Source organism: Peromyscus eremicus, chromosome 1, assembly GCF_949786415.1.
Source record: "Peromyscus eremicus chromosome 1, PerEre_H2_v1, whole genome shotgun sequence".
Lineage (NCBI taxonomy): Eukaryota > Metazoa > Chordata > Mammalia > Rodentia > Cricetidae > Peromyscus > Peromyscus eremicus.
In genome coordinates this window covers 189316572-189388660 of record NC_081416.1, presented here as the reverse complement: position 1 = coordinate 189388660, position 72089 = coordinate 189316572, and the positions used below count along the sequence as shown (strand labels likewise).

General features: G+C 37.2%; 1 protein-coding gene and 1 pseudogene across 1 annotated transcript; both read right to left on the bottom strand.

The window, feature by feature from the left end:
- Positions 1 to 33198: 33198 nt before the first annotated feature.
- LOC131903683 (vomeronasal type-2 receptor 116-like) lies at positions 33199 to 59895 on the bottom strand. The gene is made up of 7 exons (XM_059254406.1): positions 59822 to 59895; positions 49147 to 49314; positions 40684 to 40984; positions 39524 to 40330; positions 38527 to 38745; positions 36741 to 36864; positions 33199 to 34127 (listed from the first exon to the last, which is right to left on the bottom strand). The coding sequence occupies exons 1-7, from the start codon at positions 59893 to 59895 to the stop codon at positions 33199 to 33201; spliced, it is 2622 nt and encodes an 873-aa protein (XP_059110389.1).
- A 6883-nt stretch (positions 59896 to 66778) lies between these two features.
- Positions 66779 to 69713, bottom strand: LOC131903674 (eukaryotic translation initiation factor 2 subunit 3, X-linked-like; annotated as a pseudogene).
- Between the last annotated feature and the right edge of the window lie 2376 nt (positions 69714 to 72089).

Genomic DNA, 72089 nt, shown 5'->3' with positions numbered 1-72089 from the left:
CTCATGCTCTGATTATAGGTACAACAAGGACTTGAACCTGGCTGAATGGCAATAGAGAAAACATGGAAAGATACAGTGCAGTTCCCTGACTGCTGCTCAGGTGGCTTCTTCAAACACAGCAGTGCAGGGTTTCCTTTGTGCTTACACATAGCTGCTCACCCCACATTGCTGCTGCTTTGACCTCTTTTTTGCATCATGTGTTCACATGAATGTAAAGTTCTATTTTCATGTCAATATAAATTATGAGTGAATATTTCCAGACACTATAGTGTGAAAGTAACCTGCCCCATAGTGAATCTTGCCCAACTTTGAGTTAATGCCTCTATAATTGCATGATTTCATAGAGACTTTCCTGGATCCATGAGAGAAACATAACTGTAATATGTCACAGAACTGTTAAAAACCATGTTATTTATTTTGGACAATAAATCAAATACATTTAAATATTGTGTGTTATAGAAATAATCTATCATCAGTCTCAGATCACACACCTAATTCCTGATGAATACCAGCAGAATACAAAAATATTGGCTATTAATGTAAGAGTGGAGAAAATTTTAATATAAAAGATGTCATGCAACAATGTTGTGTGAAAAAAATGAAATATAGGTGTCTAAACTGGGAATAGTTCAAATGTGGATTTTATTAGACTATTGCTAAGGATCATTTCCAGTTTACAGATGAATTTCAGGATGACAAAAAAGTCTTCCACTACCCTTTTCTATATATCCAGACTCATCACTTTCAAATTTTTACAACACAATGCTTTAATTTCCATGTGATTTCAATATTTTTAAAACTGACTGAAGGACACACCTCTAACAGCTGACATCAGATAGACAGCTTTTCCTTAACTCTCCTTACATACATTTACAGAGAAAATGACCTAAGGGACCCTATACCAATCACACTAGTTGAAGAGATTCAAACGTGTCCATTTGTTTTGTTTTACTTAAACTGATGTAAAAAATCTTCCCATGAACACATGTACAGTCATATGTGAAATAATTCCATTAATATTAGAAATTAGTGCTGGTTCTTATTCCAAGTAGAAAGCCATCATGCACACTACCAATGCCAATAAGAATATATTTCATAATTCTTATAATGCTAGTTAAATAGAAGATTATTAACATAATATTGTGTGTCCATGTGTATTTGTTTTGTTACACTCTTCTTCTGTATAACTTAAAACATTTAATTAGCAAATACTGCATATAGCAAGGCTATAATGGGAAGGTTGGGATATGTGATACTTTTAATTCTAATCACTACATTCACATTCAGTCATACATCTATCACCATTCTGCAAATAAGGGTTAAGGACAACAAAACATATACTTTATCATTAAACAATATAGATTATGAACATATTCATCCTCCTTTGTTCTTCTCATTCATACTCTTCATAACTGAAAGATTAAATCCTTTAAGGAGATTGGGAGACCACCTTAAACCACTGTTTTCTTTACCCCATGAGTTTGTCACTACAGAATGTATTAAATATTTGCAGAATCAGGAGTGTAAAGTATTTAGAACCCCATGTCTTTATTCTGACTGACCCTATTCCTCAGGGATGTTTCTCCTTCCTTGATAATTTTGACATACATGCAGGTTCTCTTTCAACTCCACTTTTGAAAGAGTCAGTAACGCACACTCTTGACACAGAATTTCCCTTACAAACTCTACTCACACATTGCGGTATGAGGCACATACACTAGTTTTTTTGTTTTGTTTTGTTTTGTTTTGTTTTGTTTTTCTGAATTACTGATCTCACTTCCATAGTCTTTCTGCCCAGGACTTGTGCTATATGGAAGCAGCCAATGCCTGAGATATGGCTGTGTGATTCCATGTCCTCCCCCCACCTCAGTCCTGCAATTATCATCTCTCATGTGAGGACAGCAAGTGTGCATCTATGTGGAAAGAAGTGTCGGGACCAGCTGACCTGTCCAACAGTACCAGAATAGGAGAGTGAGGATTAAGAAAGAAAAAGACAAGAGACAGAAGATAGAATAAGAAGGGCTCTCAATGAACACTGCAGCAGCCCCTAATTTATTTCCCAAAGCTATTTTTTACCCAAAGTAATAGGGACAAATGAACTTTTTACAATGGTTCAAGGAACAAACCAGTGTAAACACCTCCTTAGTTCTCAAAACATCTACTAACCATGCCTTTGGTCCTCTTATTTGGACTTGAGGAGCAAGACATCTAGTAACCATGCCTTTGGCCAAGCATCCTGCTGTTCAGCCTTGAGGAGGAAAACCAAACTGGAACTCTCATGTCTTCAGACAAGGCAGAATCAATCCACAAGCTTGAGTCACTGTGGACTCCCACAATTCCCCCATTTTTTATTTTCTAGAGGTCCCCCAACTCCTCAGATGATTTGCCTGTCTTAGGTTGCCTTTTTCAACCAACCAGTCTTACCCATCCTTAGCACAATAATTCCACGATTCATGCCCTGTCTTGGGTTGAAAAGTGGTGAAAAGGACTTAACTCTTATTTGACTGCCAGCCTCTGCAAAATTTCAAGGGAGGGTGCATAGCTTAATTCCATGTAGTTCTGAACCAACTTTCCACTGAAAGTTCACAAGTAACTTCATAATAATAGGCAAACAAATAATTATGCCTAGCAATACATATGATCCTATGGCTGCAATACCTCCTAATAAGGGAACAAAGGATGACCAAGATGGAATAGCCATTTATATTGGTTCAGGAGGTCTTCAGCAGTTTTAGTTGCATCAAAATACAACTTTGCCATTATAACCTCATCAAACCTAAGAACACATTAGCACCATGACAAATTCCTCTCAGATGATCTTTAAACTTTTCCCATCCAGTAGCACTTTCATTGTCAACAGAGGAGGTTACAAACATTATCAATTTAGCATCATAATTCTTGTATGATCATTAACAATGAACATATTATTGATTGAATTACAATTCTTATAACTTACCTTAAAAAGAGAGTACATTAACACAAACTAACATTTACACATTCAAGAGATAAGAAAATGTTCTTGTGGTGGGTGTGGTAGGATTAACTCCATAATTATGAACCTACATTTTCCCCTCTCCTAAAATTCAATGCATTGCTGTCACCAATTTACAAAGATACCTTTGAACTGTGCTTGTCCCTAAGTACCAAATATCATCAGCAAAACCTTTATCCCACCCTTCCTCAGCAGTTTGGGGGCCCTCTTCAGTACCTCCAATTCAGTATCCTGACCAGTTAGCACATATCTCTGAATTCCAGTTACATTTTACTGAAGAGGGTCTTTAGCCATCTATTGCCTCTATAATAGTGAGCAATTGCTCTAACGAATCTCTTTCCCACAGAGGGGAAATCTCTGAGGCACCTGTTGTCCAGACCTTCTATTTCCTCTGGGCAACAGCAGGTGAACACTATACTGGGAAAAGTGTCCTCCGCTTTCAAAGATATAGTGTGGATAAATGGACAAATATCCCGTCACAGGCTCATTTTTGAAAATACAGATAGATGTTCTTCAGCCATACACAGAATAATTAAAATTCACAGAGGTCTGGGAAATCTATGCAGCAGGTTTGTCAAGAAGTAGCGGATCATAACCACCATCATTATCTGTGGTATTGTCTTGTGTCCCTCAATATAATGTGCCTCCCGTAAAATAAAATTTGCCTGGAGATTAGAGGAAAAAGGTAGCCACTATATAGAAGTCACACAATAGTAGCACACACCTTTAATCCCATCACTTGGGAAGCAGGGTTCTGTCTAGAACTATGTGAGCTCAAGGCCACACTGGGAAGAGAGCCAGGCATGGTGGCTCATGCCTTAAATTCAAACACTAGTTAACTGTGGAGTTTGAAAGTCTGTACATACAGACAGGAAGTGACAGAGCTGGTTAAGAACATGAAGTGATGTAGCTGGACAGAGAGCGCAAATCAGATGACATAACAGCAAGCATATAGGCATGGGTAGATAGGAAATCTCATATTTTGGAAGCTACAGAATTTTTGAGGTAAGTTTACCTGTGGCTTTCTCTATTTCCCTGATCTCTCAGGTTTTCACCCATATATTTGGCTCTGAGTTTTTTCTTTGATAAGACTTTGCAGAAATTCATCTACAGTAATCTGCTTTCTTTTTTCAGAATACAGGATGTAATACAGGTGGAACAAGAAGATAGGTTTAGTAAATCTCACTACAACTCCTTTGGGGGGGGGGACATTAGCAACCACAGTATCACCGGGTCTGGCATTCCTCTCTTCTGTATACCACACCAAGTGTTCATGCAGGCAACACGTTTCATTTTTCCTGTGAAAAAGAACAAACATGCTCTCAGATCCATATCAAAACAGGGGCAGGGCCCTTCCATAACCCAGTGCAAGGATCCTTCCATTTCACCTGAGCAAAAGTTGCTTGAGTGTCATCAGGCCAAAATGTATGCATGGCAGATTGCTCATGGTTATCCACATTGATAAAAGGTAAAGAGGGCATGATTCAGTGCATTATGTGGTGACTGAGGCTGTATCTCCCCATTTTTAAATATTTGAAGTTGTATCTTGAGCCTGTCATGGGCTTATTAAGCAATATATTGTTCTTGAGGATTACAAGGAATGCCTGTTTATGCTCAATTTTCCATTGGTAACAAAATTATTGAAATGTTTTACTAATATATCCCAAATCATTATCCATTTTTATAAGTTTAGGAATCTACATATATGCAAAATATTTTAAGCTATGAGTTATCACATGCTTGGTGGCTTCCCCAATTTGTCTGATGGCCATCAAAAGCCTTGAAAAGGTACTGATTGCCACATAGACATATTTTAATTCGACAAATTCTGTCGCATTAGTAACATCAATTTGCCATAAATGATTGGGAAGAAGGCCTTGAGGATTTATCCATATAGGATACAACTGTGGGCACATATCACATTACTTAACAATCTGAGAAGCAACTTCCCTGGTAGGGACAGAAGTTTTTATTAAACTTCTGCTATTCTGATGATGAAGGGTATGTGACTGTTGAGTCACTTCTACAAGAGACAAGGCAATCATCTGTGTTAATTTATCAGCTGATGCATTACCATCAGCTAGTGGATCAAGAATATTGGAATGAGCCCTAATATAACCCACAAAGTATGGCAAGTTTCTTTGACTAATAACATCTTGTATTTGCTGAAACAGCATACTAACCTGACCATTAGGACTTCGAAACCAGGGAACAGTCTCTGTAACTTGAAGGGCTCTAGAAATAATGACTATCAGTATATAAATTAAATGAGCTATTTACAAAAATGTGGAAAACCATAGCTACAGCTCACAATTCTAGTATCTGAGCTGAAACTGGAGCTGTTTGTAATACATAAACTTTGCCACTAAAAACATAAGCAGCTCTTTCATTGGAGTTATTTCTCTTCCAAAATATCACCTAGAATCTATCCAGCTTTTCTATACTAAACAAGCTACTGCTTCATAATAAGAGTACAACACTTGGGCTTGGGAAACAACTAGATTCGACCACAACAATGGCCTAATTTGCCATAACACAGATGTTGAAGTATATCGTGTAGGAAGCACACAGGTTTCCTATAGTTTCCCACAGTCAACATAGCATACTTGCTGGTGTTGAATGGCATGCTCCACCTGAGCCAGTACTTGTCTAGCAGCATCCATAAGATATCTAGGGGAATTAGGATTGCTTTCCCCTTAAGAATCTCATGGAGGGGGTCAAGATCTTTTATAGGCAACTTCAAATAGAGCTATAACATTTGAACATCCCATAATATTTTTTGAAAATCTTTCAAAGTTTGCAAGCTATCTTTCCTAATTTCCAATTTCTGAGGATTAATATCCTTAGGATACAATATATGTCCCGAATATTGAAAAGGCAGTTGTCTTTGCACTTTCTCTGGGACAATTAATAACCCTGCATGGACAAGGCCCCACTGAAGCTGTAGATATGTTACAAGCAAAACTCTTTATTTTTATGGGCAAGCAAAATACCATCTTTAGAACGCAGTGGATTCCCCTGGGCACCCTTCTTTGATTTACATTCATTAGCCCAATGTTTCCCTCTCTTGAATCCACAACAGGCAATGCCCTCCTGACAGGTAAGCATTGGTCATCTGTTTCCAACCCCTGGATGGCAAAGATTCTATCAGTCACTGGTAACATTTGCAATCCTGTAGTTGGAAGTTTTCGTGTGTCCCTCCTGTCCTACAGTCACTGGGACAAGTAAACACACAGAGACTTATATTAATTATAACTGTTTGGCTGTTTGCTCAGGCTTATTACTGACTAGCTCTTATACTTAAATTGACCCAAAATTCTTGGTTATGTTTAGCCAAGTGGCTTGGTACCTTTTCTCAGTTCTGCCTTGTCATCTTGCTTCCTCTGTGTCTGGCTGGTGACTCCTGACAGCCTTCCTCTTCCCAGAATTTTCCTCATCTGCTCACCCTGCCTATACTTCCTGCCTGGCTACTGGTCAATCAGCATTTTATTTATCAACAAGTCAGAGAAACACATATTCACAACATGCAGAATGATATCCCACAGTAAAATCCTTGCACATTTTCCCCTCTGCTAGCTGCTCATTTAACACTAGCTTGCAGGGGGGGGGGACGCATGACTAAGGGTGAGGGTTTGCCATGTTTCTGGAGGACTTTGCATCATAGCAGACACAGGCAACTCTTCTACTTTGATTGTTGGCCCCCCAGGCATATGTAATCCAGCCCTTGCCGTAGAAAGAGGAGTGCTCTTCTAAGCAGAGCAGACCTGCAGAGTTTCCATTTTTTTGTGAAAGGGAAACTGCTAATCTCTCAACCCCTTCAGCTCCACCTTAGTCTCATCATCAAATTTCCTCTTCTCAACATATGTAGTCAAAAGCAGAGGAGGTGAAAACTCATTATGCTGGTTAGTGCCCTCTTCCTCAAGCTCAGCTTCATCACCAGGATTGAACTGATCATCATCAAACAGTTTTGTAAAGGAGTCTGCGTCTAGTTTCTTCTCTGGTGTCATGGAGTGTTTTGTTTCACTTTTAACCTGAATTTCAGGGGGAAATACCTTCTGCTGTTCATGACACAATTTAAAAGTGTCCCTGATAAGTGCCCATAGAATAAGTGTATCCACTGTGACCTTTCCAGGCCCATGCTCATTATAATGCTGTTGGATTTTGACTCCCAACTATTCCCCATGTGTCTGTGTCTAAGGTCCCATGCTTGGGAACCCAAGGGCACACCTAATGTACAAACTTTAAAAATTTCTGTACTGGCTGCTGGCCTACTTTATCTCCTCTGACTTTTAAATTATATTTAAGCAAATGTATAAACAGCTGTCTAATATTACCCTGCCCCATATTTACAATTTCACTCCTAAGTTACTCACTGCACTTCCACTTTAATAATATCTGAGTGCTGCGTTCACCTGAGTGCCCTTCATGAAGCCCCCTGTTTTCAGATCCCCTGTTTGGGCACCACATGTCAGGACCAACTGACCTGTCCAACAGTACCTGAAAGGGGGAGTGTAGATTAAGAAAAAAAAAGATGAAAGACACAAGATAGAATTGGGAGGGCTCTCAATGAATACAGCAATAGCCCCAAATTTATTTTGCATAGCATTTTATATACACAAAGCAAGGGGGGAAAGACTTCCTTACTGTGATTCAAGAAACAAACAAGCATAAACTCCTCCTTAATTATCAAAATATCTAATGACCATAGCTTTGGCCAAACATCCTGTTATTTGGCCTTGAGGAGCAAAAATAAAAATAATAATAATTAAAAAAACTCTGTGACATTAAGATGGAATGAGTCCAAAAGCTGGAGTCAGGTTGGCTCCCATAAGTATGTCCTTATCATTCTCTCATTTTCCTCAGGATCTATTGTAAAGTCATCCTTTTCATATCTAGCTTCATTAATTTAGATATTCTCTCTCATTTTGTTGACTGATTTGTCTAAGGCCTTGTCATCTTCTTGATTTCTCTGAGGAAACAACTTTTCATTTCTTTTAATTCTTCATTTGGTTTATGTTTTTGCTGTTTGTTTCTATATCATTGATTTCATCCTTGATTTTCACTACCTGATTTTTCAGTCCTCTTATTTTTTTTTTTTTTTGTTTTTGTTTTTCGAGACAGGGTTTCTCTGTGTAGCTTTGCGCCTTTCCTGGAACTCGCTTTTGAGACCAGGCTGGCCTCGAACTCACAGAGATCCGCCTGGCTCTCATTTCTTTTTATCTACTATTTTCAAGTATTGTTTTTCTAGAGATTTCAAGTGCTATAAGTATTATAATTATTAATGAGAAATCACTACAGTAGTTTTATGTAGGCATTCAGTGCTTTGAACTTGCCTCTGAGAACTGCTTTCATTGTGTCCCATTGTTTAGATACGCTGTGTTTTCATTTCCATTCTTGGGTGCTGTCTTGATCCACTGTTCCTTCATCAGTGAGTTGTTCACCTTCCATGAGTTTGTATATTTCCTGTTGGTATTGCTTTAATTCATGATGATGGGATAGAGTCTAGGGTATTTTTTTCAATTTTCTTATAACTATGGAGAATTGTTTATTTTTTTTCATTTTTCTTTATTAAGAGATTTCTACTCACTTCACATACAACTCACAGATGCACCCTATGCCCTCCTCCCAAAACCAGTTCTATCTCCCAAGCCACACCACACCCACACATCTCTAAAATCAAGGTCTCCCATGGGGAGTCAACAGAGCCTAGCACACTGAGCCTAGCCATGTCCAAACCCCTTCCCACTGCATCAAAGCTGTGCAAGGCATCACACCCCAGGCACAGGATTCACAGAAGCCTGCTCATGCACCAGGGATAGATCCCAATTCCCCTGCCTGGGTGCCCCCCAAACAGTTCAAGCCAAACAACCATCTTCCGTATCCTGAGGGCCTAATCCAATCCCATGGTGGCTCCACAGCCACCAGTCCACATTTCGTGGTTGTCATATCTGCACATCCACCCATCATGATCTTGACATCCCTCGCCTGCAGAATCCCTCCTCTCTCTCATCAATTGGATTCTCAGAGCTCAGCCTGGTGCCTGGCCGTGGATCTCTACATCTGCCTCCATCAGTCACTGGACAAAGGCTCTATGATGACAGGTAGGTTACTCACTAGACCAGTCACCAGAGTAGACCAGTCCAGCCACCCCCTAGGCCACTGCCAGCAGACCAAGATGGGGTAATCCTGGTGGATTCCCGAGAGCCTCCCCAGCACCATGCCTCTTCCTATTCCCATGATGACGTCATTTATCATGGTATCTTCCTCCCTGCCCTCCCACTCTGTTAATGTTCCAACTTGACCCTCCAATTTCCCAATATTTTCATCCCCTGTCCTTGCCCTCTTCCACCCCCCACATCCAGTCAGCTCTTGTGGATCTCCTCCACTTCTCCTTCTGAGGGTCATCCATGTGTCCCGACTAGATTCTTTCCCCGTTAGCTAGCCTCTCTGGAGTGGTGGATTGCAGTCTGGCCATCCATTCCCTCACATTTAGTATCCACTATAAGTTTGTTTTTTTGTTCTTCTGCATCTGGGTTACCTCACTCAGAATGATATTTTCTAGTTCCATCCATTTGCCTGCAATTTTCATGATATCATTGTTTTTTACTGCTGAGAAGTATATATGTGCCACATTTTCTTTATCCATTCTTCAGTTGAGGGGCATCTAGGTTGTTTCCAGGTTCTTGCTATTACAAATAATGTTGATATGAAAATAGTTGAGCATGTATCCTTGTGGTATGATTGAGCATTCCTTGGGTATATGCCCAAGAGTGGTATAGCTGGGTCTTTAAGAAGACTTATTCCCAGTTTTCTGAGAAACCACCATACTGATTTCCAGGGTGGTTGTACAAGTTTGCATTCCCACCAACAGTGGAGGAGTGTTGCCCTTGCTCCACATCCTCTCCAACATAAGCTGTCTTCAGTGTTTTTGATCATAGCCATTCTAACAGGTGTAAGATGGTATCTCAGAGTTGTTTTGATTTGCATTTCCCTGATGACTAAGGATGTTGAGCAATTCCTTAATTGAATTTCAGCCATTTGAGTTTCTTCTGTTGAGAATTCTCTGTTAAACTATGTAGCCCATTTTTTAATTGGATTGTTCAATATTTTGAAGTCTAGCTTTTTGAGTTCTTTATACATTTTGGAGATCAGCCCTCTGTCAGATGTGGGTTTGGTGAAGATCTTTTTCAATTCTGTAGGCTGTCGATTTGTCTTAATGAATGTGTCCTTTGCTCTACAAAAACATCTCAGTTTCAGGTGGTCCCTTTTATTTTTAAATTTACTTTTTTTTTTTGTTTTCAAAATGTGCACTAGCTTTTATTAAGTATGGGCATTAGTATACCCGTTATCATAAAAAGTCACTGTATGTAGATATTTTACATTGATCTCACAGCAGTAATATTTTTTAATTTAATTTTATTTTATTTTACAATACAATTCAGTTCTACATATCAGCCACGGATTCCTTTGTTCTCCCCCCTTCAGCCACCCTCCCCTTCCCCCCCCCAGCCTATCTCTTATTCCCACCTCTTCCAGGGCAAAGCCTCCCCTGAGGACTGAGATCAACCTGGTAGACTCAATCCAGGCAGGTCCAATCCCCTCCTCCCAGGCCGAGCCAAGTGACCCTGTATAAGCCCCAGGTTTCAAACAGCCAAATCATGCAATGAGCACAGGACCCGGTCCCACTGCCTGGATGTCTCCCAAACAGATCAAGCCAATCAACCGTCCCACCCATTCAGAGGGCCTGATCCTGAAGGGGGCCCTTCAGCCGTTGGTTCATAGTTCATGTGTTTTCATTTGTTTGGCTATTTGTCCCTGTGCTTTATCCAACCTTGATCTCAACAATTCTTGCTCATATAAACCCTCCTCTTTCTCACTAATTGGACTCCTGGAGATCCACCCGGGGCCTAGCCATGGATCTCTGCATCCAGTTCCCTCAGTCGTTGGATGGGGTTTCTAGCAAGACATTTAGGATGTTTGGCCTCCCCTCACCAGAGTATGTCAGTTCAGGCTGTCTCTCGACCATTGCCAGCAGTCTATTGTGGGGGTATGTTGGTGGATTTCTGTGGCCCTCTTTAGCACTTTGCTTCTTCCCATTCTCATGTGGTCTTCATTTATCATGGTCTCCTATTCCTTGTTCTCCCTCTCTGTTCTTGATCTAGCTGGGATCTTGGTATCTATCCTTGATGTAAAGGCATGTGTCCCTAATGTAACAGAGGAATGGATTCTATTTTCACATCCATTCTATCAATGTGGGTATTTTTTATTGTGGAATTGAAATCATTGAGATTGAGAAATAGTAATGACGAATGATTGTGGATTTCTATTATGTTGTTGTTGTTATTGGGGTGTTTGTGTTAGTAGTGTTGGTTTTGTGTGTGTGTGTGTGTGTGTGTGTGTGTGTGTGTGTGTGTATGTGCATTTTTATTCTTTTAATTTGCTTCTCTGGAATTATTTATTTCCTGTGTTCCCTAGGGTGTGATTAACCTCTTTGGGTTATATTATTTCTCTAGTGACTTTTGTAGGACAATATTTACAGACAGCTATTTCTAAAACTTAGTTTTATCATTGAGTATCTTGTTTCGTCCATCTATGGTGACTGAAAATTTTACTGGGTATAGTAGTCTGGGTTGGCATCAAAGGTCTCTTAGAGACTCTATGATATTTGCCCATGACTTTTTGACTTTTAAAGACTTCCCAGGGAAGTCAGGTGTTAGGCTCTGCCTTTGTGTGTTAATTGTTTAGTTGATTCTTTTCCATTTCAGCTTTTAATATACTTCTTTGTTTTATATATTCAGTATTTTGATTATTATGTAGCAAGTGAAATTTTCTTTTTGGTCCAGTCTATTTGGTGTTCTGCTTGCTTCTTATATTTTATTCATTTGTTTGTTTTTCATGACATTGCTAATCAGTGTTGTTTTGGTGCCTGTCCTGGATCTTGCTCTGTAGACCAGGCTGTCCTTGAATGGCAATATTCCACACTAAATTTTATTGTGTCCTCTGTTTAATCACACTCAGACTCTTGTACATGCTCATGTTTCATTGCCAAACTGTAGTTATATTTTGTAGTAAAGTGTGGTCTATTTGGACTGTTATTGGTTACAGGAAAGAAACCAAAAGTGTAAGTATAGAAGAAACACTGGAGGTTCTCACAGCTCCTGACAAATGACAGCCTCAGTAGCAGGTGCTGTGACAGGCCAACTCTACCATGTCTGTAGCTGTCAGATACACCACTGTTGCCCAAATCTCTTCAAAACTACAGATGATGACCACATCAGAGTTCTCTCTATTTCTTCTACCTTTCCCAAATCCACAAAAGCATAAAATGAGAAAGAACATAAAGACACTGAGATACTTGTCTTCCTGATGACAACCATATGACCGGGGGATGGGGAATAGCACATATTTTTTAACTTGCCTTCAATTGATGCAGATGGTTATAAACACTGTTTCTTTCTTCTTTTGGTAATTTATATTTCTTCAACCAAGATCTCTCTGTGATATTTGTTAATGTATTTAGCAGTTCCATAATTCCTGGGACTAAACATTCTTCTATCAAGGCACTATGTACCCTCCAGTTCTGCATACTGAATTATCTGAGATACCCAGCCAACCTCTGAGTCCACCACCACTTTCACCTAGCTTAAGAAGAATGGTATCTTCTGTCTCAAGTGAGAAGCCAAAGGGACACTGGAACTAACCTGGAAAGGGCCCTACAAGGTGATTCTCTCCACTCCTCTCATGTTGAGAGTAGGTGCTAACACCATAGAGACACCACACCCAGATAAAGAAATGGGAAGCCACAGAAGCTGCTCTCAAATCGACTGTGTCTGGAATATGGCCTCATTAATCATAAGGTTTCCTAGGTCCTCAGGCTCCTTCATTTCCTGCCCTTATACCTCTTCCTGAATCTTGTGTTTTCACTGTGGGTATGAACACAGGATCATGGTCCAAACCGCACTCCTCCAAGGCTGGACTTGAAATTGAGGAAGATAGTAACATGGAAGGTATTAGCTAGTGTTGCTACAGACCAGCAGACTTTATCCTATCTTAACCATTACTTGCTGATAACTACTTTAAGTGTTTGGTTGTATTGGAGAAATGAAGGTTGTTGGAGTTTATTTTTCAGATAGGAATACAGAGTTTACAGTTCCATGCATGCCTTGTGTCTTTGTACCCTGGTTGCCAGAAATAAGTGACAATGGAAGAAAGAGCTCAGAATCATGATGGAGTTAGGAGTAGAGCCACTTTCACTGCTAATACACATGAGGAAAACATGCAAAGTGACTTTCTCTGTGTGAGTTATGCTTCAGAAAATTGATAGTTATATCTCTTTATTGCTTTTTTTCAACTCTGGAAAAAATGTACATATTTTACATGTATTTGTAGTGTTTTCCAAAACTATATCCTCTAAAAGATAATAAAACTATGTATTCCTATTATTAAAAAGCAATGTTGATAAATATTTGTCAGTCCAAGTTAGGGAATATGTTTAAAAATATTGACATTTTATAATTAATGTCCTCTCCTGAAAGTTTCATGAACACAACTGCTTAAATATGATATGAATGAGGAAAAAATAATAGACACCAAAGGGGCTGGGAGAAACATCAGAAGGTCCTAATCCTAAACAAAGAGCTAGAGACAACGAAGGAGTGCCAAGAGCCAGAGAAATAATCTTCTACAAAGAAGAGCAAACCAATCAAACATCAAATATCAAATGGTCACCCTCAAAAATATACAGTGCAGTAGCTTTATATATTCTGATCTGTCTGTATTTAGAAATATATATATATATATATATATATATATATATACATACAGATATAGATGCATGTAACAGTTATTTTTTTTACTTTTTTGATTAATCTTGAAATTTATATTTTTTATTTTCTTTTTTCTATATAATTTAATATATAATTTTTTATTAATTTTTTTTCCTTTAACATACCAACCTGTTTCTCCTCCATCTTCTTCTCCCACTCCCCTAACCTACCCCCATTCCACCCCATCCCCTCTTCATAGAGAATAAGGCCTCCATTGGGTAGTCAACAACTGTTGCTGTTAACAACAATATTTTAAACATCTCATGAATATGAAAGGGAGGAAGCAGAGTTATGTGAGAAGGTCTGGAGGTAATGAAAGAAAAGAGAAATTCTCCTGAGGCATGAGTGTGCATATTATATTTTCAAAAATAGATGAAGTAATAAAAAATTAAAACAAGCATCCCAATAAAGATATTTTAGAATAAACTACAAGAAAATACTTTTGAATAAGATGTGTGAAACTTCACACAAAAGGGTATATATTTATAGTAGAAGAGAAAATCTCTTAACATCCAAATTGTGAAACATAATACTCATATGATACATAAATTTATATCAAATTATTAATGTAGGAAATGTTTGTATTTTGGGGAAAATCTACTTTGACATATCAAGTCAAACACATTTTTAAGTAAATGGGAGGGATTTGCTCTTCATCACATATATACCTAGAGATAATGCCAATTTTAATTTGGAAGGATAACATCCACTATATATAACAGGATTTGACATATGGAAGAAAATATGGCTCACCCAGGGCAAAAACCTAGCACTGAGTATGGGAGGAGTTTGATCCAAACACAAACATGGTGGGAGGTTAAGTTGTCCTTCCACAGATGATCTCTCACCTGCATGTAAGACCTGAGGCATGAGTGTGCATGGACACACAAAAAAAAATGTAGTAAAAAATGCTTTAAAATTCTGTATCATGTGCATTCCAATAGACGAAGTCATGTTGCCTAGAAAAGATAACTTATATTAATCTGAAAGTCGGTATAAAATTTTAATGTTCATATATCATATTATCTGAACAGTTATCATAGTCTTAAAGTGAAATCCATTTAGTAATTTTAAACACACAGAAACCAATGTAGTGGAGTGAAGTTCTTGCCCACAGCTTATTTGTTTTTTAGTCTTGGTAAGTAAGATGAGTATTTCTAGGCATGTAAAAATTCAGAAACAATTGAAAAGAGACAAAGAAACAGAGGCTCAAAGACAGATGAAACCTTCCCTTTTGAACATACATATGCACTCTCAAACTGTAATAAAGGATGCAATCAGAAGCCCTACGAAATGATGTTAGTTTTCAGATATGTACACTTTTTTTTAAGAAATCATTTATTTTTCTTTCGCTTGTTTCTGACTTAGAACTCCTTGTCTTATTTTTTAAATAAAGATTTATTTATTTATTACGTATACAGCATGTATGACTGTAGGTCAGAAGAGGGCACCAGATCTCATTACAGATCGTTGTGAGCCACCATGTGGTTGCTGGGAATTGAACTCAGGACCTCTGGAAGAGCAGTCAGTGCTCTTAACCTCTGAGCCATTTCTCCATCCCCCCAGATATGTACACTTCTTGTACCCCAACTTGTATGAAAAAAATTAGGCAAGTTTGTCCAATGGTAGATTTTGAGAGAGAAAAGGAAAAAAGGAAAAACAAACATATTGATCTTTTATAGTAACAAAAATATTTCCCTACCACAGACTTAGTTTGATTTTATTTCTGACTTAATACAAAACAGCGCTACATGGCCACAGTCATGTCAATGTGTCTTACAAACAAACCCATCAAAATGAGATTTAAAAAAATTATTAAAAATGCATGGAACAAACATGTAAAATGGTAAACAAGTCTGAGAGTAAAAGATTAACAAATAAATAATTTAATTAAAAAAGAGCCTTGCAGACAGGCAGAGATGTTTACACAAAGAAGTATTCCAACCTTCTAAGTCTGACACTCTTACTGCTAAATCAGTGGCATCTAACACATGCAAATTTGTGACCCTACCATCACATCCTTCCATAGGAACAGCTTTTGGTGGCATCACCTCTTGTCATAAGAGTACATCTAGAATTCTGAACTGCCCTGAAGAGGCAGGTCAAACTGTGATAAAACCATCTTCCCTCTGAAGATGTAACATGAAAAACATGTGGCTGTATAGGCATGGCCAAGTAAGATCACAAGATTACAACTATCATATTTGGAAACTATAATTACTAAACAAGTAACCTTATTGTATCATCTTTGAGAAAAGAAAATAAAAGAAGACTAACAAACAATTAAATAAGGACTTTTGGATTGGAGAAGGGTTTTTCCTCATAAAAACAGGAATTTTAGAGGTTTGAATACATATATCACCTGGGTCACTTGTAACATGAAATCTGAAACAGCATAAATGAACAACAGCACTTACTGTATGTGAAGGTTGGTGAAATAGCACAGCAGATTAGGATGTGGAACTTTGTTACCTATGTAGATAGTATGAACAGGGAAAAATACACCAATGGTTACATCTCCTTCATGGTGAAAGTCTTCTTTGATTCTGAAATAACACTCAGAGGAGCTATAGGTATATGCATGACTGTGATTAAACAAGATCCTGAAAATAATAACCAAAAGAAAACATCCCACCAACACACATGTCTGCTCAGACATAAGTCTGATTGATCCAGATCTCACAGTGTCCTGCAGATTTATACTTAGCTCAAGTGTTTGTGACCCTATGTGCTTCTAACTTTGTTGATGGATGAGGCTGTCACAATAATCCAGAGAGCTGTCATACTGTGAGCACTTTCTTATAGCTCCTCCACTGCCACTGCGAATTCTGAAACTCTTTCTACCCTTGGGCTCTGCATCTAAGGCCCTATATTCATGTGAAAAACAAGCTGGAAAGTATGTTTATAGATTTTCTTCTGCACCTGTAGGCAACGTGATTTCATCTAAAACAACAGACAGTAAGAGCTCAGGGATGAACTCCTCTTTGGATAATTTGGTCACAAGAATGAAGCAAGAAACTATCATATGAAAACAACTGAGCTTGTTGTAAACAGGCTACATTAGATGATGACGTTCCAAGTGTAGTGGGAAAGAGAGGATCAAAATCCCATGATGGATGAAACCCACCAGAATGATTGAGACATCGTGATTTACAAAACCAAAGGAAACAGGTGGATTCTCCCTTGTTTAGAGTCTGTGTATCAGAGTTCCTTTCCTTCTATAATACATCCAAACATGAAGATCAATGTAATGTCCACACCTGATACAATCCATTTACTTCTCGTTTTGAGAGAATTAATGGTCCTACTAAATTATTCCATTCGAAATGAGCTAATTAATTCAGAAGTGAAATTTCTTGTTCAGGTTCTGGACTTTGAGCTACTGCTCAACGGCTGTCCTAGTTAATCCTTAGTAAACCATTGAGTAGATAATTTGTTCTAATTCATACCTTGGGGTTTACCAGCTACTTACCCTATTGTGAAAATATGAGGGTGATGGGAAATCCTTCTCTTTTCTGTATAAAGCATAATAATTTAAAAGCCTCTAAATGAATCCTTCATCTAATAAACCAAATGAAGCTGTGATGAGGAGGGCTCTATTTCCTAGTTCACAGCATAAGGTAACTCAGTGAAAGTACTTTGTATTATGTTGTATTAATGAATGGATGCTGCAACCCATATATAAGCTTCCTGAAGAATGGATGAAAGAGTGGGTGAATAAAAGCCCACAGACACTAATCTGAAGATTGATAACCGTTACTATTTCTTTCGGAGTCATGTGCAGTAGAAGGCAGACTGAAACATCTGAAATCATCCAGTTGGTAGTGAAAGTAGGAAATCCTTCCATCACCTATACACAGAAAAATATCACTTGTGCATCATGAATATAGAAAGAAAAATGAGCTGAGATAACTAAACAGGGTATGTGGATGCTATGTATTGTCCTGTAAGGGATGTGCTACTTAGGCACAACACTCTTTGGACTTATCACTTAGATCCCATGATGTGCTGGCTTTTGGTTTAGCACATAGTATTTTACTTTATGTTTTGTTGTTACATTTTAGAAGCTCATTCTTTTCTAATGAGAGAAAAAAATCAAGTGGCTCTTAATATGAGGGAACACTGGGTGGAACTGGAATGAGTGGAGGAAAGGAAAGCTATGATTAGGATATATTGTATGAGAAAAGAATGTGTTTTTAATAAAAGTTGGAAAATTAAAAAGATGAAAGCAAAATACTTTCATCTTAATGGACTAGATACTTATTCTTTTTATGGATTTGCCTATCTGGACATAATGCACATGTCAAAACTAACATCTAGTACCTTAATGAACACCTTATACACCATCATGGTATTCCACACAACATTACTTGTGTGTGTGTGTGTGTGTGTGTGTGTGTGTGTGTGTGTGTGTGTGCGTGTGTGTGTGTGTGTGTGTGTGTGTGTATTTTTTGTTTTTAAATCCCAATCAATTTTCCCTCCCTCCCCTCTTCCCAGACCCTCTGATCTTCCCACTCCCCTAACACACCCTTCCAGTACTCCTCCCCTGTTTCTCTTCAGATACATGTGGACCTCCCATAGATATCATCCAGCCATGGTATATAAAGTTGCAGTAAGACTGGGCATTTCCTCTTCTATTAAGGATAGAAGAGGCAAACCAGTAGGAGTAATGTGTCTCAAAATCAGGCAATGGAATCAGAGACAGACCCTCAACCCACTGTTAGTACTCCCACAAGAAGACTAAGCTACACAACTGTAACATGTATGCAGATGGATTAGATCAGTCCCCTGCAGGACAGTACTGGAAGAGACAACTGGAGTCTGGGGCATCCCTGTGATGATCTAGAAACCTAGAGCAATGGAAACTCTCAGGAATCAACGACAGTGTCCCTATCTAATCCTCCTAGCAATAGGGAGTATGGAGCCTAAATCAGCCATCTCCTGTAACCAGACAAGAATTTCAGGGAAGGAACTGGGACACCAACAAAGCATTATTTTTTACCAACAAACTCTCTTCATAGGCAGAGAATTAAAACTTTAGGCCCATATTCAAGGAATCCACTAGGCTTAATATGGTCTCCACCTTATTTGTGTTAGGTCTTCTGTGAAATTCTGTACTAAAATATTTGGTACTGAGGCTTTTTTTTTATTTTTACTTTTTGGTTGGGAGAGCTCAAATGACTGCTTCTGTTACACAAGGAGTTATAATTCTCTTTAAACTATTTATGTGATGTTGATTTAACTTTGGTAAGTGGTAGGCACTGAGAAAATTATCTATGTATTTTAATGTCCAAGTTAAGTGGAGACAAGGTATTTAAAATATGTCCTTTTGATTCTCTGGATACCCTTGGTGTCTGTTTTTATGTCATCTTTTCCTTTTTATTTTTTTCTAATTTGGGATTATTTTCTCACCAAATTTAATTAGTTTGGGCAAGGGTACTTCAATTTTATTGATTTTGTCAAGGAAACATCTTCTGTTTCATTGATTTTGAGATATATATTTGTTTTTGTTTCTATTTATAGATTTAAGCCGTGAGTTCAGTTATTTCTTGCTGTCTAATTTTGGGCATGATTTCTTTTTTTCTCCAGATTTCATGTGTGCTGTTTTGTTAGTAGTATGAAATATCTCTTCTTTTTTCATGTAGACATTTAGTGCTATGAACTCTCCCCTCAGAACTCTCTTCACTCTTTCCTGTGCTCAATATTGGTATGCTTTGTATTCATTGTCATTGAACTTTAGAAAGTCTTTAATTTATGTCTTAAGCTATTTTTCATTTAGTGATGAGTCCTTTATTTTCCATGGGTTTGCAAAGTTTCTCCTGTTTCCTTTTTTGTTGATTCCTGATATAAGCATGGTTTTCAGAGGGGATGCATGGTGCTATTTCATTTTTTCTTGTATCTATTGAGACTTGCTTTGTATCCGAGTATGTGGTTAATTTTGGAGAAAGTTAAATGAGCTGCTGCAAAAAACGTATTATATTTTTTGTGCATGTTTGAGTGAAACGTTTCGAAAGTCACTCTTAGGCCCATTTGTTTTTTAATATCAGCAAGTCAGCACTTTTCTGCTTAATTGTACCCTGAATTGCAGGACCACTGATGAGAGTGGAACATTGAGTCTTCCTCAATGTTTGAGGGTCAATATGTCATTTAAGATGTAGATTGTTTTATTTATGTACTTGTGTGTCCTTAATTTTAATGTGTAGATGTTAAGAATTGCAATGTCATCTACATAGAGTATTACTTTTGATGATTGTCTAGTGTTCTTTCCTATTTCTTCACATTTAATTTTGCTTTGAAGTATATTTTATCAGATATTAAAATGGCTACACTAGCATGTTTCCTAGATACATTTGGTTGTAATATGTATTTCTGGTCTTTTTCCATGCAATGATGTCTATCCATGATGTAAATGCATTTCTCTTGCATGCAGAAGAGGAATGGATTCTGTTTTCACATCCATTGTATCAGTGTGTACATTTTTATTGTGGAATTGCAATAATTGAGATTGAGAAACATTAATGCAAGTGATTGTTCATTCCTCTTATTTTGTTGTTGTTGTTATTATTGTGGTGTTTGTGTTAGTAGTGCTGGACATGTGTGTATGTGTCAGTGTTGGTGTGAGTGTTTTTATTCTTTTGATTTTCTCATCTGGAATCATTTATTCCCTGTTTTTTTTTTCCTAGGGTATGGGAACCACTTTAGGTTATATTATTTGTATAGTGCCTTCTTTAGGGCAATATTTGTAGGCAGTTATTTAGATTTATCATCGAATGTCTGATTTTTCTAACTATGGAAACTGAAAATTTTGCTGGGTATGGTAGCCTGGGTTGGTATCAATGATCTCTTAGAGTCTGTATAACATTTGCCCATGACTTTCTGACTTTTAAAGACTCCACAGAGAAGTCAAGTATTAGGCTCTGCCTTCATGTGTTAATTGGTTAAGTGATTAATTGTTTAATTTTCAAATTCAGCTTTCAATTATCTGTTTCATACATTCACTGTTTTGATTTTTCTGTACCAAATTTTTCTTCTAGTCTAGTCTACTTTGTGTTGTGTTTACTTATTGCACCATTTTGCCTCCTCCTTCTTTAGGTTAAGGAAATGTCCTGGTATGGTTTTGTTTAAATATTTTCTATGCCTTTTACCTGATTTCTTCTACTATTCCAATTATTCTTAGATTTGGTCTTTCCATAATATTCTAGATTTCCTGAATGCCTTGTGCCAGGACTTTTTCAGAATTTACATTTTTTTTATGAAGGGGTTTATTTTTTCTATTTTCTTCAGTGCCTGAGTTTCCCTTTTCCACGGTTTATATTCTGTTGGTGAGACTTGAATCTGCGGTTCCTGTTTGAGTTCCTACATTTTTTTTTTTTTTCGAGACAGGGTTTCTCTGTGTAGCTTTGTGCCTTTCCTGGAACTCGCTTTGGAGACCAGGCTGGCCTCGAACTCACAGAGATCCTCCTGGCTCTGCCTCCTGAGTGCTGGGATTAAAGGCGTGAGCCACCACCGCCCGGCGAGTTCCTACATCTTTAATTTACAGGTCTTTTCACGCAAGGATTTCTTTACTGATTTTTCCACTTTCATGTGTTGAACTGTTTTATTCATTTTCTTCCATTGCTTATTTGTGTTTTCACAGACGTCTTTGAGAGATTTACTCATTTCATCTGTAAGGACATCTATTATTTTCATAAATGGTATGGTAACATCTTTGTCATGTGCTTCAACTATGTTGCAATACTCAGGGGATACTTCAGTAGTGTTGTGGGACTCTAATGGACACAGAGTTCTGTTTGTTATTGTTATTGTTTATATTTTTACATTGATATCTAGGCATCTAGGTTTGAAATGATTATAATTCTAGGTGTTGATATCTGGACTAGTCTTTATTTTGTAGATTCTGTGTTTTTCTTTTTTTTTTTATTTCTTTTGCCTTCTGCCATTGTTTGGAGTGTATTGTGGCCGCATGTTACCTGGTACGAACTTTGTCTAGGATCATGATAATTTTGGTCCCTGGGGCTTCAGGGTAAAATATGTTTCAAGTTATTGTGAGATGACACTTAGAAATGGAGATGAGCTGGTGGGTGTCTGGATGATTCCAGAGACAGGAGGAGACAATGCTTAGTTCCCAGGGAATGAGTGTAGAGACTGAGAAGAGTCCTATTGGCACTGTAGGTTGAGATAACAGTGTATGTGATGAGGAAGGTTTGAAGAATGGGTCTTCATGATTCACTGAACAAGGGTACATCAGAGAAGGGAGGCCTCACTAGGTGATCTGTTAGAGAGATGGGACGACAGCAGAGGTTAGATGTGGAGTAAAAAAGGCAGAATTGAAGAGCTGCAGTTAACCTACCTGAATCTTTGGATTGGAAGGAATCCCTGAATTCCTTCCATTGGAAGTAAATGAGTAAAGTAGTTCAAGGCATAAAAGAGGAAATAGAATCAATAAAGAAATCCCTAACTGAGGAAAATCTGGAATTTAAAATTATATATTTTATTTATATGAAATGTTCTGATTTTGCTTTTTCCTCCCTTTACTCCACCTAGTTTCTCTTTCTCCCAAACTCACATCCTACCTGATCCAACACTTATGTCCTATTAGAAAACAAACAAGCTTCTGAGGGATAATAATAAAATAAGTCCAAAAAGAATTGGAATAGTTCAAAATCAGCAGACAGATGGAAAAGATCTCAAGAAAAGGAACAAGAAACATATAGTCACAGAGACCTATTTTTTCACACATTCAGGACTCCAAAAATAAAAGCATAATACAAGAAGCTACAATATTTATGCAAAAGACCTGTATGACCAAGATAGATAGCTATAGATAGATAGATAGATAGATAGATGGATAGATAGATAGATAGATAGAAAGATAGAGGAAATAAAAACAAAACATGAAATTAAAAGTAAGTTAAAATAACACAGAGATATAAATTTAAAATAATAAGAAAGACCTAACACAAAACAGTGAAATAAGGAACCTTCAAAGGTGACTTTGAGTTAATTTTCTTTGGGCCATCTAGTACTGGACTTGTGGCCTACCCTTAAGAGAAGTCAGTTTCCCTAGTGATACTCTGGTGAAAAATCTAAGTATTCATTTGAAAATGATTATCATTTGGAGGTAACTATGGAGTGAGTGGTGAAGTAATGAATCCACTTCTTCTTTCAGATCAAGGACCCCATATGTTTCTACTTTTCAAAATTACTCTAAAATTTTGAGGGTTATTTCTAAGATCTAGAAAGTCTACACCAACATAAAGAAAGTGAAATGTTTTATAATACAAATTGGTTTTACAGAAGCAATGATTACAAGACTAAGAAGTAAAAAACACATAGTTCATAGTGGTAAATAGTTCATTGGAAGTTCTGAAGCATTCACATTATTGTATTAAAAAAATGAGTGATTATTCTTTCAGAGATAAATACTATCAAATTTGTAAATATTCTCTGTTTATAAGTAGAAAGTCAATAAAAAAAACATGTGAGGCCATTCAATTAATTTCTTTGGAAGAGAAGTATCTAAGATCAATCTGGTAAAGGCATTCTTATGCAATGAATATTTACTAGTATAACAAGTAGAATGGCAACATAGCTAGTATACAAAATAATCTGCACTACAAATACGATTCATTGTTGTGTTAGAGTACTTAAATTTTATGAAAAGACTTACTAGTCCTTCATAGTCAAAAATAATGTGAGATATTCACATATACATATAATGTAGCATAAAATTATGTACGTGTGTCTGTGGCACATCACAACCACATTTCTGATGTGACAGTTTCACTACTATACTGCAAATGTACTGGTGATTGTAGACACTACTGTACATAAATAAAAAACACATAATTTACTTTTTCCATATGATTATTCCATATGATTATTACGTACTTCTATTCTTTGCACAAGCAAAGGAGAGTGGATTTTCATGGGGTTCATCGTTCAGTTGAAGAAAGAGACTGACAGCTGGAAAACTGTCAGAGGACAGTGCAATCATGTTGACCACGAGAAACTGTAGATCATATCAAAGAGTTAAATTAGCTTGCAAGAGTCAGGAGAGTGTAGAAATGTAGACAAACATGCTCACCAATAGCAGAATGGTATTTGTGGCTCTGGATTCAGGCAAGAATCTGAAGAAGAAGTTGCTCCCATGAATGTGCTCATTCTCTTCCTTTGTCTGTAGAGGATGAAAACCTTGGAACCACTGGACCATAATGTTGCCTTATTGAACGAGACATAGGTACTGGAGAGTAATACTGCAGAGAGGTTGTCAAAGGTCTTATTATGACAAAGAGAAGAACAGTACCCAAACCCTTTTAGCCTTGTCATATATTTATATCTCCACGTTGCAGTCATGTTCATAGGAAAATGATTGTTTATGATCAGGGACAGAATCCAATTCAGGCACACACTTTAAGCAATGTAACTGTAAGACTTGATGTTTAGCTTTGACAATCTATTGCCCTTAGGGCTGATGGCAACGACCTGGCAGACACTCAGCATACTGGTACTACTGATGTACACACCCCTCTGTACTCTGTGAATATAGAAGAGCAGTTTGCACACAAAATTATCAAGGAAGTTTTTGCAGTCACAAGCAGCCATTGTCTGTGGCACTCCTCTACACAGGGGAGTTAACAAGTTGGCTGCAACCAAGTGCTGCCAGATGCAGTCTGTGGACCTTAACCTGAACCTATTGAGGGGAAGAAACAGAATATGGTAGAGGAGAGAATAATTTCCCAGGATTCCAGCAACAGTCCATGTAAATAATATTACTACCATGGCCACCTCACCTTCTACTATGCTCTCAGATCCTGCTTGCTAAGGATGAAGCTGTGGCTGAAAATGTCAGGAACAGGCAGCATGCACTGTGTGAAAGCCAGTTTCCAATGCAGTTAGTCTCTCACTGTGCTACTTTAACTTGTTAGGTTTTAGGATAAAGATTTATTTCAAAGAGTGGCTTTATAACTTTAGACACTTAATATTGTGCCGAGGATGGCATATAAGATTCCTAACCTGCTGCCAGCAGAGACTGGAGAAAAGGGGACCCAAGATTGTGGACCATCAAGCCTCTGTGTGTTCCCCTCCAGATCTGCTTAGCAAGACTCTAGAGGGCCAAGGCAGAAATGCCTATGTGTCCCAAAGTCATGCTTTTTGGCATGCACATGTCATATCCTCCTCCATATAAATATTTTTTGTAATACTAGTCTTTTTCTTCTATTTGATCTTCATATTCTGTGTTCCTAAATCAATGGTGATTTCTGTGATACAGGAAAGGAGTGAAGTAAATTTTACAGGAAACTACACAGAGATTATCACCCAGGCTAGTGTTAAGGCAGTTACACAGGTCATGGGAAAGAACCTGCAGCCTGGGGAAGCTTTTCAGGCTTGGATAAACTGTACCGAATATGTGGTCAACTATAGCACATGGTATGATGTGTGTCAACACACTGGACTCAAATTGGCCATTATGAATAATTCAGTTTCTGAGGATATTCCAAGGACATTGTGTAAAACTTGAGACTCTAAGAGATATTGGCTGAAGACTGTGGATGGAGTAACATATAGATGGGATGACAAACTAAAAGTGTGGGAACATAGAATAGGAGGAAAATAGTAGCCCCCACCAAGAAAGGGAGATGGCAACTTTAATTCAGATATTTTTCATCCTCCTGAAGGAGTGTGGAGATAATGTGCCAATGGTTGGAGTGATTGCTACAAGTTTTATTGGGTTCCTAGAATAAAAAGAGCTGCCTTTTGTAGAACAAAGGACAAGGTCAATAAGACCAAATGACAGCCTACAGAATGGGTAATGATCTTCACCAACCCCACATCTGACAGAGGACTGATCTCCAAAATATATAAAGAACTCAAACAAGTAGACATCATAATACTGAACAATCCAATGAAAAAATGGGCTACAGAGCTTAACAGAGAATTCTCAACAGAAGAATCTCAAAAGGCTGAAAGGCATTTAAGGAATTGCTAAACATCCTTAGTCATCAGGGAAATGCAAATCAAAATAACTCTGAGATACCATCTTACACCTGTCAGAATGGCTAAGATCAAAAACACTGAAGACAGCTTATGTTGGAGAAGATGTGGAGCAAGGGGACCACTCTTCCACTGTTGGTGGGAATGCAAGCTTGTACAGCCTCTCTGGAAGTCAGTATGGCAGTTTCTCAGAAAAGTGGGAATAAGTCTTCCTCAAGACCAAATTAAACCACTCGTGGGCATATATCCAAGGAACGCTCAATCTTCCCACAAGGACACATGCTCAACTATGTTCATATCAGCATTATTTGTAATAGCAAGAACCTGGGAACAACATAGATGCCCTTCTACTATGGAATGGATAAAGAAAATATAGTGTATATACACAATGGAGTACTACTCAGCAGTAAAAAACAATGATATCATGAAATTTGCAGGCAAATGGATGTAACTAGAAAATATCATCTTGAGTGAGATAGCCCAGACTCAAAAGGACAAACATAGTGTGTACTCACTCATAAGTGGATACTAAAGGTGAGGGAAGGGATGGCCAGACGGCAACCCACAACTCCAGAGAGGCTAGCTAATAGGAAAAGACCCTAGGAGGGACACATTGATGACACTGTAAATGAGAAGTGGATGAGATCTTTAGGAGGGGACTGGGTGTTGGGGGGGTGGCAGAGGGCGAGGAGTGGGGGATGAGCACAGAGAGAAATTGGAGGGTCAAGCTGGAACTGAGACAGAGTGGGAGGGCAGAGAGGAAGATACCATGATAGATGAGGACATCATGGGAATAGGAAGAGGCAGGGTGCTAGGGAGTCTCTTAGGAATGCACAAGGTTGACCCCACCTTCGTCTGCTTGCAGTGGTCCAGAGGGTGTCTGGACTGGTCTACTCTAGTGACCAGCCTAGCAAATAACCTAGTTGGCATCATAGAGCCTTTGTCCAATGTGTGATGGAGGCAGATACAGAGATCCACAGCCAGGCACCAGGCTGAGCTCCCAGAATAAAATTGATGAGAGAGAGGAGAGATACTGAAGGCGAGGGACGTCGAGATCATGATGGGAGGACGTGCAGAGATGACCGGCCATGCTAGTGGAAGCCCATGAACTGTGGACTGGTGGCTGTGGAGCCCCCATGGGACTGGGCTAGGCCCTCTGGATACGGAAGACAGTTGTTTGCCTAGAACTGTTTGGGGGGCACCCAGGCAGGGGGATCTGGAATTGTCCCTGGTGCATGGGCAGGCTTCTTGAACCCAGTGACTGTGGTGACACCTTGCACAGCCTTGGCGCAGTGGGAAGGGACTTGGACTTGCCTAGGCTCAGTGTGCTGGGCTCTGCTGATTCCCCATGGGAGACCTTGATTTGGGGGATGTGGTGATGCAGGGTGGTTTGGGAAAGAGGGCTGGGGGTGGGAGGAGGGAGGAGGGGTGATCTGTGGATAGTATGTGGAGTAAGTAGATCATTTCTTATTAAAGAAAAAAGAAAGAAAAATAAATAAAATGAACTGCCAAGAAAGGTGAGCTTCCTTTCATGGAAGCTCTGAAAATTGGACCAGTTCTTCCTTGGAATTGTTGGGATATAGAAGGACATAAGTTGCTGACTTTCAGGGACAGATTTCTTGTCTGAGGTCATTGTGACACACCAGTCATGGAGCTTGGTGTTTGCACAGGTCTCAGGAGGAACTTAGGTGGCTGTAGGGGTCTTGAGGTTGGAGCAGGCTGTGTGAGAAGGAAATGGCTGTCTGGTACATTCATCACTGTTCTTATTTTTATCGTTTTTGCAAAATTGAATGTTGCTAGCCTCTGGGTCAAGTGCTTAGAAGATTGTATAATCATTAATAATAAAAATAGATTATGCTTGCTTTGTTGTTAAGCCTGGGATAGTTCCTGTGTTTAGTAAAAGATGTTGAAGAATATGTTGGTGATTTTCTAAGAATAACCTTTGGAATCATGATAACATTCTGTATTGGGTGATTTCCCTTTTCTTTCTGTCCCCCCTTGCTTGTGATATTAAAAGACTGAGGTTACCAAGGCAAAAGCAGAAGCTAAAGAAGCTGTAGAATAGAAGCTTCTTAGCAACCACAGAAGCCTGAAGTGACCTGTCAGCTTGCTCAAGCACTGTCTCTGAGCTGTTACTGCACCTTCCAGGTATCCCGTCCTTTGGACCCCTGAAACTGCTGAGGCTGGTCCCTGGCAATAGTGTATAGGTATCTACTATGAATGCCACACTCATTTCTTCCATGAATCTCAATGAACTGAAAATTCATTGCTATACTTGGCATTCCACTGGTAAAAAAAAAAAATGAGAGAAGTTTTGCTCAACTAAATATTTGTATATTCATACTTGATTAGTAATCAGATAGGACTTTTAACTGATTTAACACAGATGCAGAAAAAAAGACATATCTTTATCTCAAGTAAAACATAGGTTAATTGTAAAAATTAGGAGAAAAACAAACTTATACTATTAGACCATTATTATCTAGCATTGTATATTTTTTGTAGTAAGAAATTTCAAATTTATAATTTATTATTAGGCAAAATTAAGCAGTCTCTACACATGGAGGGAAATAGAACTGAAACCTGTCTCATAACAGGTGTGTATTGTTTGAAAATGGTCCAAATCCCAGATTGGTACATACATAATCATTTATTCATAGTGATGTTAAAATCACAAATAAAGTATAATTAACAACAGATCGAGTCAAATGTAATAGCTTAATAACTATAAAGAAGAAATAAACCAAGATGAAATTTGGGAAGTCTGTCCAGCATTGCCATTGGTCAGAAGACATATTGAGTGGTCAATAGAGAACAGAGCAAAAAAAAAGAAGTGAATGAAAACCATTAATCTACCCTGCATATTGGGAAACAATTTATAAATGTCTTCCCATTTCCTCTACAGAAATGAACATCAATATAGTTTGTGTGTATTCTTATATAGTATTCTTATTGTGCACTTCCATTTTCATTTATTGAGATAATTATTACTTTATTGAATGTCCTTACCTTTTGCAAATTATAATAGTTTTGACACCTTTTCTTTTCTTTTTTTTTTTTTTTTTTCGAGACAGGGTTTCTCTGTGTAGCTTTGCGCCTTTCCTGGGACTCACTTGGTAGCCCAGGCTGGCCTCGAACTCACAGAGATCCGCCTGGCTCTACCTCCCGAGTGCTGGGATTAAAGACGTGCGCCACCACCGCCTGGTTTATCTACCATTTTCAAATGCTGTTTTTCTAGAGATTTCAAGTGTGTAATGAAGTTATTAATAAGAAATCACTCCAGTATTTTTATGTAGGCATTCAGTGCTTTGAACTTGCCTCTTAGAATTGCCTTCATTGTGTCTCATTGTTTGGATATGCTGTGTTTTCATTTTCATTCTTGGTTTCTGTCTTGACCCACTGTTCATTCAATAGTGAGTTGTTCAACTTCCATGAGTTTGTGTATTTCCTGTTGGCATTGTTGTTATCCAGATTTATTTCATAGTGGTGTGACATAGTCCAGGGTATTATTTTAATTTCTGTATCTGTGGAGACTTGTTTATTCCTTATTTGTGGTCAATTTTGGAGGAAGCTTTGTGAATTCTTGGAAAAAGGAATATTCTTTTGTGTTTGGTTGTTATATTCCATAGATGTCTGTCATGTCTATTTGATTCATGATGTTATCTAACTCCAGTGTTTCTTTGTTTAGATTATGTCTGTAAGACCAGCCTATTTGTGTGATTAGGGTATTGAAGTCACCTAGTATCACTGTGTTCGGATCAATATGTGATTTTAGCAGCAATACTGTTCCTTTTACAAAATTTGTGCCTGGTGTTTGGTGCTTACATGCTTAGAATTGTTATATGTTTTCACTATATTTTCTCTTTGATTATTATGTAATATCCTTCTCAACCTATTCTGTTTAGTTTGGGTTTGAAATTTATTTTATCATATAATATAAAAATAGCTATGCTTGCTTTCATCTTAGATTCATTTCCTTGTAATATTTTATAATCTTTTTAAAGTATGAAATGACTGACCTTAAGTGTGAAGTGTATATCTTGATAGCATCAGAAAAATGCACCTTATTTTTTATTCAATCTGTTAGTCAGTATAGGATGTTAGTAGAATATTAAGCTCACCTGTCCTATAGTTAAAATGAATAAATTATTATTTTCAACATGTTTTTAAAACAAAAAATGTCTATACTATGAGAAATTTTAGTCTCTTTTTTGTTTTTTAAGACAGGGTTTCTCTGTGTAGCTTTGCTCCTTTCCTGGAACTCACTTGGTAGCCCAGGCTGGCCTCGAACTCACAGATATCCGCCTGGCTCTGCCTCCCAAGTCCTGGGATTAAAGACATGTGCCACCATCGCCTGGCTTTAGTCTCATTTTTTACTATTAGATTAAAGCTGAGAGTAAGAAGAGTTATCTCCATGCATTCATTGCCATTAAAGTATAAATTAATTTATTCCATTGTTTTTATTAAAGGACAACATATTTTTACTCTCTATTGATTTTACTGTCAAGATTAACCTTTTCTCATTCATCTTTACTCTTTGGAGGGGGCTAGCCTTAACACACATTCCCTTGGCTAACATATTTGGTGTACTCTTTCTCTCTTTTTTTATTCATTTTTCATATCATCCACAGAACCAACTCTCTACCCTCCTTCTGCTCTGTCCCTGTCTCCCCCCATCCCCAACCCACCTCCAACAGGGTAAGTTCATCCTCTCCTCTAACAATGTAAGTTCTCCCATGGGAGGACAGCTAAGTCTGGTACATTTAGATGAAGCAGGACCAAGCTGTTCCTGACCACATCAAGGGTGAACAGGATGTCCTACCACAGGTAATGGGGTTCAAAAGCCAGTTCCTGTACCATGGATAGATCCTGATCACACTGCCAGGGTCCCCTCAAACAGACCCAGCTACACAATCATCTCCCATATGCAGAAGGTCTTCTCTGGTTCCACGCGGGATCCACAGCTGTAGAGGACAACTCTTTCAAAAAAAAGTTTGATGTGAATGGAAGGATAATTTATTTCACAACATATTTAATTACTTAGTAAGGAAAGCTAAAGAACAACATTAAAAATATTGATGATATAAATCAACTTTAAATGCCAATTAATAGAACTGCATTGTTATTTTTCATATTATAGTGAAATTACATCATTTTTCCCTTCACTTTTCTATGACTAAATGATCCTGAATACCTATTCTTTCTCTATTACAAACTCATGGACTTTTTTTTTCAGTTGTTATTACATATATACATTCAAATATCTGTGAGTATATATTAGGGATATAAATATTATAATTCCTATATAAAAATTATACCTTATATAACATACAACATATACATATAATTTCAATTATAACATATAAATTATGTACTGTATGATTCATGTATATGAATACATATAAATATACAATCCTAAATTGTATATGAATACCATTTTTGTCTTAGAAATCATTTAGTGTGCTCTGCCTCATGGAAGACTTTTTCTTCCTCTGTCAGCTTTACTTTGTTCCCTGTAATCCTTGTATGGTTGAGGTCTAATGAGGTTTGACGTTCACATCTGCATGCCTATTGCTGTGTTCCTAATTCAACTCATATTTATAAAGTCATGTTGATCATACGTTATGTGTCTTTATGGTTAATTATAACATTCCTAAGAGACATAATCTCACAGCAAACTCGCAGGTCCTCAGGCACTTAGATTCTTTCTGTCCCCTCTTCACCAATGAAACCTGAACCTTAGGGGAGTATTTACTGCAAATGTATCAATTGGAACTGGGATCCACAATTATTCAATTTGATTGCTTGTGGCCATGTGTAATTTTATGCATCTCTTTCAATATGACATATCCTTAAAGAGATCTGAAGAACAGACTTAATTGTATGTATGAGAACAAATATTTAGAATGTTTAGGGACTATGCTAATTTAGTAAAATGACAGTTGTAGCTTCTCTCTGAGATGCAAGACTTCAATAGTTCTTGGTTGTTGCTTTGGTTTCCATAACTAGGGTTGGTTTCCCTCTTGACAACAGTAATTATATTCAATTACAGCTAACAATAGCGTTTCTGAAACCTCCTAGCCTGGTATATACACATAAAATCAAAATCACCACAGCTAGGACAAAACTCACAGTAGTAAAAGTCTAACAATTTTATACAATTTTGTGTTTATTTAATGATGTGGAAATAGAAAATATTTTACTTCATATATTGTATGTATTTGTATGAAGTGGTGATGAATTCTGGAGAAATATGTAATAAGAAAGTGGCATGTTTTAACCTATTCATGATTTTAAATGAAGAGTAAATACTAATTCGAGGAAAAGCAGTTAATTAGAAGAAGCATTCTGATAAATGATGTGAAATTCCCAGATTAAAAGGGAACTGGGGGGGTAGTTAGCTAGACTTAAAACAGGTGGATGTGACATACATCATATGAGGGCAAATAAGGGATCCATGTAGTTAGACCTAGTTACTTGTTCTGATTGACTGACATTTGACATTGGGTAATAAAATATAATTCTAAGTAAATCTACATTCTAACTTAGCATGCAACATATTATTCAATGACTGATGAAATATTATGTTCAAGAAGATTATATATACCTTTTGAAAACCCCGTATTTTTCAGTATAATTACATAAACATGAATGAAAGCATAATAATTTAGTGAAGAGCCTTGAGACTTTAACAGGTGGATATTTTTGTAAAAATCTGTTATATTAAAATTTGAATATAAAATAAAATTTTTATCTACATATTTTACCACTGTTATTGTAGACAAGATAAAATTTTACTAGGATGCACTTTCAAAATTTAAAACGTGATGATGCCGGGCGGTGGTGGCGCACGCCTTTAATCCCAGCACTCGGGAGGCAGAGGCAGGCGGATCTCTGTGAGTTCGAGGCCTGCCTGGTCTACAGAGTGAGTTCCAGGAAAGGCGCAAAGCTACACAAAGAAACCCTGTCTTGAAAAACCAAAAAAAAAAAAAAAAAAAAAAAAAAAAAAAAAAAAAAAAAAAAACGTGATGAGTACAATTGGAAAAGAGAATATACTTGATGCTTTTAAGCAATTTAAATAAATAACATGAATTTAGCAGTCTATATTATAGAAGGTTTCAGACAAGCCCAGATACATACTGAGGTCCTGCTCTTATGAAAATACAACCTGGATTTCAAGTGTGGATAACTCCAATAGCTCCAGTAAAAAGAGGCTCTAATACAATTGGATGACTGTAGACAGAAATTTTCCTATAATCAGATGACCATGTAAAAGCACAAAGGATCAAACCCTTACTCTAACTGCATAACACATATTTTCAGTAGAGATCAACTGGACTTCATTGTGAAATCATGTTTAATATGAGAACCATGTTGAGTTTTAAACTAGGTTTTGAGAAGGTTATTCTTTCTAGAATGTGGCCTGTTCCTGATATGATGAACTGAGTTCTTATCTGGCCTTATTAAGATAATATAGCACTTAGGGACAAAAATGAACCCGAGGAGGGCTGAACTAGAAGCCAAGATAGAGAAGACTTCCATAGCCACCATGACCTTCCCCTTGGTGCTGTGGTAGACAGGGAGGAATGTGATCCACACACAGAAGAACACCAGCATGCTGAATGACAGGAACTTGGCTTCATTGAATGTGTCTGGCAGATTCCGTGACATGAAAGCCATGATAAAACTACCAAGTGCCAAGGAGCAGAGATATCCCAGTATTCCATGGAAGGCAAAATCTGAGCCTTTGTTACACACAAGGATGATATGTCCATGTTCAGCATGATAGTCTTGGTCAAGGAAGGGAGGAGAGGTCCCTAGCCAGATTCCACAGAGGACAAGGTGGATCAGAGTACATATGGGGATGATGAAGTTCGGAGCCTTTGATATTATTAACCACCTCACCACTCTCCTTGGAAAAGTAACCTTGAAGGCAATAACTACAGTAATAACTTTGGCCAACACAGTGGCAAGAGCCACAGTGAAAGCACCTCCAAATGTGATCTGCTGCAGGATACAGGTTGTGGTGTTGGGACGGCCAATGAATAGCAAGGAACATAGGAAACAGACAGTGAGTGTGATAAGCAATGTGTAACTAAGGGTCCTATTGTTAGCTTTGACAATTGGAGTGTCTCTGTGCTTCACAAAGAGTCCAAGAACCACAGTTGTCAGTACAGAGAAGCACAGAGCTATGGTTGTGAGAGACATCCCCAAGGGGTCCTCATGGTTAAGAAAGCTCACAGCCTTCTGGAGGCAGTGTTTCTTCTCCGTCTCTGCATAATGAGTCTCTGGACACTTCATGCACTTTTCCATATCTGATCAGAAATGAGGTGAGATTTAATCCAAGCTGAAGTTATCCCTTTTATTCTAAGCCATTTTTCTGTACTTTTGGACAAAACTACTATCTATATCACTTTCCTGTTTTCTCAGGGACAAAGAAACACAAACACTGTAGTGAACGTTTTCATATTTATACCACCCAACTTCCTTATCTGATATTTCAGTTATTATTTATGTAAACTTATAAAGTGTGTTGATCCAACTCAGCCCTCTTTCCTCTTGCTCCATTCTTCAACTTCTCCCACTTTTACTTCCCAACTTAATGTGCTCTCTTGTCTCTTCTTTTTACACTGTAATCCTCACTGAGTCTATTCAGTGATGGTAGTATTTACATATTTTGGAGGCAACAACTGGAATATGGGCAACATTTCAGAGTCCACAACCTTAAATAAAAAGTGATATTCCTCTTTTGTTAGTAGTTATCAATTACTAGTAGCTTCTCATACAACCCATCTTCTTTATAGTGATGTAAATTAAATACACCTTACAGTTTTCTCTCTTATATACCTTCAGGCCTCTTGTGTTATTGGTGTATCTCTTTTGGAAGTTATTAGAACACTGAATTACAATACATAAACATACTTTATTTCTGAAACCACATCATAAGTAATACCACATTATTAATTTGATTAGTGCAAAAGAGGGAGTATGATCTTGAAGTTATTTTCATAAAAATACTCTTCCTAAACATAGGGTCTCAATTTTCTTATCATTATAAAATGCTTCCTGTTATCTGATATTGACTCTTCTCTGTGGAAGCTTTAATGAATAGGCATTACTACATTGTTACAGGCTTGACTAGTGCACTAGTGAATAGTCGTCATTCAAACTGGGAAAGGACAGAACTATTGAGAAAGTTTTAGGGTATGAGTTAAACAGTGTTATAGTATTTGAAGTACAAGAACAGTGATTTATGCACGCCAGATTTCCATTGTCATTGTTTGTATGATTTTACAAAGAAACTAATCACCAGATTTTCAATTTTATTTTGTTGACAAATTTTATTAACATATTATTGAACTCATTTTAGTAGAATAAAACTTATTTCTATCTACCTTGTAAATAATGTTTCCTTCAGCTATCGTGACACATTGTTATATCTGTTCTTAGGACCTACTTTCAAGATATAAACTCAGGCTCTGTTATTTCCTTCTCTTTTATGTGGAGGTGTTCATTTTGTTTTAGTTTTCTAAGTTTTAATGGAGGACTAACATGTATAACTACATTCCTTACTAAAGGCAAATGATACATGTAAGAAAAACAACAATGTGAGTGTGAGTGTGTGTGTGTGTGTGTGTGTGTGTGTGTGTGTGTGTGAATTTGTGCATGCATATTCACTAAAAGTTTGGGTGTTTTTAATAAAAGCTTGAGGGCACAGTCTTTTACATCTCAGTGTGGGAAATCCATGAAAGAAGTTGCAGAAAAACGTAAAAGTCAGAGGTCCTGAAATACTTCAAGGGAGTAGAAACTTGCAATCACAGCTGGGCAGTTGAATATATAAATTTGAGGTTTGACACCATGCATATAACATGTGAAACCTCAGGGCAGACCAAATATCATTATGTATTGAGAGTTGGCATAAAATACTACACTTAACTGAGAAGTTATTTGACCTCATAGCTGTTATAATGGAAAGACACTTTAAACTTTAGGAATGTGGCAGTAGGAATTAGTTCATATTCCATCCGTGATTGCACTCCAAAGTGTATTTGGATAGCAGAAACTGAATTCAATGAGTTTTTCTTAATTGTTTTTAACAAGAGAGAAAAGAAGTTAGGTAGGAAAGTGGAAGATTTGGGAGGGTATGAATATGATCCAAATACATAGTATGAAATTCTCAAAGAGTAGAAAACATTTCAAAATTTCAAAATTGAAATAAACCTGGTCACAAATTTAGTATTAGGTATGGAAATATGAGCTTTTAAAGATTTTTTCTTCCCAATGAAATATGCTGTGAATATGTTCATGACCTACTCTTCTAAATGGAGATTCTATATTCCATTGCAGCTCTTAGGTCTTGATACAACTCTCAGTAACAGACCGTTGGAACTGCTTTGAGGATATTGTTTTATATACGGTTTATCAGAATTGGAGCAGAAAAATGGATATAATCCTATTCATTAAGGAAATTTGAAATTTTAGTTATGCTCTACAGTCAAGAATTATATAGTGGGGATATTAAACACAAATTGCTAATTTTCTGTTCTTGCTGGGAAGAATCATTATTAAAATAACCTATCCTACATTTAGGTGAGTTCTAATCATTATTAAAATACGGTTAGGGAAACATCCAATTTGCACACTTTATTACTATGTGTTAAATTATGTGGGGAAATAAAGCATATTGATTAGTACAGAGAAAAGGTGTTTCCTGCAGGAAACAATAGCTGAAATTGATCATAGATGTAAATCAATTATAAATTTCTGTGCCTACTCTGCACTATTTCAAGACATGGTGATGAACATTTCATATACTAAATAAGAGAAAGAATACATTTTTCTGACTTCTTTCTAGATTTTTTTCAGGTTTTAAGATAATGCAGAATCCTGTAGAAATGTGGAACCATTCCTGGAAGATTTATTCTTACCTGTCTCATTGGAAATCTCATTGTCTGCACAAGGAGTGCAATCATAGCAGCAAACAGCCTTGCCCTCTAGGGTAATTTTCCTGAATCCAGGACCACAGCTGTTACTGCACACGGAATGAGGAATCTGAGAGAAAATTGAGCAAAGTTAACAAATTCTCATGGTTTATTGAAAGTCTCAAGCCGGGCGGTGGTGGCACACTCCTTTAATCCCAGCACTCGGGAGGCAGAGCCAGGCATATCTCTGTGAGTTCGAGGCCAGCCTGGTCACCAAGTGAGTTCCAGGAAAGGCACAAAGCTACACAGAGAAACCCTGTCACCAAAAAGGAAAGAAAGTCTCAATAATATTTTTAGTATCATAATTAATTTGCAAGTTTTATTCCTATAAAAGTAGAAAAGGAATTTGAGCATCTGTGATCTATGCAAAATTGGTCTGAGTATTATCCCATTATTAGACAGATTGGATCATAATGAGGTAGGGACAATTTTGATGCACGGAGGTCATAGAAGACATGACCTAAAAGGTCACGCGGTTCTTCCAGATGGATCTTGTCTCTGAGCTTGCTTTCTAATGCATTCAGAAACTTTTATTTCCACTATGATCGTAAGTCTTGCTTGTCAACTTAACAGGACTTATAATCACCATGTAAACAAATTGTTGGGCATCCCTGTGAGTGTTTCTAAAGAAAAGTTTAAAGGATTTACTCTAAGAGTGAGCATCATCATTCTGTAGGCTGTTTTCTCAGAATTAAGAATGAGAAAAAGGTGATTCATTGTATTCACTTTTTTTTCTATTGACTGAGAATATGATGTCATTGGAAACCTCATGCTCCTAGAGCAATAAATTGCGAAAGATAAGGGCTGAAGGTTCATACTGTCATCCAAAAGAAACACTTGCTTAAGTTACATTAGGTATGTATGTATCTTCAATAGCAGAAAAAGTAATAACATAAACACATGCGCGCTATAGTATTTCAATTCAAGGGGTGGATAAAAGAAATGATAACTGTTTATCATCTGTAATTTTAAGCATGGAATCAAGATGAACTACTCAAATTTTAGATACAGTGAAGGAATTCTAATAGAGACATTGTGTATTGATTTGAATGAAAAGTGGCAATTATAAACTCAGATATGTAACTATATATTTGCTCAATGGTGGTGCTATCTTGAGAGTTATTGCAACTTTGAGAGTTGCAGACTTATTAGCACAATTATTACAGTGGTTGGGGATTTTGAAAATGTATGACCCTCACCTAATTTCAGTAATTCACTCTATGCCTCCAGTGTGTGGACTGAGACATTTTATTTTCAGCTTCCTACCCATCTCTCCACAGATGCGACACACTGGCATGCCTCCTGAGTATAAAACACACTCGAAACTCCAGAACCATAAGTCAGATAAACTCTTTTTTCCAAAAGTCACTTCTGGTGATGGTGTTTGATCATAGCAAGAAAATATAACTTATTCAGTTTTCTGTTGTGAATGTAGAGATTTTCTACATTATAGTGTCCTGTGAGATATTATGAGGATTGCATATACCACTTCTCAGGTGTACTTAATTTGTTTCAAATTGACAAATTTTAACCCATGCACCACTGAATATTAGCAGACATTTAAAGCTTAAAAAGTCCTTTTTAAATAATCAGGGGATTATAAAGCACTGTCTTTTAGTAGTTATTTTTTGGTCTTTGACTACTGGAAATTTTATAGTAGAAGTTGTTATACTGGAGGATATATTTGTATTATTATGATAACTTTAATGCATTGAGATAATATATAACCCACCTCTGAATATCTTTCTGGCCATCGTATTATCTTCTCAGATAAAGTTAACTGTTGACTCTGTGGAGCATTGGGCAAAAAATTTCCTACTTTCACTTTAAGTCCAAGACCCTTTGGAAAATTCCAAAAGTTGAGAATATCATACTTATCATCATCTAACTTCTGTTTCTGTTCTAAAGCCATATTGGCTCCCGTGTGGACATTCTTCAAGAAAGGATGAAGCTGAAAGTGATGCAAGAACATGTTTTAATGTAGATCTGAGAGTTTGACCACCAATGGATTATAGAATAACTCTCAATGTTCATAATCTGTGGTGTAGGACATGATAATAATGTAGGTATGATTGAAGATCAGGAATGGTGACCTATGTAAATGGGATACAATTCTACATCTGTGGAACACACAGCTTCAAGTACATCTTCTATACAAACTTAGGAATGGAATTGGTGAGTATTGATTGAAGCAAATCTCAATTTATTTAAAAGAGAGCTATATCCATTTACACACAGGGTTCATCCCAAAGTTCATTAAGTAAAATGTGGGTACTTATGACTAAATAGTAGTTAAAAGAAATTATTTATGTACTATCAACTTGGGATAATGAGCTTTCATTGTTTCACTAAGAAAATTCTTAGGTTTCTGGTATAATCATTACAATGAAAAAATTGTGCAGATATTTGTGACACAATTTTTATATTCATTAAAATCATTTCCTCCTTGCCACTAGCAACTTATTCCTCAGCAACATGAACAGAAAGATGTGCACTGACATGGAAGATAAGAAAACACGTGAAGAATCTCCTGTGGATGGACACACACACACACACACACACACACACACACACACACACACACAAATACACACACACACACATATATGAATGTATACATACATATACTATTTGTAAAATTCTGAAATATGTAATACCTAGTTTGGTGCCTCTGAAGACTGTCAAAATTTCACATTGTTGATGCTCTAATACAATGGAAGGAATATTACCTGCCAGGGGAAGAACACCAATCTTTCCCCATTTCCAAATGGTTGCATTTGTACTTGATGAAGACTCATCTCATGGAGACTATGGGCCACAGTATAGACAGCCTTGTATGTATTGTAGCTGTCTTCATTCATTACCATGTCAAACATATGTCTAGGCAGTAATTCCAAGGAAGCATTGGGTTGGCAGTTCTCCGAAAGATGACAATCCAGCTCTGAAAATGAGCACTTGAAGAACAAAAACCACAACTTAGGAAGGTAATTGTCTTCTGGGTATTTATAAGGATTAACTCTTTGGATAAAATTTTTAAATTCAGCCACCTCCTCATGGTGTTGTGAAAAAATGAGACTTCCATGGAATGAATCCAGCAAGAAATAATCAGCGATATTAGTAACATCCCACTCAGAGGTCATGACCCAGACTTTTCTTGTCAAAATTTGTTGCCCTAGATTTATCATTAAACCTTGTAACAAATCATTGTCACCATAAATGATGATAATATTGGCCAATGTTTCCTGGATGATGCCAAAACTTTTCCAGTATTTGTATGAAAATGAATTCCAGGTGCTTCGGATCATTTCAACAAAAGCTATGCAGACTTGATTTTTCTCCATTTTTTCTCTGATATCTGCTAGAAACTGAGTCCCTCTGTGATCATCTGGCATAAGCAGCCCAATCCAGGTCCAGCCAAAATGAAGCATCAAAGAGACCATGGCAAGAGACAGAGTTGTGCCTTGGGGGGCCATCTGGTAGAGAGAAGTAAACTGACCTCGGTCACTGAAGATAGGCTCAAAAGGACCAACAGTGAACTGAAGAGAAAAAAAAATTGGAATCAAGAGAAAGAACAATGGCATTACGCACAATCCTTGTTCTGCAGAAACAGGTGGAAATGGTAGCAAAATGAAGAATTCACCCTGATTTGAAGACAAATTAGTGTGAGAGAAGTTTTCAGAAAATTACTGGCCTATTTTCTATTTTTATTAATCCTCTTTGTACTGCAACCTCCCCTTTCTTTTTGCAGTGACTGAAATAGAGGTCAATATCCAATTGTCTGGACAGTTGTCATTGATATCTAACTAATCCAATTATAACTTTTTACCTATGGACACACCTGAAATGTCAGCAAAGGAGATCTGCATTTTTATCCCACACAACTCCTCACCTGTGGAAATTTGTAGAGCTGAAGCAGTGTCCCAATATGGGCAGATTTTACCCACGATGGTCCTGTTATCACAGCACTTGTCTTTCTCTCCTTTAAACAGTTATAATTACAGTGAAGACTGTGAAGGTTACTCAGGCCTGTGAGCCAAATAAGAGCATTCATAAGAATGTTTTTCTCACTGTATGGGACATTATAGAAGTCAAATCCCAGAGATATGTTTGGTAAAAGATGAGGGTTCCTGTTGATCTCCTCAATGGCAAATACCAGGGCCAGAACCAACTGGTGTATTTTAAAATTATAACTGCAGAGATTGAATAAAACCATACCTGAGGAAATTACAGACCACACAGAACTGCAGATTCCAACTACAAAGACTAAAGCACAGATCCCAGAAATCCTGGGTGCAGCTGGGTATTTCAGTGTTTGTGGAAATTGCAATGCCTATACATAAGCACAAAGTAGGAGAACTAAGACCCTAATCTTGACTGAGACTAAATGAAAGACATTCAAGACTTTAAACATATCTCTGATTTTGGCTCAAGCTCTAGAACTTCCAGATGCCCCAAAACCTTTTCATTGCCAGTCCATGACAAAAAAGACAAAGGGGTTTTACCCAAATGTTGGGACCATGGAAATTCCCTGTGATACATTAATCCAAATGATTGGACCCTGTAGCCATACTGAGGAAAAAAAATCATCAACTGTTTAATGACTGTTTGACCCAGTACAAGACTCTACTCCTGGCCCCAACTTGAGTACAGTTTGTCATGAATCAAGCTATCCCTCTTGCCTGATGATGACCTACTACTGCTCAGACAAGACTGTCACCAGATGAATGATGAAACCAGGAATGTTGGAGATGCAATATGTACTTTTAATAAAATTATTAGTGCCTAAACCAGGAACCTCATCCCAGAAAGAGGAACTGATTGTTCTAGCCCAGTATATCATATGGAGAAAAGGAAACTCCACTACTATATACATGGACCATCAGTTGATATGATTTTACAAGTGGGTATGTCAACTGTGTGATCTATAGAGAAAGATGGCTTCTTATTGCTGGAAAAAAAGGACATTAAAAAATCTGGGCCCTCCTATGGACTACGTGGCTTCCCTAGAAATTGCTGTCCTCCATGGACACACAGTTTAACTCACTGTCCGACAGCTGACACTAAACTTATTGATGTTCTGATGACACATACCAAAAACAGTGCTACCTATGACTGCAGGGTAAAGAAAAATGGTCAGTACAAAACTATATGTAGTCAGGAGGTTTTCTAGGTCCTGACCTGATGGCAGTTGGGGCAAATCTCTCCCACTTGCATCCCCCAAGTAAACACACAGAGATTTATATTATTTATAATTGCATAGCCATAGCTCAAGGTTTTTGCTAGCTAGCTCTTATATCTTAAATTAGCCCATAACTATTAATCTATGTATCACCACATATTCTGTGGCTTTACCCCCGTCCCATTAAATGTTGCTCCTTGAGTGGCTCGCTGGTGTCTCTCCCTGCCTTCTTCCTGTCTTTCTCTTTGCATTTCCCACTGCCACTAAGCTGCTTTGTCATAAACCAAATGGCTTTATTTGTCAACCAATCAGAACAACACATATTTGTAGTATACAGAAAGACATTCCTCCATCACCTATGTATTGATGGAAGGTACCAGAGGAAAAGTTCATTCTCTCAGAAATAACTAGCTGGATTCTGGTAACAAACCTTTACCAGGCTATTCCCCTGGGTACTACAAAACCTTCTTATTTGTTCAGACCAATGTTTGTTATAAATATACGTGACACACAAGCATGGTATATCTCAGCCATATACCAGGATTGTGTTAAAATAAATCGAAAACAGAGAGTCCTTACCCAGGATGGGATCCAAATGAAAGATCAACACCCTGTCAAATGTTGGAAAAACTGATTTCAACCAAGATCTGCCTTGCTGGGGAAGGGAAAAATACTTGCAACTTTCTTAAAGATACCGTTTTTGAGTGGTTAAAAGACTAAAAGTGTTCAAATAGCTAAAAAGATCAGACATAAATGAGTGTTTCCAATTTGACTGCCTTCTAGCAATAGGGTCCAACAATATCCTGATTTTCATAACTCAAACCCTCTTAAATAATAGCTATGGTTTAGACATAGAGCAGAAACTTCACTGTGTATCTAGACCTCAGAGTTCTGAGCTGGCAGAAAGAATGAACAGGACATCAAATGAAACTCCAACAAAATTCTCATTAACATCTAGAAAAAGGTGGATAGGCTTTCTCCTTTACTGTGCCTCAGTTTACTGTTTCCCATATAGGGAGGGATTAACTACCCATGAGATTATATTTGCAAGAATTCCCCACCTTCTTCCAAGGCTCAGAGACAAGCAGTTGACAAAACTCTTTAATCATTCCCTTATCAAGTCACTAAAGGCATTCCAGTTCTCCCCACAGGGTATTCACTGAATTATCTGAGATACCCAGCCATCTTCTGAGTCCACCACCAATTTCACCTTGCTTAAGTAGAGTGATATCCTCTATGTCAAGTGAATGGCCAAAGGGACAATGGAGCTAATCAGTTAAGGACCCTACAAGGTCATTCTCTCTACTCATATTGTGGTGAATTAAACAGACTGTCAGCCCATTGACTGACATACTTATAGTGACTGGGGCTAGCCTTAATTAACAATAGGACATTTACAAGGGACAAAGAAATTTAATATCCCAAATTTAACCTGCACACTTTACCTTATTGGGTAGCTGATATTCAGCCTAATGGGATGATTTATAACATTATATTATATATATATATAAAATACAAATTATATATATATATATAATTTGTATATGCAGTATTATTGGGCCTCTGGGACTACAGTGGTGATTGTAGCAGTGCCCCAGTCCTTAGTAGGCCTCCAGAACTTAGCACAACTGACTGGATGGTGGAAGTGCCATTCAGGATGTAAAGCTCAGCAAATAGACAGCACCACCTTATGAAATGAAAACAACACACATAGTTTTCAGAAAGACTCTAAATGTATTAAACTTGCATTTTGCTTCTCTGGTTTGAATTCTTGCTCACTGTTCTTGTTAACTGATGTATTTTAACACAGAACATGGTTTTTTTTTTGTACTTAAAAGCTCATCCTGAGAAAGTCTCCATGCTACCCTGGGATTCTGATCACCCAGTATAGTTGCAGGCTAGATAAGAAAGGTTTTCTATTGGCTTAAATAATGTTCCAAAATTCTCCTCTGGTGAATACCCTAAACACTAAATTGTATACATCAAACCAGGAATAAAAATTAGTTAACATCATCCAGTTATGAGCCCTGCAAGATGCAAAAATAACTGACCTAATAAGACATGCCCTTTGATGCATTAGGAAAAGAAATGTTACACGAATATTCAAATAATTTTCTGTTTGGATGTGGACATGTTCCATGAGAAGAAATTCATTCATAGCATGGTTATTTGAAACACAATAGGGACTATAAGCCCAAGGAGAGATAAAAAATATTATTATGCTAAACAGATGTAGAATTATCATGATTCCTAATAATTTATTTTTCAAACCATAGATGAGAACATTGATCCATTTTTGTCACAGAAACCTCTGCTTGTAGGTGTAAATTAACAGAACTGATCATTTTGGAGAGAATGAGGCACTGGATAATGCTCAGCTTCAGATGCGGAACACACATTATTCTCAGGCGCAAAAATCTCAGTGTTCTTCCAGAGGTTGTAGATAATTAAAAGAAAATTATTTTCCAGAAAGAACAGAGTAATTGTAGATACAAATGCATAGTATCAGGGGCACCAGAGCTGCAAAACCTCATGCTAGAAAAAAAAAAAAAAAACCTCAAGCATAGAGAAGAGAGTTTTGTGTGAAATCACACCACTAGCCGTGGGGATTTTGTCCTTGATAGATATTGTGATAGTCAGTTATTATCAAAGCTTTGAACTCCAGTAGGTTTACCATAGTTGAGAGAAGGCTACAGTTTTATGAGTAATACCACAACATAGACAGGATTCTTTGGGGAAAAAGAAGAAATGTCAAATTGGTTGAACAGGAGGGTTATTATAAAGGAGCACATATGGAAAGAGTGGGAGCTGGAGTGAATATAATCAAAACACACTGTACTAAAGTTCTCACTTAATTCATGAAAGCATTTCAACACCAAAAAAGCAGACAGACACACCAAAATGATAAGTAAAGAAAGGCATGTACTGGAAGGGAAATGGGCATAAAAGTCCTTCATAGTGGAAACCAAGAAAAATAGTGGAAACCAAGTTATCTTTCCTAACGAAAAGATTTGAATGTGTGTGTGTGTGTGTGTGTGTGTGTGTATGTATATGTATATATGTACACACATAGAATGCATACATTTTGAGAATTTCTTACATGTATGTAGTCTTATAAGCATATTATATTCATAATCGCTGTTGTATTTTCCATGTAAAGATAGCAGAGGTGCTCAAAGCCTCCAACCACTAAGCAATGATAAGGGGATGAAAACTTTAATCACAAAATCAGAACAGTCTATGTTAGATCTTTGTTTTTTCTATATATATAACATCAAAAATTATGTCAAGTTCATATATGATACTAAAATGTGGGTTTTTTGCTGCTTGAATGCTTTATTATTAGATTTTTAAAATGAAAAATCACTAAGATAGGCCTGGAGTACATCATATTAGTTTCTTGGAAGAGGACAATGGGAGAGAGAAGAAACACAGCCATGCTTAAGTACTTGAGTTCATCAAACATGGAGGTCAGACAGAGATGGAGAAGCCACATTGCAGGGAAAATGGCTTCAGAGAAAGAGAAAGGGAGCCCAAGATATCACTGAAGCATAGTGAGGATCTGTCCAGAACCCAAAAGAAAGAAATAGAAAGAAAAAAAATGAAATTAGGATTTTGAGAATGAGCACTCAGCTGCATTCAAAACCAATGAAAGTTATGATATACACAAGTACGTAAATGTTGTGATCTCGATATTCACTATTGTTATACTCAAGAAAGTTCAATCCTATCTCCTATGTACAAGTTAAAATTGATTCTGGATTTTAATATATTTCATCGACATTAATTTTTAAAACTTTTGACCAACATGAAAAACATAAAAATTGGCAAAAATGGTGAGAATAAAAATACAAGATTCTGTCTCTTCCTAAATATATTTTAGTAACCTATGATGTACAATATTGTCAATGGATGATAGCTGTAGAAGATGGACAGACATATTGAAAGGTTTAGAAATCTGAGAATGTGTTGTAGGAATTATTGTCCCTGCATTGTGTAATTTCAACTGGAAAACATAGATGTCATTATTTATTAATTCAATTATATTAGGTATGAGAGTGACATTGGATAAATTAATATTTGTTAATCTTATTAGACAAAATCAGTCTAAAATGGTCCAAATTATTACTGAATGTGAATACAGTGATAGACAGACACATATATTTTTGCAAGTGACACATTGAGGTAAGTAATAAAAGAATTCCCATAGTGCTAACAATGACAGCTATCAGTACTCACTTCTGCGAAAACCCCAAAAACATTCTTACACCAGGTAGGCTGGTGTATATCTGATTAGCTATATGGGTGTTTCTTGCTGTGTTGTAAAATACCATGGCAGATTACACATTCTTTGTGAAACACCCTAAGAAAAGGGGAGCTAGCAAATAAGATCTCCATGCTAATGAAAAGTACCAAGTGAGGATAAACAAAGCACAGTGGATACAACAGAATGGACACCAAAGTAAGGCTTTCATATAAACTAATGTAGTCCGCATAAACCTTCATACAAGGATGTAGAGAGCATTCAAAGTTCACTGTGCCCATGTGAAGAGAAAAGGTCCCAGAAGTTTAATTCGTGGTAAGAAGAGATCGATTATTAGGCCACAGGCAGCATTGGAGGGAAGAGCTCAGAATCATGATATAGAAAGGCATCAAGATATTTTCACTGGTAATACACAAAAGAAAGACAGATTGTGAGGAAACATGAAAGCTGACTTTACTGTCTGAATTATGCTCCGTGAAATTGATAGTTATATCTCTTTATTACTTTTTTTAAATTCCACAAAAATACAATATATATATATATATATATATATATACATAAATATATGTATATATATTTATGTGGTGTTATTCTTAACTATTTGTCTTAAAAAAGATAATAAAAGCATTTATTGTTATCATTATAAAGCAATGTTGATAAATCTTGGTCATTCCAAGTTAGGTTATTTGTTTGAAAATTTTTACATTTTATAATCAATGTCTTATTCTGAAAGTTTCATGAACATGTCAGCCTGAACATGATATGAATTAAGAATACAATAGTAGATATACCAAAGTGGCTGGGAGAAAGATCATAGGGTCTTATTTCTAGACAAAGAACTAGAGGCAACTAAGGAAATCAAAAGTCAAAGAAATAGTCTTTTACAAGGAAAAGCAAAACCATCAAATATCCAATATCAAATGGTCATCCTCAAAACTATGCATAGGAGTACATTAATGGAGACTGATCTGTTTGTAGTTAGGAACATGCATATATATGTGCACCCTTATGATTATGTATTAATAATTTTTTAAAAAGTCAATAAATTTGGAAGGAAGGAAGAAGAGTTATGTGACAAAGTTTGGAGGTAAGGAAGGAAAAGAGAAATACTCCAATTACATTACAATTTCAAAAATAAATGAAGTAATAAAAAATTTTAAAACAAGCATCCCACTGCAAAGCATTTTAGAATAAGATGCAAGGAAATGCTTTTCGATTTTGATGTGTGAAACTGCTCACAAAAGGGCATATATTTATAGTAGAGGAGGAAAAACTCCTAACATCCAAATTGTAAAAGATAATATTCCTCTGATACATGGATTTTTGTCACATTATTAACATAAGAAATGTTTGGAGATATGAGGTAATCTACTTTGATAAATCTAGTCAACCAAAATTTAAAGACAATGGGATAGACATGTTCTTCATCTCATATATTTCTAGAGATAGTAACAATTTTAATTTGGAAGGATAACAGGCACCATGTATAATAGGTTTTGTCATATGGAAAATAATATAGTTCACCTAGGGCAAAACCCTAGAACTGAGTATGGGATGAATTTGATGTCGACACACACATGGTGGGAGGTTAAGTTGTCCTTCACAGATGATCTCTCACCTGCATGTGAGACCTGAGGCAAGAGTGTCCATGGACACACACAAAAATTTTGGTAAAAATGTCTTGTAAAGTCTGTATCATGTGCACTCCATTAGACTAAGTCATGTTGCCTCAAAAGAAAACTTACACTAATCTGGAAATTAATATATAATTTTATGTTTGTATATCATATCATCTGAATAGTTATAATAGCCCTAAAGTAAAATCTGTTTAAAAATTTAGACCACAAAAAACCAAAGTAGTGAAGAAAAATTCCTGCCCACAGCTAAGATGTTTTGTAATCTTGATAATTAAGATGATCATTTCTAGGCATGTAAAAATTATATGCACGAAAAAGACAAAGAAAATTAGAGAGCAGACATATTCCCTCTTTGAAAACATATCTGCACTCTCTCAGTGTAATAAAGAATGTAATAAGAAGCCTTACAAAATAATTTTAACTTTAAGATATATACATGTCTTGTTCCTCAACATGTGTGAAAAATTAGGAAAGGTATTGTACAACGGAAGATTTTGAGGGAGTAACGGAAAGTGAGAAACACACACATATTACTCTTTCGTAGTAACAAAAATATTTCACTACCACAAACTTAATTTTATTTCTGACTTAGTAAGAAACAACCCTAAGTGGCCACAATCTTGTCAATGTTCCTTACGACCACATCCATGAAAATGAGATTAAAAACTTGTTAGAAACGCATGGAAAGACCTGTAAAAGAGAAAATACTTCTGGTAGAAAGCGATTAGTAAATAATTAATTTAACTAAAAAATTTTGAAGACAGGCATAGCTGTTTTGACAAGAAGAAACTATTGCCAACTTCTAAATCTGACACCCTTACTGCTAAATCAGTGATATCTAGTATATGCAAACTTGTTACTCTACCATCACATCCTTCCATAGTAACAACTTTTGGTGGCATCACCTCTTTTTACATGATAACATATAGACTGCTAGAGTGTCCTGAAGAGCCAGGTAAACTTTAATAAAACCATCCTCTCTCTGAAGACCTAATATGAGAAACATGTGGCTGTAAAGGCATGGCCAAGGAAGATCCAATATTTCAATTGTCATATTTGGAAACAAAAATCAATAAACAAACAAGCAACTTATTGTATCATTTTTGAGAATAGAAAATAAATGAAGAATAACATACAATTAAATAAGGAATTTTGGATTAGAAGAAGGTTTTTCATGATAAAAATAAGAAGCATAGGAGCTTGAATACACATATCACTTGGGTCATTTGTAACATGAAATCTGAAACAGCATAAATGAACAGCAACACTTACTGTATGCGAAAGTCAGTGTAAATGTTTGGCAGATAAGGATGTGGAACTTTGTTGTCTGTGTACACAGTATGAACTGGGAAAAATACACCAATGGTTACATCTCCTTCATGGTGAAAATCTTCTTTGATTCTGATATAACACTCAGCGGAGCTATAGGCATATGCATGACTGTGATTAAAGAAGATCCTGATAATAATAACCAAAAAAAAACATCCCACCAACACACATGTCTGCTCAGACATAAGTCTGATGGATCCAGATCTCACAGGGTCCTGCAGGTTTATACTTAGCTCAAGTGTTTGTGACCCTCTGCGCTTCTAACTTTCTTGATGGGTGAGGCTGTCACAATAACCCAGAGAGCTGTCACACTCTGAGCACTTTCTTATACCTCTTCCACTACCACTGAGAATTCTGGAACTCTTTCTTCCCTTGGGCTATGCATCTGAGGCCCTGTGTTCAGGTGAAAAACAAGCTGGAAAATATGTTTATAGATTTTCTTCTGCACCCTTAGGCACCATGATTTCACCTAACACAACAGGCAGTAAGAGCTCAGGGATGAACTCCTCTTTGGATTATTTGGTCACAAGAATGAAGCAAGAAACCTTTTAAATGAAAACAACTGAGACTGGTGTTAACAGTCGACATTGGAGGATGGCATTCCAAGTGTAGTGAGTAGAGAAAGGGCCAAAATCCCATGATGGAGGGAACCCAGCAAAATGATTGAGACATCATGATTTTCCAAACCAAAAGAAGTCAGTAGATTCTACCTTGCTTAGTGTCTGTGTCTCAGAGATTCTTTGCTTCTACGATACATCTATATATGCCTAATAATACAATGTCCACATCCAGTAAAATCTGCTTATTTCTCACTTTGAGAAAATTAATGATCTTACTAAATTATTCAGCTCCAAATTAACCAACTGAGACATGAAGTTTCTTGTTTAGATTCTATGCTTTGAGCTACTGTACCTCTGCTGTCCTAGTTAATCCTCAGTAAATAATTGTGTAGATGTGTTGTTCTGATAAATACCTGTACCTAGTGCAGTGAGTTGACCAGCTACTTACCCTGTTCTGAGAACATGAGGATGATAGGAAATCCTTCTCTTTTCTCTATAAAGCATAATAATTTAATAGCCTTTGTAAGCCGGCACCATATTCCCGGCCTCTTTCTTCCTCTTCTCCACACACGTGTCTCTCCGCAGGCCTGAGCACTCATCTGTCTCTTTTATCTTAGTAAAACTCTTGTTAGTGGATTCTGTCGTATATCATGACATTTTCTCACAGGGCAAGAGCGGCGCTAAATAAATAACAGCTACAATTGAGTGCTTGTTAAGTCCATTTGCTTGAAATATATAGTTCTGATCTTTTTTTAATTTTTATTTTTTTTTAAATTTTGCAATACAATTCAGTTCTACATATCAGCCACGGATTCCCTTGTTCTCCCCCCTCCCACCAACCTCCCCTTCCCCCCAACCCACCCCCAATTCCTACCTCCTCCAGGGCAAATTCTCCCCCGAGGACTGAGATCAACCTGGTAGACTCAGTCCAGGCAGGTTCAGTCCCCTCCTCCCAGGCAGAGCCAAGCGACCCTGCATAGGCCCCAGGTTTCAAACAGCCAACTCATACAATGAGCACAGGACCCGGTCCCACTGCCTGGATGCCTCCCAAACAGATCAAGCCAATCAACTGTCTCACTTATTCAGGGGGCCTGATCCAGTTGGGGACCCCTCAGCCATTGGTTCATAGTTCATGTGTTTCCATTCGTTTGGCAATTTGACCCTGTGCTTTACCCAACCTTGGTCTCAACAATTCTCGCTCATATAAACCCTCCTCCTAGAGCTCTACCGGGGGCCTAGCCATGGATCGCTGCATCCAGATCCCTCAGTCGTTGGATGGGGTTTCTAGCATGACAATTGGGTGTTTGGCAATCCCATCACCAGAGTAGGTCAGTTGGGCTGTCTCTCGACCATTGCCAGCACTCTGTTGTGGGGGTATCTTTGTGGATTTCTGTGGGCCTCTCTAGCACTTTGCTTCTTCCTATTCTCATGTGGTCTTCATTTACCATGGTCACCTATTCTTTGTTCTCCCCCTCTGTTGTTGATCCAGCTGGGATCTTGGTATTTATCCTTGATGTAAAGGCATGTGTCCCTAATGTAACAGAGGAATGGATTCTATTTTCACATCCATTCTATCAGTGTGGGTATTTTTATTGTGGAATTGAAATCATTGAGATTGAGAAATGGTAATGACGAATGATTGTGGATTTCTGTTTTGTTGTTGTTGTTGTTATTGGGGTGTTTATGTTAGTAGTGTTGGTTTTGTGTGTGTGTGTGTGTGTGTGTGTGTGTGTGTGTGTGTGTGTGCATTTTTATTCTTTTAATTTGCTTGTCTGGAATTATTTATTTCCTGTGTTCCCTAGGGTGTGATTAACCTCTTTAGGTTATATTATTTCTCTAGTGACTTTTGTAGGACAATATTTACAGACAGCTATTTCTTTTTTTTTCTTTTTTCTATTTTTTTTTTTTTTTTGGTTTTTCGAGACAGGGTTTCTCTGTGTAGCTTTGCGCCTCGCCTGGAACTCACTTGGTAGCCCAGGCTGGCCTCGAACTCACAGAGATCCGCCTGGCTCTGCCTCCCGAGTGCTGGGATTAAAGGTGTGGGCCACCACCACCCGGCGACAGTTTTATCATTGAGTATCTTATTTCGTCCATCTATGGTGACTGAAAGTTTTACTGGGTATAGTAGTCTGGGTTGGCATCAAAGGTCTCTTAGAGACTATATAATATTTGCCCATGACATTTTGACTTTAAGTCAGGTGTTAGGCTCTGCCTTTATGTGTTAATTGTTTAGTTGATTCTTTTCCATTTCAGCTTTTAATATACTTATTTATTTTATACATTCAGTATTCTGATTATTATGTACCAAGTGAAATTTTCTTTTTGGTCCAGTCTATTTGGTGTTCTGCTTGCTTCTTGTACTTTATTCGTTTGTTTGTTTTTCATGACATTGATAATCAGTGTTGTTTTGGTGCCTGTCCTGGATCTTGCTCTGTAGACCAGGCTGTCCTTGAATGGCAATATTCCACACTAAATTTTATTGTGTCCTCTGTTTATTCACACTCGGACTCTTGTACATGCTCATGATTCATTGCCAATCTGTAGTCATATTTTGTAGTATAGTGTGGTCTATTTGGACTGTTATTGGTTACAGGGAAGAAACCAAAAGTGTAAGTATAGAAGAAACACTGGAGGTTCTCACAGCTCCTAACAAATGACAGCCTCAGTAGCAGGTGCTGTGACAGGCCAACTCTACCATGTCTGTAGCTGTCAGATACACCACTGCTGCCCAAATCTCTTCAAAACTACAGATGATGACCACATCAGAGTTCTCTCCATTTCTTCCACCTTTCCCAAATCCACAAAAGCATAAAATGAGAAAGAACATAAAAACACTGAGATATTTGTCTTCCTGATGACAACCATATGACTGGGGGATGGGGAATAGCACATATTTTTTAACTTGCCTTCAATTGATGCAGATGGTTATAAACACTGTTTCTTTCTTCTTTTGGTAATTTATATTTCTTCAACCAAGATCTCTCTGTGCTATTTATTAATGTATTTAGCAGTTCCATAATTCCTGGGACTCAGTGTATTTAAACTTTCATTTTATGATTTATACATTAATATGTCCTAAAATCTTTTCTTAACAAGGATTTTATGCTCTTTTGATGTTTATATTCTTATTACATTCATTTATTTATTTTGGGGAGGTGCTTTCTTTTATGAGTTTGGAAGTTACAAGTCAACTGTTCTCTCCATTCCACATGAGGGCCACCACAATTGAACACATGATCAGGATGATGATTGATTCAGTGAGTGAGTTTTGCTGTGTTTCTTCTCTCTCTGGATTTTAGACACCCTTAAAAACATTGCTGTCAGCTCTTTAAAGGTTTGGCAGAAGTCAGCAAAGGATCCCTCCAGTCCTGAGCTTCTTGTGTAAGACCATTTTTATGATGATTCTTCAGTCTTCTATAATTGCTTATACCTTTTGGAGTAATCAAATCAGGTCATATGTATCAGGAATTTGTCTACTTCAATATTTTTCACTTTTTTTATAATCAAAATTTTAATGTGTTCCCTAATAATTCACTAGATGTTGTTGGGATCTGCTAAGACACTTGTTTTCACTGAAAACTTTATAATCCTTGCTCTTAGTTTCCTTCAGTTTTACAAATGGCTTCTCTTAGCACAGCAACCTTGGCTCTAAGCCATGTCCTTATCTTTTTTTTATTTAATAACTTACTTATTTTGAGACAGGGTCTCTCTATGTAGCCTTAGCTGTCATCCATTTATCTTCCAAGAACAAGCTGTCCCTGAATGTGTAGAGATCCACCTATCTCTGAATTCCCAGTGCTTAGATTAAAGCAGTGCTCCCCGTAAGTGTTGAATTGCATCTTTCCATGTCTTGCTGCTAACTTGATGCTAATGAGAAGCCTGACATCCTTCTGTTGTATTTTCACTTTCAGAGTGATATCATTTCTCATTATATCTTGTTGTTTGTTTTATTAGTTATGTATTTCCCAATATCTGACTGCAAAATGAGGAAGAAAGTTTCTTCTCTACCCATAACTGTCTGGATTCTAAACACCTCTCATGCTAGAATGTCCATTTCTTTCTCTTCATTTGGGAAATTTCTGTTCCTTCATTAAACACAATCTCTATGATAAGTTTTAAATTAGTTTTGTTCTCTTGATTGTATCCTAGAAATGCTGTGTTCTTCATTCACCTTCCTTTCCACTATTGGTGTTTGAATGTGGTATTCTATAGCTTTGTTGTCCATCTTTCACACTCTTACACTGTCAAGTCTTTCTGTTTTGCATTGTGCTTTCTTATTTGATTCAGTAACTCATGCAATGCCACCATTTTCTTTTGAAATTAACTTTACCTAGTTCACTATGTATTCTTGATTTTAGTGAATCGGATGGTGATTAACCGGGAAGAATTTTCTTTTGTGCTATGGCTCCTCTTTATGCTGTTGATTGTTTACTTTGTGAAACACATGAGTTTTCACTTTCGATCTCTATTTCCTGAAGTATTTCCATACTACTCAGGAAGTCACTGTCTTTACATCAGTGCTCAAATGAATCCTTTTTCCTAGAGTGGTTTTAAGTTCTTGAATTATGTTAAGGTATTTTATAATCCTAAAATGAGTAATTTACAATGTAATTTGTGAGGATATAAACACAGTGTAGATGGACACTGACTTTTGTAGCTTGTTCTCTTCCAAATGCACTCTTTTCTGAAAAGCATTGTTTAGATTCCTTATCAAGACTCAGAGGATTATATTCAATTAGGCCTTTGCTTTATAAACTTCTATCATACCTCATTCATTTATGTGTCTGCTCTTATTTCACCTTCAAGGACTACATTTTTTGGTAACTAATTTTCCTATGGCAGTAAACATAGTATATTTGATTTTAAATACTATGGTAACTTTGCTACTAGCTTTCTTACTGAGGATTAATTTGAACATTTGGAGGTTTGTGGAACTGCTTTATGAAATTTTGGACTAATTTTCTGTATTTTTGAGAAGAATGCACAGGGATTTCTATAGAGATTGGAATCAACTGACTTATGTAGCCATGTGAACTGTATGATTTTGCTGGACCATGAAAAAGTGCAGTCTTTGGAAATACTTAGGTTGTTTCAATTTCTGTGTTCAGTGTTTTATAGTTCCCATTAGTAAATCTTTTATCTCCTTGTGTAAGCTATTTGGGTTTCTTTGGCTTCTTGAAATTATCATGAGTGGTGATTACTGGGTTTGGGTTTTATGTTGCTTTGCATTGTCTTCTTGATTATTCTTAATATTTCTTCTTGTAGATTTTTTTTATTTTCTTTCTTTGTTTTTTTAGACTTTTTATCTCTTAAGTCTGTTACTTTACATTTCAGACAGGATTTCTGTGTGTTGAATTATTCATTTGACCTTTCAATGAATCACATGTTCCTCATATTTAACGTATTCTTAATGAAAATTAAATGTTCGTAAATGTTCATTTGTTGACTTGGAAATCAGATATTTACATTCGTGAAGATTTTGCTTCATACTATGGCTGCTTTGAATTTCTTTACTGTTACAGGCTGGCATTGTCCCTCCCCGGTTGTGATATTTTATTTGTAATCTAACAAAAAAAGCTTGCCTGATAATCACAAGGATTAGCTAGATGCTAGTTAGCTACTGAGTTCTGGAGGTCTATGCAGACAGACAGGAAGTAATAGAGCTGGGCAGAAAGAGGAAGTTATAAGGCAGGGTGGAGAGAGGAGCTTGCTTTGTTTAGGCTGAGGATTCCATAGGGGTAAGTAGCAGTGGCTTGATGTTCTGCCTCTCTGATCTTTCAGCTTTTATTCCAATATTTGGCTCTGGGTTTTTTATTAAGAAGACAGTTTAGCAATTCATGTTACATGTTACAACCTAACATTTGTAGAACAAATTCACTAAAAAGCCACTTTTGGCTTTGTATGTCCCTGACACTGGCCCAAGTTGCATGTAGCCAGAGTCTACACACCATGTGGGCCAGAGTATCTTTGACTTCTTCTCTCCTGGTGGGTTGTGGGCTCTCTCTGGATCCCCACCTCTGACTGCTACCACACTAGGTAGTGACCTTGAAACTTGCTTGGGCTTCTACTGCTCTACTCAGAAGCAGTCAGCCTCACATCAAAATCATCATTGTCAGCAAATTTGTTGAGTTAATTAAGATTTCTTAAAAGGGGAATTAGTTAAAAGAGAATTTTTTCACACATTAAAAGAGGGGAACCATTTTACAATGGAGGAAATTTAGTCTCTGTTTGATAGCACATTAAGTGATCTGAAAATGGAACAATTAAATGGGAGGATAATTAATGTTGATGGGATTACATAGCATCAATTATGAGTATTATTTGTTTGATCATTTTAGTTCTATCATGTAAAAAAGTTGGTTAAATTGAATGCCAAGATAAAAGTTTTAGAAAGACTTGTTAAAACAGATCATAGAGAAATTCAGACACAGACAAAGGAATTTAAAGATGAATCTATCTCAGCATTGCCTTATATGGTTACAGAGAAACAGCCTAAGGCTTTTAAACAGCCAAACTTGATCTATCCTGTAACCATATAGGAAGTGCCAAATACTCAAGGCTGTGTACAAGCTGGTTGGACTCCTGTGAAAATGTTAGATTTGAGGAGACTCAAAGAAGCTACAGTGTCATATGGTATGCATGCTCTGTATGTGAAGCAAATGTTAAACTCATGATCACTTGTAATAGAATTATTCCTTGAGACTGGAAAAATTTGGTTATAGCTATTTTAGAGTCTGGTGACCATTTACAATGGAGGAGATAGGAGAAAGATGAGGCTAAGACCATTGAACAATGAAGTAGTGCTAGAGGTATGGAAATTTCACAAGATCAACTTATTGGAGAAGGTGATTGTGTTGATATACAAAGACAATATTTATATGATGAGCACACCCTAATTTTATACCTAATGGCACTCTTGAATACTTGGGACAGAATTGAAGAAGTAGGAAAGAAAATTGAGTCATTTACAAAGTCATACAAGGCCCCCCAAAAAACTCGACTGATTCCTTACAAAGGCTATCCTCAGCAGTAAAAAGAATGATACCAAACTCAGAAGCCAGGCAGATAATAATTAAAACTCTGGCTTTTTGAAAATGCTAATGCACAATTAGAAAAGGTTAATTAGGACATTAAAGGCAAGATCAGCACCCTTGGAGGAATAGATCCAAGATACAATGAATATTGAATTCCATGACCATGATGATACATGGATAGAGGAGGTGATTTCCAGAATCTTGAAGAAAAATAGTAATGTCAGGTGTTTCAATTGTGGTAAACAATGTCACCCCAAAAGGGACTGTAGCCGGGCGGTGGTGGCTCACGCCTTTAATCCCAGCACTCGGGAGGCAGAGCCAGGCGGATCTCTGTGAGTTCGAGGCCAGCCTGGGCTACCAAGTGAGTCCCAGGAAAGGCGCAAAGCTACACAGAGAAACCCTGTCTCAAAAAAAAAAGGGACTGTAAAAAGGACATTTCTAGAAAAAAGTTTTTTCAAGGAACAATGACAACAGAATGCCCCTCCCTTCTGGAACATGCAGAAGGTGTGGTAAAGAAAAAACATTGAACAATGGATATAGAACAACAAGGGACAGTCAAGGTAATCCCTTGCCTTTGCCATTGGGAAATGGCTTCAGGGGCCTCTTGCAGGCCATCATGACAAATTCAGCTCAGTCCCTTCCTCCATCATAGAAGAAACCTCTTCCAAGATCAATTAAATAACCTAATGCATATTGTATAAAAAAAATACTGTTTGGGGATATAGAACAGATCTAGAACAGAGACCAAAAAATTCCAGAGAAATCATAAAGTGAATTTTTTTGGCAAACTTCTATAAATGAAAAAAGACCAAAACTAAAAATGACATTCTCATTGAGGGTCTTGTAGACATATGTGCAGACATAACAATAACTGCACTAGAATCTTGACGTACAAATTGGCCTCTTCAGGAGCTCTTAGGGATTGGAATATTATCTCAAGTGAAACGAAAACAAAAAAAAATAGTATGAGATAGCCTGAATATATAAGGCCAGAAGGAAAAAGGAGAAAATTAAAGCCATATGTAGGTAATATAGCTTTGAATCTATGGGGACATGATTTCTTACAATAGTGTACCCAGATTAACATTCCTTAAACATCAGAAATAAACCATAAACTAACATGTTTCTGAGAAAAATATAGAAATCATTACAAAGAACAGTCACCACCCAGCCAGATTGTACAAGAACAGTGCACAACAGATTCTGATCTTTCAAAGACACCAATAGCCTTCCTTTACAATGGTTAATAGACAAGCCTGTATGGGTTCAGCAATGACCTTTAACAATACACAAACTAGAGGCCTTAAAACAGATGGTACAAGAGTTAAATACTCAGCATAGTGAAGAATCAACCAGCCCATGGAATTCTCCTGTATTTGTTATTAAAAAGAAATCTGGTAAAAAGAGAATGGTAGCAGACTTAAGAGCAATTAACAAAGTAATTCAGCCACTGGGCTCTCTACAATCTGGAATTCCTTTGCCTACTCTGTTACCCAAATGATGGCCTCTTATAGTTATTGATTCAAAAGACTGTGTCTTTTCAATAACCTTACAAGAACAAGATGGAGAAAAATTTGTCTTCACAGTTCCTACTAATAATAATTCCCAGCCAGCCAAGAGATATTAATGGATGGTTCTCCCACAGGAAATGTTAAATAGCCAAACCCTGTGCCAATATTTTATACTACTGCCATTGGAAGTAACATGTAAGCAATTTCCTAAATCTATAATTTATCACTACCTGGACGACATTTTACTAGCTGCTTCAAATGCAGATACTTTAGATTGAATGTGTGATGCAGTACAGAAAATTTTGCCTTGTTTGGGATTATAAATTGCTCCTGAAAAGATACAAAGTGGCCATTCTATTAATTATTTAGGATATAAAATAGGTTGTGGTGAATATAGGTTGTAGTGTAAAAACTAGGAACTAGTGCTGGTTAGGCTTTGAGGCTTTTGAGCAGGAGTCTAGCTGAGATCCATTCAGATGAGGACACAGAAGCTTCCATTCTGAGGAAACAGGATCAGCTGAGGAATTCGCGAGTTGAGGTGGCTGTGGCTTGTTCTGCTTCTCTGATCTTCCAGTATTCACCCCAAAACCTGGCCCTTTGTTTGTTTTTATTAATAAGACCTTTTAAGACTCATGCTACATCTGGTGCCCAATGTTTGTTCTATGAATTCAGAAAAAGCTGCTTGCCTGTGGCCTTGTGGGCCCCAGTTCAGGCATGAGCTACACGTTGCTGGTTCTGGTGGCACACTGGTTGCATTTACTGAAAGACGCAGAGGCAGGAGGATCTTGAGTTTGAGGCCGGCCTAGGAGGCTTGCTAAGGGGAAGCTTCAGCTCGGGCTGAGCCACAAATGGTGGTGGGATCATGGAGGCAGCAGCTGCTGGTCTGAGTTGCTGGCTGCCTCTCATTGTGTTGGAGACTGTGGTGATGCTGCTACCTGAGATGAAGGGCTTACTGCTACTTGTTCAGAGAATTGCCAGGACCATCCTGTTACAAGAAAGCATCAGCAAAGTTCAGTTTGTAAAAATTTGACAAGACAAATGGTGGGGAGAAATTGAGCTCTTCTAGAGGAGAATGTTCATGGTTTTGAAAGACAGACAGTTATCAGACTGTGATTGCTCCAAACCACAGAGGAGGCACAAAAATATCTGCAAGGAACCATGACCATAAATAAGAGCAAAATTGAAATCTTAATAAGGATGATAGGACTCCACAATGATGATTCCACATGGATTATGATAAAGCCATTAAGCTGATTAGTACCACAGAAAAATCAGCTTTGAACTACTCAGGACAATTTTGAGATAGCTAGCTGAGATGATCCAGATTCACAGACTACTCAAGCAAGGAAAAGCCTTGAGACAAGCCCTGCACATTCCCATTATGCAGATAGTGGACAAATGATATAGCTAACTCTCCCAGGACTTGACAACCCAAAACTTTACTTTTCAGGATCCCCTAAAGGTGTATTTACCCTTAGAAAGCAGGAAGTAATTTTAAGAAAATGACACTCACTTTCCCAAGAAGTGGGATGCGAGGTTCTTTTTTGGGTCATTTGATGAGTTATGGATATTGTCATGGTTTATCATGGTTGGATACAAGTTGTTAATGGTAAGAACAAAAGCTGAACAAGGAGATTAGATTCAGAGCTTTGTTTAAAAGAAAGAAAAAAGGGGACTATAGATATGAGGTAGATCATTGAATCTACTCTGAGAAAAAACATAAAGAAATAATAGGATAAATTGTTAGATCATAGAATCTACGCTAAAAAAAAAAAAAAAACAGAGAATACATAAAAATGACCAAAGGTAGATTATTGAATCTATTATGAAAAGAAAAAAAGAGAGAATATGAATATAATAAGATAAAAAGGGAGATTATTGAATGAACTTTTAAAAAGGAACTACTTGTTTTAAATAGGATATGTAATAAATAATTTTTGTCTGAATTTACCAAATGTTACTGGACTGGAAATTGTTAATATATATAATGGAGTTTTTTGTCTAAATTTGTTCAATGTTAATGGACTAGACATTTTTAGAAAAGAAACTCACTAAAGAGGTATAAGTGCATAAATTTGATAGACATTATAAGATAGTCTTTTAGTAATATAAGTTAGGATAGAAAGTGAATAAGTTACATTGTGGACTTACCAAAATAGAACAGATAATGGAATTATTTTCTCTGAGTTTGTCAAATGCAAATGGACTAGACATTGTTTAAGTATTTATTGCTTGTATATATTGTATATAGGTATTGTACTTATTGGATATAGTTTTTCTTGTATTAGTTAAGCTTCTTAAATTTTAGACAAAAAAGGGGAAATGTGGTGATACTGTGTTCTCCAATATATCATGGACCCTAATAAATTTATCTGGGGTCAGAGAAGAGAACAGCCACTAGACAGAAATAGAGGCCCGAAAATGGTGGCACTCACACCTTTAATCGTAGCCTTCTGGAGACAGAGATCCATCCCGATTTCTGAGTTCAAAGCCACACTGGAAACAGCCAGATATGGTGACTCATGCCTTTAATTCCAGGAAGTGATGGTAGAAAGCAGAAAGGCATATAAGGTGTGAAAACCAGGAACTAGTGCTGGTTAAGTTTTGAGGCTTTTGAGCAGGAGTCCAGCTGAGATCCATTCAGATGAGGACACAGAGGCTTCCAGTCTGAGGAAATAGGATCAGCTGAGGAATTGGTGAGGTGAGGTGGCTGTGGCTTTTTCTGCTTCTCTGATCTTCCAGTATTCACCCCATTACCTGGCCCTGTGTTTGTTTTTATTAATCAGACCTTTTAAGATTCATGCTATGGGGCTGGAGAGATGGCTCAGAGGTTGAGAGCACTGACTGCTCTTCCAGAGGTTCTGAGTTCAATTCCCAGCAACCACATGGTGGCTCACAACCATCTGTAATGAGATCTGGTGCCCTCTTCTGGCCTGCAGAATACATGTTGTATATATAATAAATAAATCTTAAAAAAAAGATTCATGCTACAATAGTTCTACAAAAAATTAGATCCCCAAAAGTACCAATTAGGAGAGATTGATTATGGACTCAATGGATTTCAAAGATTATTTAGAGAATTTTCCAGTGTACGGAGTGTTAGTGAGGTAAAAAAAATATGAATTAAATAATTCATTCAAAACCTTAGAGGATGACAAGGTCATAAATAGTCCAAGAGAATTATCAGCTAAACCCGAGAGAGAGTTATCTTTAGAAGAAAAGAAAATACAGGATGCATATGTGGATTGTGTGGATGCAAAGCTTGATTCCATGTTGGTGATTTCACCCTCTAAGCATTCTCCTATAGGTATTTTAATGCAGAGGGAAGATATATTGGAATAGATATCTCTACCAAATAAACAGAGTGAAAAAATTAAAAACTTACGTGTAAAAGACCTCTGACTTGATTTTAAAAGGAAAATTGAGACTGGTCAATTAACAGGAATAGACTCTGTGGAAATTATAGTACCTTTAACTAATAATGAAATTGATAAATTATGGGAAGAAAGGGAACTTGGCAAAGAGCTTGCAGTAATTTTTGGTAAAAATTAACAAAAATATGCCAAAAGTGATAGAATTAACTTATAAAGACATCTAACTGGATCCTGCCTTGAATTGTAGAGGAAACACTAATATCTGGACCCCGTACATTTTATACAGATGCAAACAAATAAGGAAAGGCAGGTTACAAATAATAAAATTTAAGTAAAATGGTTCAAAGTCTTTAAAATTATGTCCAAAAAATCTGAATTACATGCCATTTTGATGGTATTAATGGATTTTTCCAAATATCTCAACATAGTTACTGACTCTCAATATGCAGAAAGAGTGGTCTTACATATTGAAATGGTAGAATTTATCCCTGATGAATCAGAATTAACTTTGTTATTTATTCAGTTACAAGAAATAATGAGAAATAGGAATCAACGCTCATATACAACTCTCATCCAATCCCATATAAGTCTGCTAGGCCTTCTAGCACAAGGTAATGATGAGATCGATAATCTGTTGATAGGAAATGTGCTAAAGGTCTCAGAAAAAAAAACATCATGTCAATAGTAAGGGTTTTAAAGAAAGATTTTTCTATAACTTGGAATCAAGCCAAGGAAATGTCCTACTTATTCTTTCTACAGTCAGACTGAACTACCAGCATTTTGTAACCTAGAGGAATAAAATCTGGCAGATGCATGTGTTTCTCTTTGCAGAATTTTGAAAATTGAAATATGTATACCATACCATTGATACCTATTCACAATTTCAATGGGCAACTGCTCTGAGTTACAAAAAGGCTGATTCTGTAATCACACATTTGCTAGAAGTTATGGTCATCATACATATACCTGTACAAATTAAAACTGACAATGCTGGAGCATTTGTCTCTGGTAAAATGAAACAGTTTTTTGCTTTTTCCAATATAAAGCATATACCACACAATTCTATGGGCCAAGCAATCAGAGAAAGATCAAATTGAACTCTACAGGATATATGCTAAATAAACAGAAAGGGGTAACACAAACTCCCAGAAATAGATTACATAAATTAAATTTTCTCAAGAATCATGAGAAAGGAATGATGGCTGCAGAGAGACATTGTATAATAGAAAAAAACTATGGAATTAAATCAACTTTTATACTTCAAAGATGCACTCACCTCAAAATGGAAACCAGCATATGTATTACATTTGTGCTCAGGTTTTTCTTTTGTTTCTAAAGGTGTAGAAAAGCTATGGATACCATCAAAATTATGAAGGTTTGATTTGAACAAGAGAGACCTCTTAATTAGAAGAAGTGATAGTTCATCAAGCAGCATGATCATTCAATTTAAATTAGCTTATACCTCTAATAAATGCTTTTCCTCAGCTCTTTTTAATCAGATATACTTTGCCAAAAGGGAACTTCCCCAAAGTTAGGGTTCTTGGTTTTGTCTTTGAGGAGATTGAATGCTAAGAAACTGAAAAACAGGGGACAAATGAGACATATGAAGAAAAAGGATAAATCATCTGGAAAACAATGTTCCAAGGAAAAGAGTAAATTGGACTATTGGTATAACATATATAAAATTTCATTAGTCTTTTTAAATATATGTTTCTGTTGCTTTCTACAGAAACATACTGCAAATGGTCTTTATATAGTCCCAGTTCAATTTAAAATTAAAGCTGCCTTTGTAGTTGGAGTGTGGCTCTCTCCTTCTATAAGCCCAAGCATGCTTGTTAAAGGAAAATCCAAAATCTCTGTATCATATCAGAAGAACCACCTGATATGGCACAGAAGAAAACCCAAAATTAAAGGACAATTCTCTTGCAACAAAACTCGTAATTCTTTGCTTTTATTTTGACTCTTTATAACTTGTTTTAAGGTATGGATTTTACATCAAAATTAATAAGATTTATATATATTAAACTTTTGTCATGAAATTAATGGTTGCATAGAATAATAACTAATTCTAGATAAAAGGCTTAATCTATCATCCTGTAAATAATTTCAGGTTTGAGTCTCTATCAGTTTTCTGCAGGGAACTATGATCACACCTAATAGCAAATTTGAAGTCTCCAAATGATGGGGCCCCACAGCGGTGATTCCATCAGGACAATCATAATACCACTAAGCTGACAAACAACACCAAAGATCAGTTTTTGACTACCAATTGCTCAGGACAATTTTAAGATGGCTAGGTGAGATGATCCAGCCTCACAGACTACTCAAGCAACGACTTGAGACCAACTCTTCACTTTCACATTATGCAGAGACTTGACAACAAATGATACAGCTACCTCTCTCAGGACTTGACAATTAACTCAAAATTTTTCTTTTCAGGATCCCCTAAAAATGCCTTTGACCCCTGAGAGCAGGAAGTAATTTTAAGAACAGAATGCCCACATTTCCAACAGTTGAGATGGGTGGTTTTTGGTCATTCAATGGGTTATGGATAATTGTCATTGTTTAGGATGGTTAGTTACAAGTTGTTAATTGATAATGGTCAGGAAAAAAGCTAAACAAAGAAAACTAGATTCAGGGTTATTTTTGGGGGAAAAAAAAGAGAACATAGATAAGAGGTAGATTATTGAATCTACTATGAAAATAAGGTATAGAAATGATACAATAAAGTATAGTTTATTGAATTTTCTCTGAAAATAAAAAAAGAGAGAATATGAATATGAGAAGATTAAAAGGTAGATAATTGAATCTACTTTTAAAAGGCAACTACTAATTTTAAATATTTTACATTGGAGAGAATTTTTTATATTGTATACAAACTATGTGTACTGATACATATTTGAGATTAACTTTGTTAGAAAATATTGTACATATATTTCTAATCTTTTTTTTAATTTTTATTTTGCAATACAATTCAGTTCTACATATCAGCCACAGATTCTCTTGTTCTCCCCCCTCCCGCCCCCTTTACCTTCCCCCCAGCCCGCACCCCATTCCCATCTCCTCCAGGGCAAAGCCTTCCCCACAGACTGAGATCAACCTGGTAGACTCAGTCAAGGTAGTTCCAGTCCCCTCCTACCAGGCCGAGCCAAGGGACCCTGCATAGGCCCCAGGTTTCAAACAACCGACTCATGAAATGAGCACAGGACCCGGTCCCACTGCCTGGATGCCTCCCAAACAGATCAGGCCAATCAACTGTCTCACCCACTCAGAGGGCCTGATCCAGTTGGTGACCCCTCAGCCATTGGTTCATATTTCATGTGTTTCCGTTCGTTTGGCTATTTGTCTCTGTGCTTTATCCAATCTTGGTCTCAACAATTCTCACTCATATAAACCCTCCTCATTCTCACTAATTGGACTCCCAGAGATCCACCCGGGGCCTAGTCATGGATCTCTGCATCCAGATCCCTCAGTAGTTGGATGAGGTTTCTAGCACGACAATTAGGGTGTTTGGCCATCCCATCACCAGAGTAGGTCAGTTCGGACTGTCTCTCGACCATTGCCAGCAGTCTGTTGTGGGGGTATCTTTGTGGATTTCTGTGGGCCTCTCTAGCACTTTGCTTCTTCCTATTCTCATGTGGTCTTCACTTACCATGGTCTCCTGTTCCTTGTTCTCTCTCTCTGTTGTTGATCCAGCTGGGATCTCCTGCTCACCCAAGCTCTCTTTCCCTCGACCCTCGCCCTTCACTACCCCCACTCATGTCCAGGCTGTTCATGTAGATCTCATTCCATTTCTCTGTCATTGGGTGATCCCTGTGTCTTTCTTGGGGTCCTGTTTTCCAGGTAGCCTCCCTGGTGATGTGAGTAGCAGTCCAGTCATCCTTGTTCCACATCTAGTATCCTGCTATGAGTGAGTACATACCATGTTTGTCTTTCTGAGTCTGGATTACCTCACTCAGGATGATTTTTTCTAGATCCATCCATTTGTCTGCAAACTTCATGATGTCATTGTTTTTCTCTGCTGAGTAGTATTCCATTGTGTATATGTACCACATTTTATTTATCCATTCTTCAGTTGAAGGGCATCTAGGTTGTTTCCATGTTCTGGCTATTACAAACAATGCTGATATGAACATAGCTGAACAAGTGCTCTTGTGGTGTGGTTGAGCATTCCTTGGGTATATGCCCAAGGGTGATATAGCTGGATCTTGGGGGAGATGGATTCCCAATTTTCTAAGAAAGCGCCATATTGATTTCCAAAGTGGTTGTACAAGCTTGCATTCCCACCAGCAGTGGAGGAGAGTTCCCCTAGCTCCACATCCTCTCCAGCATAAGCTGTCTTCAGTGTTTTTGATCTTAGCCATTCTGACAGGCGTAAGGTGGTATCTCAGAGTTGTTTTGATTTGCATTTCCCTGATGATTAGGGATGTTGAGCAATTCCTTAAATGTCTTTCAGCCATTTGAGTTTCCTCTGTTGAGAATTCTCTTTTTAGATCTATAGCCCATTTCTTAATTGGACTGTTGGGCATTTTGATGTCTAATTTCTTGAGTTCCTTATATATTCTGGATATCAGTCCTCTGTCAGATGTGGGGTTGGTGAAGATCTTTTCCCATTCTGTAGGCTGTCGCTTTGCCTTGTTGACTGTATCCTTTGCTCTACAAAAGCTTCTCAGTTTCAAGAGGTCCCATTGATTGATTGTTTCTCTCAGTGTCTGTGCTACTGGTGTTCTATTTAGGAAGTTGTCTCCTATGCCAATGCGTTCAAGACTACTTCCTACTTTCTCTTCTAACAGGTTCAGAGTAGCTGGATTTATGTTGAGGTCCTTGATCCACTTGGACTTAAGTTTTGTGCACGGTGATAGATATGGATCTATTTGCAGCCTTCTACATGTTGATATCCATTTTTCCAGCACCATTTGTTGAAGATGCTTTCTTTTTTCCATTGTGCACTTTTGGCTTCTTTGTCAAAAATTATTTGTTCATAGGTGTGCGGATTAATGTCGGGGTCTTCAATTCGATTCCATTGGTCCACATGTCGGTTTTTATGCCAGTACTAAGCTGTTTTTATTACTGTAGCTCTATAGTACAGCTTGAAGTCAGGGATTGTGATGCCTCCAGAGAATGAATGCGAGAATCTGCTCATATTCTTCCTTAGCCTGACTTTCTTTTACTAGATCAATTTTATTTTGTAAGATAAAAATATGCTTGAGTTTCATGATTTCTGTGGCAGCCAGGTGTTCAGAAGTCTGAGGCTGAGGACATGATTCATTACCAGCTATCATCAGAAGAGCTGCGTCCATCACTGCTGCGTTGTTCAGCATTGTAGCTTCAAAATATCATGGCCAGGACAGCCAACAAAGGAAACATGCTTGACTAATTTGAAGTTCCCTTTGGTCCCTGGAATGTCTGTAGGAAACTCATCTGGTGTACTACTTCCGCATGACCTGTAACATTCTGGTCTAGGACAACTTGGGTCATCAAGTTTATAAATCTTAGCATTAGCATATCCAAGCTTGATGGTAATATTTCTTTCTTGTTCATTTTTTAATCTGATGGTGTGAACTCCAGAAATAGCCTTTACCACAGTGGACTTCCCATGAGCTATATGACCAATTGTACCAATATTAATTGTAGCTTGTCTGCTGATAACTTCATGTGAAAGTGGTGTCAACTTGGTGACATCCAATGTGGCGAGATCCTGTCAGGAAAGATGTGGCTGCCTGAGAGTAACTCCAACCTCACCCCCAGCCATCTTGATCAGTGTGGATTCAGTGACCTACCTATTTATCCTATTATTTCTTTATCATTTTTCTCAGAGTAGATTCAATGATCTATCTCATATCTATATTCTCTTTTCCTTTTTGCTTTCTAGGGGTAAAGATATCTTTAGGGAATCTTGAAAAGAAAAAAAATTAGGTTAATTGTCAAGTCCTGTATCATTTGTCGAGTCTCTGCCCAAGTTGACCAAAGAACTTTATATAACATTTACTAAGTACTTTTTCAATGATGAAAGACAGCTCCTAACAAGATGCCCTTTGTCACGTAGCTGGAAACAGATATTAGAAAATGTTAAGGAAATTCAAAAAATCTAAGGTATAATTAGGTCCTGGCTGCTGGAGGTAGCTCAAAGTGTGATTAACAACAAGGAACTGAGTGGGATGAGTCCTTTTGCATAAACTGAAAGCCATTTTCTCTCATAGTGAGATACAGACTTACATATATCCAGCAGAATTTTATTGTCTTGCCCTCTGTCAGAAGAAAACAACACCACAGCACTGGCCCAGCACCAAGTTCCTATAATTGATCACCTAACAGGTTCAGATACCTCTCTCCAGATTAAACAATACCCAATGACTGTGGAAGTAAAAGGGAAAGTTGATGCCCACATGGCCAGGAGAGAAGAGACAGGCATTCTGATGGTCTGTCTGACAGTCATCCTTACCTGTAAAGAAACCTGGGACCTCTGAATCTCATGAGTCTGATTCCTCCAGAGAAAAAGGTGTACACTCTCCTGGTCCTGAATGATGTATTATTCAGCCTCACATTTGAAGAAGTGCATCAACTCATCTTTGCTTTTAAATGCACAAACCCAGAAAGAGGTCTACAGTGAAAAAACTTACCTGGATCAGGATTGACAAAGAATTTCAAAAACTCTACAACCCTGTTTGTATAGACACTAAATGCTGAACTCCTGCCCTTCCATCAAAAGTTTAGTGGGAAAATAGTTTATAAAAGGGACATTGAGGGACTATTATAGGAGTCACAGACCTAGGGCTATAGAATGTTGTCTAAAAAAGGCCAAATTTATAGAAGGCTACCTCTCTTGGATACAACTGAAGAGAGGGAAAAAGAGACTTTCTCAGCAGGATTGTTGCCATCCTACAGATTCCAACTGCAAAGACTAAGGTACAGATTCTAGAATTCCTAGATGTAGCTCAGTATTTTAGGCTGTAGATACAAGAGCTCTTTGAAACAGAAATTCCTCTATACACAAGCACAAATCACGGGAACTAAGTCCCTGATCTTGACTGAGTCTAAACAAAAGACATTCAAGGCTTTAAAAGATCCCTGAAATTGGCTCCAGTCCTAGAACTTAAAGATGCCTCAAAACCTTCTTATTTTCACTCCATGATACAAATGACAAAGGGGGTTTTACCCAAATGTTGGGGCCATGGAAATTCCCCATGACATATCAGCCCAAATGATTGCAACCTGTAGCCACATGATGGCACACTGGTCAAAGATCTATAGAGACTACTTCTAGCTTACTAACAATGCAAACAAGTTTGCTGTGTCAAGATACTGCTGACACTTGTAGCATTAAGCACAGATGAGGTTTTCCACTGAAGAACAAAAATATCACCAACCATTTAATCACTGTTTTATGCAGCACAAGACCCTACTCCTGTATCCAACTTGAGTCCAGTTTGTTATCAATCCAGCTATCCTGATGTCCGATGATGACCTGCAGATGCTCATGTAATTCTGTTACTAGATAAAAGATGAAACCAGGTACATGGGAGATGCAGTAGTTATTTTACATAAAATGATTAATGCCTTAATCAGGAACCCCATCACAGGGAGAAAAGAACTGATTTCTCTCACCCAGAATCTCATATGGGGAAAAGGAAAGTCCACCAGCATATATAGTGACCATCAGTTGGTATACTTTTACAAATCGGTGTGTCAACTGTATAGAGATTTATGGAGAAAGATGGCTTCTTGCTGCTGGGAAATAGGACATTAAAAATCTTAGCCCTCCTAGGAGCTATGTGGATTTCCCTAGTAACTGCTGTCTTTCATGGGCACACAAATGAACTCACTGTGTGACTGATGACACTAAAATATTTGGGGCCTATAAATGATCTGAATGTCACATACCACAACCCAATGCTACCTGAGACTACATGGTAAAGAATAATAGTCAGTAAAAAAAAATATATATGTTGATGGAGAATACCATAGGTAAAGGATATTCTCTCAGAAATAACTGTCTAGAAACTGGTAACTAACCTTCACCAGGCTACTCATCTGGGCACTACAAGTGTCTGTCTTGTTTAGAACAAGTTATGTTATACCTATATGGAACACACTAAGGTGGGCTATCTCTGTTAGTGCTTAAGGGAAACAAAATCAGAGAGTACTTACTAAGTAAAAGATGAAAACGAGAGAAAAGCACCCTGTCAAACTTTGAAAACTTTGACTTTCACCAAGATCTGGCTTGTTGGTGAGAATAAAAATACTTGCAACTTTCTTGGAAATACCATCTTTTAGTGGGTCGAAGTGTTCTCCACCTAGACTGAAACTGTTCCAATTGTAGCTAAAAAGCTAAGGTATGAAGAGATGCTCTGATATGGCTTCTGTCTAACACTAGCATCCATCCAACAATGGCCTAATATTCATACCAAAAACCCTCTTAATTAATAGCTATGACTTTAGACATAGAGCAAAAACTTCACTGTGCATCTAGACCTCAGAGTTCTGAGCTGGCAGAAAGAATGATCAGAACATAAAAGGAAACTTTAACAAAATTCTCAAAAAGAGAAAGATGGATAGGCCCCCTCCTTTACTTTGCCTCAGTTTACTGCACCCAATAGAGAGAGGGGTTAACCAGCTTTGAGATTATATTTGGAAGAATTCCCCACCTGCTTCCCAGGCTCAGAGACAAGCATTTGACAAAACTCTCTAATCATTCCTCTATCAAAGCACTAAGGTCCCTCCAGTTCTACACACTGAATTATCTGAGATACCCAGCCAACCTCTGAGTCCACCACCACTTTCACCTAGCTTAAGAAGAATGGTATCTTCTGTCTCAAGTGAGAAGCCAAAGGGACACAGAAACTAATCTGGAAAGGGCCCTACAAGGTGATCCTCTCCACTCCTCTGGTGGTGAGGGTAGGTGCTAACACCATAGAGACACCACACCCAGATAAAGAAATGGGAAGCCACAGAAGCTGCTCTCAAATCAACTGTGTCTGGAATATGGCCTCATTAATCATAAGGTTTCATAGGTCCCCAGGCTCTTCCTTTTCCTGCCCTCATACCTCTTCCTAAATCTTGTGTTTTCACTGTGGGTATGAACACAGGATCATGTCCAAACCGCACTCCTCCAAGGCTGGACTTGAAATTGAGGAAGATAGTAACATGGAAGGTATTGACTAGTGTTGCTACAGACCAGCAGACTTTATCCTATCTTAACCATTACTTGCTGATAACTACTTTAAGTGTTTGGTTGTATTGGAGAAATGAAGGATGTTGGAGTTTATTTTTCAGATAGGAATACAGAGTTTACAGTTCCATGCATGCCTTGTGTCTTGGTCCCTGGTTGCCAGAAATAAGTGACAATGGAAGAAAGAGCTCAGAATCTGCATGGAGCTAGGTGTAGAGCCACTTTAACTGCTAATACACATGAGGAAAACATGCAAAGTGACTTTTTCTGTGTGAGTTATGCTTCAGAAAATTGATAGTTATATCTCTTTATTGCTTTTTTTCAACTCTGGAAAAAATGTACATATTTTATATGTATTTGTAGTGTTTTCCAAAACTATATCCTCTAAAAGATAATAAAACTATGTATTCCTATTATTAAAAAGCAATGTTGATAAATCTTTGTCAGTCCAAGTTAGGGAATATGTTTAAAAAAGTTGACATTTTATAATTAATGTCCTCTCCTGAAAGTTTCATGAACACAACTGCTTAAATATGATATGAATGAGGAAAAAATAATAGACACCAAAGGGGCTGGGAGAAACATCAGAAGGTCTTAATCCTAAACAAAGAGCTAGAGACAATGAAGGAGTGCCAAGAGTCAGAGAAATAATCTTCGACAAAGAAGAGCAAACCAATCAAACATCAAATATCAAATGGTCACCCTCAAAAAATATATAGTACAGTAGCTTTATATATTCTGATCTGTCTGTATTTAGGAACATATATATACAGATATAGATGCATGTAACATTTATTTTTTTACTTTTTTGATTAATCTTGAAATTTATATTTTTTATTTTCTTTTTTCTATATAATTTAATATATAATTTTTTATTAATTTTTTCTTTCCTTTAACATACCAACCCGTTTCTCCTCCTTCTTCTTTTCCCACTCCCCTAACTTACCCCCATCCCACCCCATCCCCTCTTCATAGAGAGTAAGGTCTCCATTGGGTAGTCAACAACTGTTGCTGTTAACAACAATTTTTTAAACCTCTCATGAATTTGAAAGGGAGGAAGCAGAGTTATGTGAGAAGGTTTGGAGGTAATGAAGGAAAAGAGAAATTCTCTTGAGGCATGAGTGTGCATATTATATTTTCAAAAATAGATGAAATAATAAAAAAATTAAAACAAGCATCCCAATGCACGATATTTTAGAATAAGCTGCAAGAAAATACTTTTGGATAAGATGTGTGAA

Bases quoted from the DNA above. Each gene is read 5' to 3' on its own strand.
- LOC131903683 (XM_059254406.1), bottom strand. From the start codon at position 59,895: ATGATAAACCATGACAATATCCATAACTCATCAAATGACCCAAAAAAG. The intron at 40,331-40,683 runs GTGAGGAGTTGT...TTTTCTCTTCAG, and splicing joins AGCTCTACAAATTTCCACAG to TTCACTGTTGGTCCTTTTGA. The intron at 34,128-36,740 runs GTAAGAATAAAT...ATTTCTGATCAG, and splicing joins TGAGATTTCCAATGAGACAG to ATATGGAAAAGTGCATGAAG.